At 35.5% G+C, this 72,089-nt stretch overlaps 2 protein-coding genes and 4 pseudogenes across 3 annotated transcripts; 5 read left to right on the top strand and 1 right to left on the bottom strand.

Annotated features, from left to right (window-relative positions):
- Positions 1–32,827: 32,827 nt before the first annotated feature.
- Positions 32,828–36,502, top strand: LOC146926981 (putative disease resistance protein RGA1). The gene is made up of 3 exons (XM_085700414.1): positions 32,828–36,048; positions 36,130–36,211; positions 36,314–36,502. Exon 1 carries the CDS (start codon positions 32,952–32,954, stop codon positions 36,045–36,047), a length of 3,096 nt encoding a protein of 1,031 aa, XP_085556540.1. The 5' UTR covers positions 32,828–32,951; the 3' UTR covers position 36,048; positions 36,130–36,211; positions 36,314–36,502.
- A 2,928-nt stretch (positions 36,503–39,430) lies between these two features.
- Positions 39,431–42,995, top strand: LOC146926980 (putative disease resistance protein RGA1; annotated as a pseudogene). The gene is made up of 2 exons (XR_015005563.1): positions 39,431–42,596; positions 42,752–42,995. The product of XR_015005563.1 is annotated as a putative disease resistance protein RGA1 (transcript).
- Positions 42,996–47,586: 4,591 nt separating this feature from the next.
- On the bottom strand, positions 47,587–49,275 carry LOC146926979 (uncharacterized; annotated as a pseudogene).
- A 1,804-nt stretch (positions 49,276–51,079) lies between these two features.
- LOC146926978 (tobamovirus multiplication protein 2A-like) lies at positions 51,080–52,929 on the top strand. Its single transcript, XM_085708115.1, has 5 exons — positions 51,080–51,222; positions 51,597–51,696; positions 51,903–51,983; positions 52,247–52,345; positions 52,473–52,929. The coding sequence occupies exons 1-5, from the start codon at positions 51,080–51,082 to the stop codon at positions 52,851–52,853; spliced, it is 804 nt and encodes a 267-aa protein (XP_085564241.1). The 3' UTR covers positions 52,854–52,929.
- A 1,569-nt stretch (positions 52,930–54,498) lies between these two features.
- Positions 54,499–55,719, top strand: LOC146926977 (protein FAR1-RELATED SEQUENCE 5-like; annotated as a pseudogene).
- A 6,318-nt stretch (positions 55,720–62,037) lies between these two features.
- On the top strand, positions 62,038–62,979 carry LOC146926976 (F-box/kelch-repeat protein At1g74510 pseudogene; annotated as a pseudogene).
- Positions 62,980–72,089: the final 9,110 nt, after the last annotated feature.

Here is a 72,089-nt window from a genome sequence, read left to right as displayed (position 1 = left end):
GGGCTTATTCTCTTTCCGAATCTTGACAGCTTCGTGGACATGAATGCTATTATGATCTTCCACTCCAAGAATCCGGTTCCTACTTTGCTAGCTGACACATACCATGCTATTCATGATCGTTCCGGCAAGGGTCGTGGTTACATTCTTTGTTGTGTGCCTCTCCTCTATAGGTGGTTTATTTCGCACCTTCCGCAGTCTTTCCACGACAATCCGAGGAATTGGTCTATTTCACAGAGGATTATGGCTCTCACTCCTAATGAAGTGGTTTGGCTCACTCCCGCTTCTAGGGTTAAGGAAATTATCTTTGGTGGTGGTAAGTTTCTTAATGTACCTCTTCTTGGTACCCGAGGTGGAATCAACTATAACCCGGAACTTGCTTTGCGACAATTTGGTTTTCCGATGAAAAATAAGCCCATCAATCTTGCTACAGCTCCTTACTTCTTTCACTACTCCAGTGCTCCCACGGGAATTAAAGAGGATTTCATGCAAGCTTGGACTAAGCTTCGGAAGAAAGAGGTAAAGCATATGGGTGTAAGGTCCGGTATTGCTCATGAGGCCTATACACAGTGGGTGATAAACCAAGCTGAGGAGATTGGTATGCCTTACCCCTCTATGAGATATGTGTCTGCATCTGTTCCTACCATGCCTTTGCCTCTACTCCCACCTACCCAGGAGATGTATCAGGAGCATCTAGCTATGGAGAGTCGGGAGAAACATCAGTGGAGGTCTAGATACTATGAGGCTGAGAACTTGATCATGACTTTGGATGGAAAGGATGAGCAGAAGACTCATGAGGTCTTGACACTGAAGAAAGAGTTAGCTAAGGCTAAGAGAGAGATTGAGGAGAAAGATAGGCTGCTTATGAGGGACTCCAAGAGGGCTAGGAGTGCCCGTGACTTCTACGCACGATACTGCGACTATGAGTCCGACTCTGAGGACGACGCTTCCACTTCCTATGCTTGAGGATTTCCATTTCCTGTTGTTATTTCCATTTGTTTATGTTGAAATTGTCTTGTAAAACTATATGTTGGTTGTTTGTTTCCCATTTATGTTAATTGTTGTTTAGTAATGTTTACGAGTTTATAATTTGTCTAAAACCCTTCGATAACACAAAAAGAGTCGTTTTGCATATGCATTTACACATTTCATGCATCATATGCATCCATTGGTCACAAAAAAACTTCCCTCGTGCTCATCGCCTCCTGGTTTTGTCCGCCGCAGTCTGAAAAGTGGCTCGTGTTCGCAAAGTCTACCAACCAGACAGAATTCATCAAACAAGATTTCACAAGAGAAGAATGATGGCTAACTTTGAAGAGGAAAATGCTCAGCTCCGTGCCGAATTGGCTGCTATGAAAGAAGATTTGGCCAAGGCACATGACGCTATGTCTGCTATGATGGCTGCACAGGAACAACCAGCCACTTCTGTTCCGGTTACTGCTGAGGTGATTCCCTCTATCCCACTGTCTACTGTGGCTACTGATGCTCGTTTTGTTATGCCCAACAGCCGTCCTTATGGACTCCCACCCTTCTATTCTCCTAATACTGCTGCTGGTGTCTCTGGTTTTGCTGGTCAAGGACAGATTCCGGTGTCTACTGCTATGCCTCAGGTGACTACTGTTGTTACCGACCCTATTGTCCACACCGTGCAACAGGTGATTGATGTTGATACTCCGCGTGGACAAGATCCCGCAATGGAATCTATGAAAAGACAGTTGAGGGAGTTGGCTGGAGAACTCCGTGAGGTCAAGGCTAGCCGAGGAAACAATGGTGCTCCTGCTAAAGCTCGTGATCTGTGCTTGGTATCCCGGTTTGAGGTTCCCAAGAAATTCAAAGAGCCAGAATTCGACAAATACAATGGGACTTCTTGCCCACACAACCATGTCATCTGGTATGTCCGAAAGATGGCTAATTACGCAGATAATGATGCACTGATGATCCATTGCTTCCAGAGTAGCTTGACAGATGATGCAGCAGATTGGTACACTAGTTTGAGCAAAGATAACATCCATACTTTTGAGGAACTCGCTGCTGCTTTTGAAGGCCAATATGAGTTCAATACCCGTCTGAGGCCAAATAGGGACTCTCTTAAAGCCCTATCTCAGAAATCAGATGAAACCTTCCGTGAATATGCTCAAAGGTGGAGAGGGGCAGCTGCCCGTGTTTCTCCTCGACTTGATGAGGAAGAGTTAACACAGACATTCCTGAAGACTCTGAAGAAGGAATATAAGGAGAGAATGATAGTCTCTGCTCCTAACAACTTCTCTGATATGGTTACAATGGGAACCCGTCTAGAAGAGGCTGTCCGAGATGGTATTATTGTCCTTGAGAAGGGTGAATCTTCAAACAGTGCACCAAAGAAGTACGGTAACAGACATCACAAGAGGAAAGAATCTGACGTAGGGATGGTGTCTGGTAACCCGTCTGCAGCAGCCATGCAACTACCTTTGCCCTATCAATACATGCAATACTCTCAACATCCTTTCTTCCCACCATTCTACCAACAATATCCTCTGCCACCGGGTCAACCACCAATGCCCGTCAATGCTATCCCTCAGCAAACACAACAACAGCCTCCTGCTCAACAGCAACGGCAGCAACAACAGGGTCCCCGACCCAAACCTTCTTTTCCAACAATACCAATGCGGTATGGTGAGCTGCTCCCAACTCTATTGGCTAAGGGACACTGTGTCACTAGACCAGGCAAGCCTCCGCCTAATCCATTGCCTCCCAGGTTCCGACAGGACCTAACATGTGAATTCCATCAGGGGGCTCAAGGCCATGATGTTGAAGGTTGTTTTGCTCTGAAATATATTGTGAAAGATCTGATAGAAAAAGGACGGTTGACTTTTGAGAATAGCGTTCCTCACGTCCTTGACAACCCGCTTCCAAACCATGCTGCTGTCAATATGATTGAGGCCTTTGAAAGGGTTCCCGTTCCTCAAGAGGATCCCATGTTGGATGTCCGCAATGTCGTTACTCCCTTGGTGCCATTACATGTCAAGCTTTGCCAGGCTTCTCTGTTCAAACATGATCATGATTCTTGTTCAGAATGTCTGCAGAATCCTATGGGCTGTTGTGTTGTGCAAAATGATATCCAGAGCCTGATGGATGACAAGTACTTGATTGCCAGTGACGTATGTGTGATTGTGCCAGTGTTCCATGACTCTCCTGTTGAAAGTGTATCTCAGGTAAAGAATGTTGAGCCTTTGGTAATCAGGCTACCTGGTCCGGTATCTTATACCTCTACCAAAGCAATTCCCTACAAATACAATGCAACCATGATTGAGAATGGAGTTGAAGTACCTCTGGTATCCCCAGTTGCAGTTGACAATGTTGCCGGTGAAATCACAACTCTGAGAAGCGGAAAGGTCCGTCCACCCTTGTTTCAAAAGAAGGTAGTTACACCCATTGCCACGGTAACTCCACCAGTTGTTCCTCCTGTTGACAAGAACACCGGTCCAGCAGGCCAATCTATTGAAGAGTCCAATCTGGACGAAATTCTGAGGCTTATCAAGAAAAGTGACTACAAGATCGTTGACCAGTTGCTACAAACTCCTTCAAAGATATCCATCCTGTCTCTGCTCATGAGCTCAGAGGCTCATAGGAAAGTGTTAATGAAGATACTCGAGCAAGCTTATGTTGACCACGAGGTCTCTGTGGATCAGTTTAATGGGATAGTGAGTAATATTACTGCCTGCAACAACTTGGGGTTCGGTGACGATGAGCTCCCCGAAGCAGGGAAACGCCACAACTTGGCTCTACATATCTCAGTACATTGTGGATCTGACCTGATATCCAACGTATTGGTAGACACAGGATCATCTCTGAATGTAATGCCCGAGTCCACGCTAAGACAATTGAGCCATCATGGAATTTCCCTGAGGGGTAGCAGCTATCTGGTTAAAGCTTTTGATGGATCCCGCAAGGATGTTCTCGGGGAAGTGGACCTGCCAATTACCGTTGGTCCCGAGACATTTCAAATAACTTTCCAAGTCATGGATATCAATGCCTCTTACAGCTGTCTCCCCGGAAGACCGTGGATCCACGACGCTGGAGCGGTAACTTCCACTTTGCATCAGAAGCTCAAGTTCATGAGGAATGGTAAGATTGTCACTGTGCATGGTGAGGAAGCATATCTAGTTAGCCAGGTATCATCGTTCTCTTGTGTTGAAGCAGGGTCCGCTGAAGGGACGTCGTTTCAAGGATTGACTGTTGAGGGTGCAGAGCCCCGGAGGGCTGGTGCTAACATGGCTTCACTAAAGGACGCCCAGAAGGCTGTTCAAGCAGGGCAAGCTGCTGGCTGGGGCAAGGTAATTCAGATTCTGGAAAACAAGCGTAAAGAAGGCCTTGGATTCTCCCCGACATCTGCTGTTTCAAAGGGAACTTTCTACAGTGCTGGGTTCATCAATGCTATTACTGAAGATGCTGCTGAAGGTGGTTACGTGCCTGCATTTGTTATACCAGGAGGCACTGTGAGAAATTGGGAAGCCATTGATGTTCCTTTAGTCATGCATGCTTCCATGTAATGTGTTTTGTTGCTCATGTTTCTTGTTTTCAAAATAACAATCCTTTCGCTCTGCCCAAGGCGAAAGTGATATCTTTGTAAGGGCGTGTTTGTTTCGGCATTGCCGTTAATCAATAAAAAGTTGTCGTTTTTCTCACGACTCTTTGTTTTTTACTTTTTAGTGCCTTTTTCTTGGAAATAATGGTAATGCCAGAAAAAACCAAAACATCTGTATTTTCTTATTAATTTCAAAAATCTGCATGAAATTTTTTTTCTAAAATCATCCCAATCATATTATGCAGATTGAACCATAATAAACCCGTTGAACACAGTGACCCTATGGTTCCTCCAAATTTTGAATTCCCTGTATATGAAGCTGAAGATGAGGATGATGATGAAGAGATACCGTATGAGATCACTCGACTGCTTGAGCAGGAAAGAAGAGCTATTCAGCCTCATCAGGAAGAGATTGAACTCGTCAACCTGGGTACTGAAGAGAACAAGCGAGAGATCAAGATTGGTGCTGCACTTGAGCCAGAGGTGAAAAAGAAAATCATTCAGCTTCTCCATGATTATCCAGATGTCTTTGCATGGTCCTATGAAGATATGCCGGGTCTAGATCCCAAGATTGTGGAACATCGGATACCGACAAGACCTGAATGTCCTCCTGTCAAACAGAAATTGAGAAGGTCTCGTCCAGACATGGCTCTTAAGATCAAGGCTGAAGTACAAAAGCAAATTGATGCGGGTTTCCTCATGACAGCTGAATACCCTGAGTGGATTGCCAATATCGTACCAGTACCAAAGAAAGATGGGAAAGTTCGAATGTGTGTTGATTACAGAGATCTGAATAAAGCCAGTCCAAAAGATAACTTCCCATTGCCTCATATAGATGTGCTTGTTGACAGTACCGCTCAATCCAAAGTATTCTCCTTCATGGATGGTTTCTCTGGCTATAACCAGATACGAATGTCACCTGAAGATAGAGAAAAGACGTCCTTCATCACTCCATGGGGAACATTCTGCTATAAGGTGATGCCGTTCGGCTTGATAAATGCTGGTGCTACCTATCAAAGGGGTATGACCACTCTGTTTCATGATATGATTCACAAAGAAATTGAAGTATATGTTGATGATATGATTGTGAAGTCAAGTGATGAAGAGCAGCATGTTGTGTATTTGAAAAAGATGTTTGAAAGACTGAGAAAGTACAAGCTGCGGTTGAATCCTAACAAGTGCACATTCGGTGTACGATCCGGAAAGTTGCTAGGCTTCATTGTCAGCCAGAGAGGCATTGAAGTTGATCCTGACAAAGTCCGAGCCATCAGAGAGATGCCAGCTCCTCAAACTGAAAAGCAAGTCAGAGGTTTCCTCGGACGTTTGAATTACATTTCAAGATTCATATCCCACATGACTACTACCTGTGGACCAATTTTCAAATTGCTCAGAAAGAATCAGCCTGTTGTATGGAATGATGAATGTCAGGAAGCTTTTGATAGCATTAAAGAATACCTGTTGGAACCACCTATCCTTGTCCCACCAGTGGAAGGAAGGCCTTTGATTATGTATCTGTCAGTGTTAGATGATTCAGAGGGCTGTGTTCTCGGTCAACAAGATGAGACTGGTAAGAAAGAGCATGCTATCTACTATCTGAGCAAGAAGTTCACCGACTGCGAGACTCGGTATACGATGCTTGAAAAGACTTGTTGTGCTTTAGCCTGGGCTGCCAAACGCCTGCGTCATTATATGGTGAATCATACAACTTGGTTGATATCCCGAATGGATCCAATCAAGTACATCTTTGAAAAGCCTGCTGTTACTGGAAAGATCGCACGTTGGCAAATGTTGTTGTCTGAATATGATATCGTATACAAAGCTCAGAAAGCAATCAAAGGAAGTGTCCTTGCTGAGCATCTGGCTTGCCAACCTCTTGATGATTACCAGCCAATTAAGTTTGATTTCCCTGATGAAGAGATTATGTATCTGAAAGCAAAAGACTGTGAAGAGCCACTGATCAATGAAGGGCCGGATCCCAACAGCAAATGGGGATTGGTGTTTGATGGTGCTGTTAATGCTTACGGTAAAGGAATTGGAGCCATCATCGTGACTCCGCAGGGGCACCACATTCCTTTCACTGCTCGAATAACTTTTGAATGCACGAACAATATAGCTGAATATGAAGCATGCATCTTGGGCATTGAAGAAGCCCTTGACCTGAGAATCAAACACCTTGACATCTATGGAGATTCTGCACTTGTTATTAATCAGATAAAGGGTGAATGAGAGACTCATCATGAGAAGCTGATCCCTTACCGTGACTATGCAAGACGTCTGTTGACATACTTTACAAAGGTTGAGCTGCACCACATCCCTCGGGATGAAAACCAGATGGCTGACGCTCTTGCTACTCTGTCTTCCATGTTTCGGGTGAACCATTGGAATGATGTGCCTGTAATCAAAGTGCAGCGTCTTGATAGACCCGCTCATGTGTTTACTATTGAAAATATGCCAGATCAAGCTGATAGAGATGTGAATGATAAAAAGCCTTGGTATTACAACATCAAACAATTCTTGCAGAATCGTGAATATCCACCTGGTGCTTCTAATAGGGATAAAAAGACTTTGAGACGATGGGCTAGCAAATTCCTTCTGGACGGAGAAATCCTATACAAGAGGAACTATGACCTGGTCTTGTTGAGATGTGTTGATAAACAAGAAGCTGAGAAGTTGATGCATGATGTACATGATGGTACTTTTGGGACCCATGCTTCGGGCCACACTATGTCAAGGAAACTGTTAAGAGCCGGCTATTACTGGATAACTATGGAGCGTGACTGCCACAAACATGCCAAGAGATGCCACAAATGCCAAATCTATGCTGACAAGATTCATGTGCCTCCACACGCTCTCAATGTTATATCTTCCCCATGGCCTTTCTCTATGTGGGGCATTGACATGATCGGAAGAATTGAACCGAAGGCTTCCAATGGACATCGTTTCATTCTAGTGGCAATTGACTACTTCACCAAGTGGGTTGAGGCTGCTTCCTATGCAAATGTGACCAAACAAGTGGTTGTCAAGTTTATCAAGAATAACATCATCTGTCGATATGGTGTTCCCAACAAAATCATCACTGACAATGGTTCCAATCTGAACAATAGCATGATGCAAGCTTTATGTGAAGAATTCAAAATTGAACATCACAATTCTTCTCCTTATAGACCTCAGATGAATGGTGCAGTTGAGGCCGCTAACAAGAACATCAAGAAAATTGTTCAGAAGATGGTCACTACTTACAAAGACTGGCATGAGATGCTACCTTTTGCCTTGCATGGTTACCGCACTACGGTGCGCAGTTCAACCGGGGCAACTCCTTTCTCTTTGGTGTATGGTATGGAAGCAGTTCTCCCTCTGGAAGTGGAGATTCCATCTCTTCGAGTGATTATGGAAGCAAAATTAACTGAGGCTGAATGGTGTCAAAGTCGGTACGATCAATTGAATCTAATCGAAGAGAAACGTATGGATGCTATGGCTCATGGACAGTTGTATCAAGTACGAATGAAGAATGCTTTTGACAAGAAAGTCCGACCTCGAGAATTCAAGGAAGGCGAACTTGTATTGAAAAGAAGGATAAGTCAGCAACCCGACCCAAGGGGCAAGTGGACACCTAACTATGAAGGCCCTTATGTTGTCAAGAAGGCTTTCTCTGGTGGTGCTTTGATTCTTACACACATGGATGGTGTTGAACTCCCAAATCCTGTTAATGCCGATATAGTCAAGAAATACTTTGTCTAGAAAGAAAAGAACAGCGTGGTAGGTCGAAAACCCGAAAGGGCGGCCTAGGCAAAAATGCGCTTCCCGGTGGATCGAAAACCCGAAAGGGCGATCCAGGCAAAAGTTAGGGACAAAAAAAATGAATATGAAAAAGCTCGCTGAGATTGTACGCAACTCAGGCAAGAATGAGCGCCTCGATGAGCCGAAAACCCGAAAGGGCGGTTCATGCAAAAATGAGGTTGACAATAAAAGACAAGTAACTATATCTGGCAAATCACCATCACCCCTTGGGGCATCTGCAACTGTCAATGATCATCTTCATCAGAGGCTTCTATACTTGTGAATTCAAAATTTCTATGAAATGTAGCGGTCATCGTGTTCAATGTATCACCAACCAATAAAATTACCATTTTCCAAGCTTTGTAAATCCGTGAAGTCATGCCTTTGGCTGACCCTCACTCTTCTACATCAATTCGAGCCTTTCTATTGTTTGAAACTCTATTTTTCTTTCTACTTTCAATGCTATATACAAAATATTTTCTTTCTATTTGATAATGTTAATGTCTGAAACAAACATCTGTGAAAATTGAAAAATCCTTTTTCTGTCTATTTTAAAAGCAAGCCTGAGCAACAGGGTACATTTCAATGAAACATGCATGAATAAATGCCTATCAATGTCTATTTCAATACATGTTACAAGCAGGTTACTCCCCAGGATGATCTGTGATCAATGGCAAGAATGAAAAACAGAATGAAGTGAAAAAATGAAAAAAATACAAATAAAAAGCTCGCTAAGTTGAAAACCCGAAAGGGCGACTTAGGCAAAAATGAGCACCCCGCTGATTGACAACCTATGAAGGCAATTCAGGCAAAAATGGGGCAATGAAAAGAATATTTATTCCCCGGTGAATCAAAAACCCGAAAGGGTGGTTCAGGCAAAAATGGGGTTTGAAAATGAAAAATGAAAGAATGAAATATTGAAAAGCATTGACCACAGATGCGAACATCCAATGTTTACCCAGCACTGACATGCCTAGCAACGGCGACCTGTATCCAAGAACCTTCCAAGGGTCCTCCTTTACAAGTTTCATTGCCCTCAGCCATGGTATTGATACGTCTCTCAACGACGGTCTCTCCAAAGAGGTTTTCCCCTGTGAATATGTTGCAGCACGAGCCACTACGTGCCCAATCTTCCAATGTCTTGTCTGCCTTTGTGAAATTTCTCTGCCAAATTGCCAACCAATCATGCATTTCAAGCATTCATACATTCATAATCATGCATTTTATGTGCCCATACATCCAACAATCTTGCTATACCATGCATACATGTTGCATATCCAACTCTCAACTGTCAAATCCAATCCAAGTTTCGACTGTCAAAGTCAAAGTCAATTCCAATTTCAATTCCAACTGTCAAATCCAATTCAATGTCAAACTGTCAAATTCGAAGCAATTTCCAATTTCAATGTCAAACTGTCAAATTCGAAGCAATTTCCAATCTCAATTTCAACTTCAACTGTCAAATTCGAAGCAATCTCATTCCCAATTCCAATGTCAAATTCCAATTTCAATTCCAATTTCAATGACAATTTCCAATGTCAAACTCCAATGTCAATGTCAAATTCCAATTTCAATCCAATCTCAATGTCAATGTCAAATGTCAATGTCAAATGTCAATGTCAAATGTCAATATCCAATGCCTATGTCAACTTCCAATGTCAATTTTCAATTCAAATCAATGTCAATGTCAATTTCAATATCCAATGCCAATGTCAACTTCCAATGTCAATTTCAACTTTCAATTCAATTCAAATCAATGTCAATTTACTCTCAAATTTACTCTTGGGCCAACAAAAATGGTCATGTCTATTTTCAAATCAAGTCAATGACAATTTACCCTCAATTGGTATCTTGTTAAAACAGACTTTCAATTTGTATCTCATCACTGGTCAAGTGCCAGGTTCGATCCCAAAAAGAACCACTTGTACCTGCTTATATACCTATACCTCCGGACAAACGGCAAGTTCGATCTAAAAGAACAGTTTGTACCCAGCTTATGCTTTGTTACCGGTCAAACGGCAAGTTCGATTTGAAGAACAGTTTGTATCCAGCTCATGCTCTGTTATCAGTCAGACGGCAAGTTCAATCTGAAGAACAGTTTGTACCCAGCTTATGCTTTGTTATCGGTCAAACGACAAGTTCGTTCTAAGAGAACAGTCTGCACTTTCCCACATGATGTGGTGATAATCCAACAAGCAAGTTCGATCCAAAGAAACAGCTTGTATCAACCCTCTTGTCTATGTCTCCAGCCAAACAGCCAGTTCAATCCAAAAGAACAGTTTGTGTCTGCCTATCTGTTTGTGTCTTCAACCAAGTGTCAAGTTCGATCCAAAGAACAGCTCGTACCTGCCCTTATGTCTATGTCTTCCGGTCAAGTGCCAAGTTCAATCCCAAGAACAGCTTGCACCTATCTCTTGTTTTGTATTCCTTGGTCAAGTAGCTAGTTCGACCCAAAGAACAACTTGTACCCTTTTTCCTACCCCCTGGTTTGTCTACCTTATCAATGTCTACCGGAGTCCCCAGTGACATGATAGTTTCCATAGACTCCAGTTGTTTGTCTTGCATTCATAATCAAATATTGCATAGCATTCATAATTTTGAAAGTCTGAAAGCGTATTTTTACGTCCAAAAACAGTGCAAATGTTAATATTTAAGTATCTTCGTCCCGTCAACTCTAAGACTTCGTCTCTTGACTCTCCGGACAAAGAAACTTAAATAGGGGCAGCTGTTATACCCTAATTTTGGACCTAAAAATACTAGTCAATTTTTCTTTTCTTGCATTATAAGTCATTTGAACTGTCTCTGATCAATTGCATCCTTCTCTGCATTTTATTTCAATGTTGTCTGCAAAACTCACATGTAAGGGCATTTTAGTCATTTCCTATGTCAAAGTTTCTTTCAATCTTTTAAAAATTTGTTTGAGTCCTCTCAAGTAGTTTGAATAAGTCCCTGTTTCATTCTATGTCAAAATCCATTTCCAAAATTTGCATGAGAAGTCATTTTTATGCCAGTTTTGCCCCTAGGGGCATTTTAGTCATTTCAAGTGTCAAAGCTCTGTTCAAATCTTAAAAATGGTCTCTGAGTCTTCCAAGTTGGTTTAGATAAAATTTTATTTCAATTCCCTGTTAAAAATCCATTTAAAATTTCATCTGAGTCATTTTTAGTCATTTTTAGCCCTAGGGGCATTTTGGTCATTTCACGCGAAATTTCGGCAGAGAGAGGTTACTTTAAAGTACCTCATTTAGGCCATTGGTTCGTTTTAGTCCGCTTTGTCAATTTTAATTGTTTCACTTTACGTTATTTTCAATTACCAATTTTAATTCAATTTTATTTTAATTTTAGTCCTAAATTTCTAATATTTGCATTATAGTCCATTTTTTGTCCAAGTTATCAGGTCTGTACATGTGTCAGTTTCTTATTGGTCCATTTGTCCAGGAGTTTGTTACAAGGTCCAGCGCCACGTGGCAGTATTCTATTGGTCCAGAAGCTACACTTGGCAGCCTATAAAAGGCTCCAATCATTGCAGTGCCATTCAGATGCTAACAACTCAGCAAAAAAATCAGAAACAGAATCTGCATTCTCTCTCCACCACCAACGCAGATCAAACGCAAAAAACTCAGAAAACTTCAAGAACAAGGTTGAAGATTCATCTTCAACCTTCAAACCCTAACCGCTCCAACACATCAAATTGCATCAAACCAACGCCAATTCATCATCAAATTGTCACATTCACATCATAAACAAATACATTCAGTCACGGAAATTGCAATAAAGTCTGCGAAAATCCTCAGATTCAATCGAATCTTCATCATCGGATTGTAGCTTTCTGCAATTCCAGCACAGGATCCCTGTACGATCACAGAAAGAGAATGCAGAGAGGAGAAGAAGAGGTGTCGAAGGAAAATTAATCAGAGAATACGAAGAAGAAGAAGTTCGAGCACAACAAGAAGCAGATTCAACAAGACCGAGTCAGTTATACCACAAACTGCTCCAAGATCGAAGCATCAACACAGGTAACCTACTTCTCTCTCTTTGTTTTCATTCTCTCTTTCAAAACTTCCGAGAATAAATCCATAGATCTAGGGTTATACATAAGGTTTCTGGAGAAATCGTTTACGGAATAGGAACGAGAAGAAGATTTCGAGCCTCCTGATGTAAAAAGATTTTGAAAAACATGTTGTTGAAGTTCCGACGCGGTGGTTCCGTCACCGGTAGCCGTAACCGTCGTCGGAAACTTCAACTGTCCGCCGGAATCTTCATCATGTTCATATAATTCCAGAAAACTGATGTGCAGAGTGTCTAGAGAGAGAAGGAGAGGGAATTCGGTTTAGAGAGAGAAAGGGGAGAGAAGAATGAGGATTTGTGAAGAGTTTTGGCTTATATACCATGTCTTTGATCCTACGCGCGCGCGTGCGCCGCACCTCTGTGTTCCCCCACTCTCAAAGCCGTTGATCTTGCTGCGTGATCTTGTGAACGACCTAGATCTGTGCCGAGTTAAGCCTTTCATGCGCTGTGTGGCTATTCACCGTTGGATCTAGGGTTTACTAGATCTGCATCAATCCAATGGCCCCTGAGGCATCTGGATGATCCAGATCCAGTATTAGTGTTGGGCCTGGGCCTATTGTTGCTGATGATTTCGTTTTCTTTCTTTTTTTTTGTGGCTATTTTTACACTGTGTTTTGCTTTTTACACCACTGCCTTGCCTAAAATCTCTTTAAAAAATCCTAAATAAGTTTCCACAAATTTTTGATGGCTTTCTTGATGCTTTCTAACCTTGTTGCATAATAAAAACCTGATAAAAAATATGTGTAGGTTTTTTTTTTCATTCTTGATTAAAACTAGCAATTTTCTTGTAATTTTTAGCTTAAAAAACCTTTAAAAAATTCCAAAAAATTCATGTAGACTTCTTGATATTTTTGTAGCATTTTGTGATAATTTCCACATGATAAAATTGGTTAAAAAATAAGGTGTTAATTTTCTTGCTATTGTTGTCATATTTTGTGCTAAAAATAAGTGGAACTTTGTTTGATTTCAACCCAAATCGCTTGAATGAATTTTGGTGACCTATACCATTTGATCCCACAGAAGTTTAGCTACTGTTTGTGCTTAATTTTGTTGCATAATTGTGAATTTTGGTAGGTTACTTAGCTTACAAGTCATTAAGTAGTTAAATAATGTAAATATGCTCCAAATTTGTTTTAAAATGTCAAGTAAATCATGTAGCCTTAATTCCCATTCCAAACTTGTTTCTAAACCTTTTAAAATGTAATTGGAATGTGAGAGTTATAGGTCACTTGGTTCTTGCATTTTATGAACAAATTTTAGCTATATTTGCACTCTTTTGCCTTTGTTTTCTATCCTTTATGTCCTAGTGTTTCTCTTGCTTCATTTCCTTTGATATTGCTCTATGCTACTAACCTTTCCATTTCATGTGTCATATTCATCATAAGCATTCCCACTTCATCCTCTTCTTCATCTAATTTCTTGCATTTGAGGTTTCAATTTCATGCCAAGTTTAAAATGTAAATACTTAAAGGTTTTGTAATATTTTACCTTCATGCAATCTTAATTTCTTGGCAAAGAGGCCATAGAATGTATCTAGGGTATGATGTAAAGGACAATGGACTCTAATGATGTACACCGACACAAGCACCGACACACGCACACACATCACTATATAGCTAGAATATGCATGTTTAGATGTATGTTTAGGATTGTATGTTTAGATGAATGCCTAGGACTTCTACTTAGAAAAAACCAATTTTCCAAACAAATGTGAACAACTTCACTCAAAGCTTTTCCAAATAAACCTTGGGATCCAACATCCCATTGTATTTTCTTTTCCATTTTCTTAATCAAATTTCAATGAACTCTAATCCTACTTTGACCATATTTTGCAATTCACTAATTCAACCTCACTATTTTCCAATCTCATGCCCTTGAGGCCTCTTTCTATTCTCCAAAATTTCATTTTTCAAACTTAAAATCAACCAACAAAAACAAAAGCATTTTTTGAGAGAGAACTACGGTGGATTTGATCCCTTAAACGGGTACGTAGGCAAGGAACAAAATTCCTTCAATTCAAATAAAATAAAAATTCAAACACATTCTTCTTCCTCCAATTCTTCATTTAGTAACTTTTAGGTGTAAATAACATTTTCAAATAGCATTTAAAAAGAAAGCGCGCGCGTAGAAATTAAAGACGGTTCCTATAGGTTACTATAGTCGTTATGGGTGCCTAACACCTTCCCGTAGCGAAAACAACTCCCGGACCTCGATTCTCAAGGGTTTTGCTTACTTTTTCCCTTCCCAAGAAAAAATAAGATATCACCGGTTTAAAAGGTTCAAACGTAATCAATGTTTGACACCCGAAAACCAAGATAAAACATCATCTTCCATCCTTTTGCCAAGATTGTATTTGTAGTGTTGTAGAAGTGACTCAAAATTGGAGTTTGGAGTGCAAAATCATGTTTGCTGGAAGACCCAAAATCGGCGCCCGATTTCTGGAGTTCGGGGCCCAATTTTGGCTGCCTTTGGGAGGCTTCTTGTTCTGGAAAAATCGGCGCCCGATTTTGCGTAACAGTTTTTTTTCAGAAACATATTTTTGGGCTAGATTTGTTACAATTTTATGGGAGTTACTTTTACTATAAATATAGACATTGTATCAGTGTAAACCTGGAGATAGAGGCGGCTGAAACAAGGGTTTAGAAAGGCAACAACAAAACTAGGGTTTGTGTAGAGTTTGTCTCTTTGGAACAAACACTAGGGTTTGAGGGTTGATTCACCTTGGGAAACACTATTAGGATTGAAACTTTGGGTAGAATTAGGTGTAACACCCCGTTTTCCCAACATAAAAATTTCATTTAAAATCAGAGTATTTAATTCATAACGGAATGTCACACACTACTTTAACATCTCAAAACAGATAATAATAATTATCCTTCAAATTCAACATCATGAAAAATCTTAAACTGTTGCAGCGGAAAATAGTTCAACATTTAAAAGTCTTGGCACGCAGGCCTTATTGAAAATCTCATAAATTAGTTCATAAAAGAGACACGTAAGGAATAGAAGTAAAAGCAAGCCCCCATCCCGTTACGTATCAGAGCACCTAGACACCAACTGAGAGTCCACTCAAGAACGCCTCTAATCTTTATTACCTGCACATTACCCACGGTCGAGGCAACATATACGCAGAAGGGGTGAGATTTCATAATCAATACATTAAGCATATAATCCAATAAAATGCATTTAACAACAACTTGACAACACAACTCATCTTAGACCATGCAACTCTATCAACTCAACAACAACTTGACAACTTAAACATCATGAAACTTCTTGATATGCAAATGCATGTGGTACCAATCAACAACAAAATGAGCATAATAGGCTCTTCAACGTGTGAGCACAAAGGCTGCCGGGCCTAAAGCCCCCAACTTTAATGAGCACAAAGGCTGCCGGGCCTAAAGCCCCCAACTTTAATGAGTATGCAATGAACATCAACTTCCAACAACTTAGACAACAACATAAACAACTCATACGACTCATAATCATGGACAACTTCTTAAACTCTTGCAACATAGACCGACTCATGCAATTTCAAGACTTTAAAGGTCAGCAGCAATGAACAGCAACAAATTTACAACATATAACAGTGTTGGAATATCTCAACATCATTTAAGGAATGGATTACATCAACATAAATATCATGAAACATCATAACATTATTCATGCAACATTACTAATCATTTCAGTCATATAAACAGACTTCTGTAACATCTGGAAACATCCTAAACCTTCCTCATTCTTACTTCTAAGGTCAGCTCAAGACTATACGTGCGAAAGGATCGCATCGGGACAATTTTGGGCAACTGACAGCCTAACTCGCAGTGGCGAGTGATTCTACTCGCAGTGGCGAGCTCAAAGGTTTGGCTCGCAGTTGCGAGCGATGTTACTCGCAGTTGCGAGTGTCTCGGGGTAGCTCGCAGTTGCGAGTGTTCTTGCTCGCAGGTGCGAGCGATGAATGTCAGTACGGCCAGAAACCTAAAAATTCCAACTTTTCACTTAATCTCCTAATTCTAACCTCAATTCAACATCTAATTATCATCTTATGGTATATCTAAGTTCTGTACACTAATTTAGCATCAACCTAACATCTTTTCATGATTCAATCACCAAATTCGGTCTTAAACCTAATTCCCAATTCTCACCAAAACTTAATCTAATCATGCTAGATTCATCCTATAGAATCATACTCTTAATAATATTGAAAATTAGTCTCACCCTTACCTGGTAATAGCAGAAATCGATAGCCTCCTTTTGTTCTTCTCTCTTTCTGACTTTTCTCCCTTTTTCTCCAAAAACGTACGTATTCTGTTTTCTAACTTTTGTTGTCTATTTATCTCTCCTAATTACTCTTCTCACTACTAATTGCTCATCTCACAACACAGCCCAATTTTTAATATTTTATTTTATTTCTCATATCTTATTTTATTTAATAATAAAATAAGTCACACCAACATAACAACTTCACAACATCAATATACTTCACGTCATTCTAGAAAATCACATAATTTATCTATAAATCATGAAAACTATTTAAATTCTTAAATCAGATAAATATATATATATATATATATAATTAAATATATAAATCCTCATTAAATTAAGTAAATAATTAAGACGGGCGTTACATTAGGCGGGAGACTTATTCTTGTAACCCATTGATATCTCTTTTGTAACGTTACTCATCATATAGTGAAACGGAGGGCTGCTCTCTCCCCAGACTAGGTCAATTTGGACCGAACTGGGTCAACAAATTCTTTTGTGTCCTCTCTTCTTTTCTCCTGCTGTTTTCTACTTTTGTCTGTGTTTATAACTGTTACTCACTTGTATTGGTTGCTTGATTATCACTTGCTCCACACATCAAGTTTGTTATTGGTGTGTTTTCTCATCGAATTCACAACATGTAGCATTACTATTAATCATGACACTGATGATAAACTCATTTGGAGTGGTTCACCTAATGGTATATACTCGGCTAGGCATGGGTATAGGTGGTTGGATAGGGATCCAACTCAACATTTGGCAACCACTGGTTGGAGTTGGATTTGACGTTTATCAATTTCAGAAAATTTGAGGCATTTTTGCTGGTTGGTGATGCATGATAGTCTTCCTACTAATGCATTCATAAATTTACGCCATCTTACCACTAATACCTCATGTCATAGATGTGATGCTGCTATTAAGAATGATATGCATACTCTTCGTGATTACCCAAGCGCAATTGCAAAATGGAGGTACTTTCATCATACTTATCCTAGCGGTTTTTACATGCAAAATTGTCAAATTTGGTTTAAATACCATGCTACTAGTGTGGCACTCTTTTCATTGTAACATGCTTTGAAATTTGGCAAAATAGAAACGAAGATATATTTCAAAATTTGAAGAAAAATAATTGGGCATCAGTTAACACATTACTCCTTTATCATTATTCCATGGTCCATGCGCTCGGTCCCACTAACAAGCATCATGTTACTCGTCAAGTTCGATGGAATCCCCCTCCTGAAGGGTATATTAGAGTAAATGTGGACGAATCTTCTTTTGATAATCCTGCCTTTTGAGAAACAATATAGTGTTGGAACAAAATGTGTTTAACAATGAACCTTAAAGAGTTTTGATGATAACAAGGTATTAAAAATTGTAAATTGGACTAGCTAATATTTGTTCAAGTGTACAGGACCACAGTTAAAAAGTTACATCATTAATTGGTTCTGAATGAGCAAATAAAGAGCAAAAGAAAATGAAGCTTAGACGCTTCTGAAGGCAATACGCTCCTGAAGACGGAAAGCGCTCCTGAATTCAAGCTGCTTCTGAAGAGAGTAAAGCGCTCCTGAAGAAATGGTGCTCCTGAAGATTACTGCTTCTGAAGACAAGAGGTCCATAAGCCACATCATCAGAAGCTGAGTTATCAGAAGATGCGTTATCAGAAGCTGCCTCATCAGAAGTCATTTCACCAGAAGCTGAAGATCAACTGGATTTGCAAAAGATTCAAGGATTGAAGAATCATCACTGCAAAAGCTGTCTATTGGATTAAAAAACACAACAAAAGATTAGTGGAATCTTGCAACGGTCATTTCAAAGGTGTTTGAAGGCACATGCTTGCAATTTTGGACGAAAGCGTTGACATTGTACTTTGTACGAACTGTACAACCACCTTCTCCACTACTCTGTTTTGTGTCTACGCTACAAGACAAGAAAACAGCTCCAGAATACGGCTTCGCCTGCATAGATGTTCCTTTGGATAAGGAATGGATTTCAAATTGGTTCTTCATAGGACAACAACCAAATCAGGCAAAAGATTATTGGTGAAAGATCAAGCTTCAACAACGACTCTTTGATGTGCTGGCAATTTCACAACGTCTCTTTCACACCTCTATATAAAGGAGTGAAGACTTAGAGAATTGGCAATGCAAGAACGTTAATGCTAGAACGCTGAACGAAAGACTCACAACATTTTTACAAGTGCCAAACCTCTGCTGAAATTGTTCTGCATTCACTTAGAATTTCTGTGTCTCAAAGTCATATCTTAGAAATTCTTAAGTCATTGAGTCTGTATCTGATTTGTACTGTGAGCACCTCTGATTGTATATCAAGTGTTCAACCTTAAACAATTTTCTGTGTAATTTTGTTTAGTTGGAAGTCTCTTGCAGTTGTGCTTGAGCAAAGGAAGTCTCTTGCTTGTGTGCTTGAGCAAAGGAAGTCTCTTGCTTGTCTGCTTGAGCAATTGTAATCAGATATTACTCTTAGTGAAATCTCCTTGGAAGTGCAAGGGGGACTGGACTACTTCTGGATTGTGGAAGGAACCAGTATAATTGCTTTGTGTCGTTCTTCTTCTCTTTCTCTCTATTTTATTCTGCTGCATTTAGATTCTGATTACCACTTCAGAAGCTGTCTCACTTAGCTTCTGATCAAGTGTGTTCAGTTTTAGGAGAATTGAAGAATTTTTTTCAAAACACAATTCAACCCCCTTCTTGTGTTTTTCTCACCTTCAATTGGTATCAGAGCCTGGTTTGTTGTGTATCACTTAACCGTGTAACAGTCAAAGATCTGAGAAAAACATGTCTGGTCCTATTCCAACTCCTACTCCTGATGGAACTAGCTATAATAATGTCTCACATGATTATAGTGATAGTAAGAGATCCAGCGTTGGAAAAGTTCCAAAGTTCAATGGAGATGCTGAAGAATTTTCTTGGTGGAAAACCAACTTCTATAGTTATATCATTAGCCTAGATGAAGAACTATGGGATATTCTAGAAGATGGTGTTGGTGACCTTGTCCTTGATGAAGAAGGAGCTGCTGTGGATAGAAAGAAACATACTCCAGAACTGAAGAAACTCTACAAGAAGCATCATATTATTAGAGGAGCCCTTGTCACTGCCATACCCAGAGCAGAGTACATGAAGATGAGTGACAAATCCACTGCTAAAGCTATGTTTGCTTCTCTCTGTTCAAACTACGAAGGCAGCAAGAAGGTCAAAGAAGCTAAAGCTCTCATGCTTGTACATCAGTACGAGTTATTCAAGATGAAGGATGATGAAACTATTGAGGAGATATACTCAAGGTTTCAAACCTTAGTCTTTGGGCTACAAATTCTAAAGAAGAGCTATGTTGCTTCTGACCATGTGAGCAAGATACTCAGAAGCTTGCCTGCAAGATGGAGACCAAAGGTGACTGTCATTGAAGAAGCTAAAGATTTAAACACTTTAAGTGTCGAAGATCTTGGTAGTTCTCTCAAAGTTCATGAGTTAAGTCTTAATGAACATGAGTCTACTAAGAAGAGTAAATCAATAACTCTTCCATCCAAAGGCAAGTCATCAAAAGCTCTCAAAGTGGTTGAATCAGAAGAGGAAGAACAATCAAGTTCAGATTCTGAACCAGATGCTGCTGAAATGGCCATGCTCTCAAACATACTTCAATATCTGGCCAAGAAGAACATAAAGTTTCTAACCAAGAGGAGAAACTCCAGAAGCTCAAGGAAAGAAGATCAGAAGGGATGCTTCAACTGTAAGAATCCTGGACATTTTATTGCTAAATGCCCTGATCTTCAAAAAGAAAAGACAAAGGACAAGTCAAAGAGGTCTACTTTCAAACCAAGCAAATTCAAGAAGCAGATCAAGCAGAGTTTAATGGCAACCTGGGATGATTTGGGAAGTGAATCTGGGTCTGATAAAGAGGAAGCTGATGAAGATGCAAAGATAGCTGTTGGGTTGGTAGCAACAGCAACTTCAGAAGCTGGATCAGATTCAGACTCAGAAGATGAAAACGAGGTATATTCCAAAATTCCCAGAAATGAACTTGTTGAGTCACTTAAAGAACTTCTTACACATTTTGAAGTAAGAACCAATGAGTTGAAGGATTTAAAAGAAAAATATGTTGAGTTAATGAAACAACAAATATAAACTCTATTGGATCTGAAAGCTTCTGAAGAAGGACTTAGGGGCTTTGACTTCATTTGTAAAACATACGAAGACAAGCTCAGGTTCTTATGTCAGAAGCTACAAGAAAAGTGTAATGAGAAACCTTTAAGCAACCATGAAATTGCTCTTGAAGATTTTATCATATCTGGCATTGACAGAAGCAGAGTGGCTTTTATGATTTATAGCATTTACAGAAACAATGGCAAAGGGATTGGTTTTTCAGGAGGGAAACCAAATGAAATCAGTCTAAAAGCATGTTGTGAATGCATCAAGGAAGGTCTGAAAACAGTTTTTGTACCTGAAGGTGCTGAGTTGGAAGTTGTTGTTCAATCAGAACCTGAAGCTTCTAGTTCTAAGGCTAAGATTACTTCAAAGCCAAAGAACTCTAAGCCAAAGGCAATGATCAAATCTGATTCCAAGACTTCAAAGATCAGGATCCTGAAAAGATCAGAACCTGTACCTCAGAGTCTGGTGAAACCAAAATCAGAGGTTCTGAAGTCTAAGTTTCAGAAGAAGACAGTTACTGCTTCTGAAGTACCAAAACCAAAGGTAATGGTTAATCAGAAGCAACCCAACTCACAGCACAAGGTACAAGGAATGAAGAGTAAAGCCTTAAGTACTAACCTTTCAGGACCCATAGGACAATGGGTACCTAAATTTGAAAATGTCAATGATGCAGGTATGTTTAAGAGCAGCACCAATGCAAAGATCATGGTACCTAGACAGCGATTGCTCAAGACACATGACAGGAGAGAAGTCCAGTTTCCTCAGCTTAACAATGAAAGAAGGAGGAAGTGTGAAATTTGGAGGCAACCAATCTGGCAAGATCATAGGTACATGAACTATTGGTAATTCCTCTACCTCAATTAATAATGTATGGTTGGTAGATGGTCTTGAACATAACCTTTTGAGCATTAGTCAATTTTGTGATAATGGTTATGATGTGCTTTTTGAGAAAACCAACTGTACAGTAATCAACAAGGAAGACAAATTCATTGTGTTCAAGGGAAAGAGAGTTGATAATGTCTATAAAATCAATTTTTCTGAACTGGCTGATCAGAAGGTGATTTGCCTTCTATCAGTGAATGATAAGAAATGGATGTGGCACAGAAGGTTGGGACATGCTAACTGGAGGTTAATCTCTAAGCTTAGTAAGTTACAACTTGTCAAAGGGCTACCAGACATTGACTATCATTCAGATGCACTCTGTGGTGCATGTCAGAGAGGGAAAATTGTGAAATCTTCTTTTAAAACCAAAGACATTGTTTCAACCTCAAGACCCTTAGAACTACTCCATATTGATTTATTTGGACCAGTGAGTACTGCATCCTTATATGGAAATAAATATGGATTAGTCATTGTTGATGATTACAGCAGATGGACTTGGGTGAAATTCCTGAAAAGTAAAGATAATGCATATGATGTATTCAGTAACTTCTGCACACAAATTCAAACTGAAAAAGAGTCAAAGATTTTGAAAATCAGAAGTGATCATGGTGGAGAATTTGAAAATGAGCCATTTGAAGCTTTTTGTGAAAAACATGGAATCATCCATGAATTCTCTTCTCCTAGAACTCCACAACAAAATGGGGTTGTAGAGAGAAAAAATAGAACTTTACAAGAAATGGCCAGAACCATGATCCATGAAAACAATTTGGCTAAACATTTTTGGGCAGAAGCAGTGAATACAGCATGTTATGTTCAAAATAGGATCTATATTAGACCTATTTTGGAGAAAATAACATATGAACTCTTTAAAGGAAGAAAACCCAATATCTCCTACTTTCATCAATTTGGATGTACATGTTACATTCTAAATAACAAGCTCTACCTAAAGAAATTTGATGCCAAGGCCCAAAGAGGAATCTTCTTAGGTTACTCTGAAAGGTCAAAGGCATACATAGTGTATAATTCAGAGACACTCTGTGTTGAAGAATCTATGCACGTTAAATTTGATGACAAAGAGCTTGAAGATAAAACTTCAAAGCAAGGTGAAAGTGTTGCAGAGATACAGGTTCCTGAAGCTACTCCAGAACCTGATCAGATAGCTGAATCTGAAGAAAGTCCAGAAGCTGAACCCACATCAGAAGCGCAAGATGAAACTGCTTCTGATGAAGCACAAGATGGCTCACATCAAGAAGATCCTCCCAGAAACACTTTCAAGCACGAGTCTTCACATCCTGAGGAGCTAATCATTGGAAACAAAGATAGTCCAAGAAGAACAAGATCATACTTCAGACAAGAAGAGTCAATGATTGGACTGATCTCAATGATTGAACCTACAACAGTTGATGAAGCACTTTCAGATGATGGATGGATCTTAGCTATGCAAGAAGAGTTGAATCAATTTCAAAGAAATGATGTGTGGGATCTGGTACCCAAACCTCAGCACAAGAACATTATTGGAACAAAATGGGTATTCAGAAACAAGCTGAATGAGCAAGGAGAAGTAACAAGAAACAAAGCCAGACTTGTTGCACAAGGGTATAGTCAACAAGAAGACATTGATTACACTGAAACATTTGCTCCAGTTGCAAGATTGGAAGCAATCAGGTTACTTCTTTCCAATGCAGTTAATCATGGCATAATATTATATCAAATGGATGTCAAGAGTGCATTTCTTAATGGAGTCATAGAAGAAGAAGTGTATGTCAAGCAACCTCCTGGATTTGAGGATATTAAATATCCTGACCATGTTTTTAAACTGAAGAAATCACTATATGGCTTGAAACAAGCTCCCAGAGCTTGGTATGATAGACTAAGTAATTTCTTAATCAAAAATGATTTTAAAAGAGGACAGGTTGATACAACACTCTTCAGAAGTACCTTTGGGAAAGATATTCTTGTTGTGCAAATATATGTTGATGATATAATATTTGGTTCTACTAATGCATCTCTTTGCAAAGAATTTTCTAAGTTAATGCAGGATGAATTTGAAATGAGCATAATGGGAGAGCTAAAGTTCTTCCTGGGCATTCAAATTAATCAATGCAAAGATGGAGTCTATGTTCATCAATCAAAGTATACAAAGGAGCTTCTGAAGAAGTTCAAGCTTGAAGATTGTAAAGTGATGAACACTCCAATGCATCCTACGTGCACCTTAAGCAAAGAAGATGAAGGAGCTAAAGTTGATCAGAAGCTGTTTATTGAGGTTCTGAGGAAAACTCACTGCATCTAGGCCAGATATTTTATTCAGTGTATGCTTGTGTGCAAGATTCCAATCAGATCCTAGAGAATCTCATATGACTGCTGTCAAGAGAATCTTCAGGTATTTGAAAGGAACAACTAATCTTGGACTCCTTTATAGGAAATCCTTAGATTATAAGCTAATTGGATTCTGTGATGCTGATTATGCTGGTGTTAGGATTGAAAGAAAGTCAACCAGTGGCAATTGTCAATTTCTGGGTGATAATCTTATATCCTGGGCTAGCAAAAGACAAACAACTATTGCTATGTCTACAGCAGAAGCAGAATACATTTCAGCTGCAAGTTGTTGTACACAACTACTTTGGATGAAACATCAGTTGGAAGACTATCAGATAACTGCTAACAGTATTCCCATTTATTGTGATAATACTGCTGCTATTTGTTTGTCTAAAAATCCAATTTTGCATTCAAGAGCTAAGCATATTGAAATCAAACACCATTTTATCAGAGACTATGTTCAAAAAGGAATTTTAGATATACAATTCATTGATACTGAGAATCAATGGGCTGATATATTTACTAAGCCTTTAACTGTTGAAAGGTTTGATTTTATAAAGAAAAATCTGAACATGCACTTTGTGTCTGATTAAATGATTGCTTGCTCCTGAATAGGATTTTAGGTTCTGAAGTTAGTTCAGAAGCAGTAGTCCATCAGAAGCTCTTTATTGAGGTTCTGAGGAAAACTCGCTTCTGATGATGTCGTCAGCATCTGAAGTCCAGAAGCTGGATTTTACGCTTCTGAATAGTAGAGTTAGTGGAAACGTTGGGAGTTACTTTTTGTGGTAACTTCTGGCCCACTAACTTGGTAGTTACTCTGAGAACTTCTGACGTGGCCTGTATGTATTGGTGTATAACTAAAAAGGGCAATGATGATTTAATAGCTTTGAAAGTACTTTTCACGCGCCCCCAATTTTGTCATTAATGTTATGTTTGTTTGTCTCTTTTGAATTGCAATCGTTTTTACGTTTAACACTTTGTCAATTCACACACTACTCACTCACAACAAACACATTTGCTCTCAAACCTCTTGCGAAGTAAGCGCAAAAACCCTAGAACCCTAAATCTTCTTCAAATCTTCATCAAATGTCATCATCAAGCTCGCAACAGGAAGTTTCAGAATCTTCTGCATGAATGATCCCTGAATATGACTACAGAGGAAGAAGCATGAAATTGGAAGAATGGGATTTACAGGTTCAGATAGAAAATCCAGTGGATTTTGAATCACTAGCGTTTCATAAGTGTTGGATCAGAAGCTACTATGAAGAGAAAGGACTGCTTAAATACTTCAAGATGTTGAATGGACCAACATATGAAGCTTTGGTTAGGCACTTCTGGGTAAGAGCGAAAGTTTATGACAAAAAGGCATCTCTAGCCGAAGAGAGTCAGATGGTTTTGATGTATCCAGAACTAGAGGGGAAGACAAGAGAAGAAATGGGACTTGAGCCATTTATTGAAGATGAAATCAGGTCAAGCATCTGTGGCATTCCAGTGAGAATTACACAATGGCAGATAGAAGCTGTTCTTAAAGTTGAAGCTTCTGGATATTACTCTGGAATTGATCTTTCAAGTGCTGCTGAAGAACGCATTTGGAAAGAAAGAGCTAATTTGGTTATATACAATTCCAAGAAGGAAAGGAAATATGCTGAATTGGGCATGGTAACTAAGATGCTTCTGAAGATTCAGAATGAAAACTTACTACCATGTGGTGGATGTGAAAAACCCAATTTGGCACAAAAAGTCTTTCTTCAGCACTTCATCAAGAAGGAAAAGGTGAACGTGCCAAAATACATGTTCAAGTACTTGACAGAGTGTCTGAAACAGAGTCAACTGCTGGGTAAACCCTGGGTTCCTTATGGACGGCTCTTATCAGAGATATTCTATCAAGGAGGTGTCTTCGACAGTCTAAGCAGGGCTTAAGCCTACACTGATAAGATGATTGACGCTAAGACTGGGAAGTTCATCAATGCTCATACACTCCTAAATATGAAGCTAATCAGTGAGGTCACCAAACTTCAAACTGATTTGAGTGAATCCCATGTCAGGTCTGATCTTATGAGGGATTTTCCACCTATCTGTCAGAAGGATCCTCTTGATGTGCAGATGTTCTACATCAAGGAGCACTTTGAGGCAACCAACGAAAGAATCAGATTGGAAGATGTACCAGAGGAAATGTATGGTGGTGCTCTGCCACGAGCCAGAGGCAAAAAGTCAAAAAGGAAGATGACTGCAGAACAATACCTAGAGGTTGAAAAATCTGCGAAGAAGGCTAAAGTCACTTCTGATAAGCTTAACATTGGTGGTTCTGGAATGCCATCAATTGAAAAAGCTATTGAAGGCTTGGACTCAAGTTTGATGCTGGATATTGGTACTGCTCTTGATCAACCTGCAATACCAAAGAAGAAAAGGAAGCAAGCAGTAAGGAGGACCAAGGATTTTCCTCTTATTACCAAGAAGGCTGAAGCTGCTACTAATGTGTCAGAAGCTATTGGAAAAGCTATGGAGATTGCTTCTGAACTTCAAGAGAGGGTAATGACAGAAGCATCATAACTTCTTAAAATTCCTGGCACTGCTGAAGATGATCAAATGAAGTCAGCTGATTGTTCAGAACCTTCTACAACAGGTAATATCTTCACACACTCAGAACCAGTAGTACATGAGATATCCAGTGACTCTCATTCACCCTCTTCAAAATCCTCATCATCATCTTCTGATTCTGATGATGATAAACCCATAAGTCTTCTGTTTCGTAAGCCAGTAAAAAGCCATTCAACATCAACCAAGACCAACAAAAAGCCATCTCTGTCAAGCACTTATAAGCCAGTTGGTCATATAATCAATCAGAAGATAGAAGAAATGGCTGAGCAGAGAGACAGAGTCATTGATACTATCCTCCGCCATCACCCTCAACCTCTTAACATTCAACCCCTCAACATGATTGTACCAGAAAATGTTGAGTCTACCTCAGAGAAAGCCTCTGAAATGACTCCAGAAGCAGCTGCTTCTGATAAAGTTGTTTCAGAAGACCCCCCACAACAACAACCAGAACCAGAAAAAGCCTTTTCACCCCCTCAAACAGAACCTACAACTTCATCACCCCCAACTGATCCTGAACCATCTGTTCCTGAACAAGGCACTCCTCAAAAGACCGTTCCTGAACATATTGTTCCTGAACAACCAGTTACTAAACCCATTCCTGAACCTGCATCTGAAACTGCTGCTCCTGAACACATTGTTCCTGAGCCAACCCCTGCTTCCATAACTCCTTCACCAGTACAAGCCATCAAGATCACCCACCATACTGGTGTATGTGATATGGACACAGACTCTGAGGATGATCAAGATGACCATGCCTCTGATATGGTAGTTGACCCCACTCCTGACCAACCATCAACTAGCCAATCCTTAACTACAAATGACCAATCATCATCAAACCTACCCATTGTACACTTAGCCCCTCCAAAACCCTCTAAACAACCTTCACCTCCCACCATTTTCCTGGATTCTCAAGTGCTACAAGATGTGTGGGAAGATATTGCTTCTGAAGTTCTCAGATTGATAGCAGGAAGAAATGACTTGGGTCATCAAGTTAACTATCAGAAGCAGTGGAGAAGGATCAAAGAAAGGGTCATCAACCTGATTTCAGCACTGCATGATTCCTGCATTGAGGCTCAAGAGCAAGCCAAGCAGAAGCTGGAAGATTGGTTGAATGGAATGGAAGAGAATACTGGAGATGTAGAAATTCTTGGTACTTGGGTGAAGAATCCACTCAGTATCAGAGGCAGAGAACCTGGTGAATTCCTGCCTAAGGATTTGCATCAGATTATCCCTTCTGAGATCCTAGCGAAGAATGATGCACCTAACCTGGCTCTAGCTTAGGAGAACAAGGTGCTCAAAGAAGAAAATGAAAGACTTGAAACAGAGCTACTAGAGCAGAAGCTGAAGATATCAAAATTGGAAGCTGATATGCAAGAAGCCAAGATCAGAGAAGACAACTACAAAAAAGAGATGGACAAGAAGTATGATGATGTTCAAGAGCTTCTGAAGAAGATTTTAGAGAAATAAGCGAAACCCATAGTTGCACACTTTTAGCTTATTTTTGTCTCTTTAGGCTTTTAATATTCTATGATCATCTCTGCTTCTGATTCAGTTCTTTTCGCTTCTGATATTATATGCTTCTGAATTCAGTTCTTTTAATATCATTAACTGTTTATATCATGTGTGTTGTTATTTGCTCTGATAATAATGCTTGCTATGCCCTGTTTATTTAATTTTTGAAGATGGTTAATATGCTTTAAAATAATTTGAATTATGCTCTGAACCTTTAATCTTACGTTTTTCTCATCTCTTCTTTTTGTTTATGTCTTTTTGCTAATGACAAAAGGGGGAGTATATGTGATAGTATTTAAAGGCTCTGAGCCCCATTAATAATATTTGAAAATTTTGAAAATTTCTATCCTTTTGTTTTACCTTAAAACGGTGTACCAAAAAGGGGGAGTATCAAATTTCAAATAAAATTAATTGAACCATTCTTCTTATCTATAAGTCAATTCTTTCAATTTTTTTAAGCTCTGATATTATTGTGCGAAAAATGAATTTAATTAACCTGGATAGAACTTAGGGGGAGCTTACAAACCTCACCTTAAAGACTATCAGACTCAGGGGGAGTTAGAGCTTACAAACCTCAGACTCTAAGCTTACAAACCTCAGAAACCCCAAAGTCAACTCGTTAATTAGATTAACAACAATTGACCAATTTTAAATACTATTGTTTGTCATCATCAAAAAGGGGGAGATTGTTGGAACAAAATGTGTTTAACAATGAACCTTAAAGAGTTTTGATGATAACAAGGTATTAAAAATTGTAAATTGGACTAGCTAATATTTGTTCAAGTGTACAGGACCACAGTTAAAAAGTTACATCATTAATTGGTTCTGAATGAGCAAATAAAGAGCAAAATAAAATGAAGCTTAGACGCTTCTGAAGGCAATACGCTCCTGAAGACGGAAAGCGCTCCTGAAGTCAAGCTGCTCCTGAAGAGAGTAAAGCGCTCCTGAAGAAATGGTGCTCCTGAAGATTACTGCTTCTGAAGACAAGAGGTCCAGAAGCCACATCATCAGAAGCTGAGTTATCATAAGATGCGTTATCAGAAGCTGCCTCATCAGAAGTCATTTCACCAGAAGCTGAAGATCAACTGGATTTGCAAAAGATTCAAGGATTGAAGAATCATCACTGCAAAAGCTGTCTATTGGATTCAAAAACACAACAAAAGATTAGTGGAATCTTGCAACGGTCATTTCAAAGGTGTTTGAAGGCATATGCTTGCAATTTTGGACGAAAGCGTTGACATTGTACTTTGTACGAACTGTACAACCACCTTCTCCACTACTCTGTTTTGTGTCTACGCTACAAGACAAGAAAACAGCTCCAGAATACGGCTTCGCTTGCATAGATGTTCCTTTGGATAAGGAATGGATTTCAAATTGGTTCTTTATAGGACAACAACCAAATCAGGGAAAAGATTATTGGTGAAAGATCAAGCATCAACAACGACTCTTTGATGTGCTGGCATTTTCACAACGTCTCTTTCACACCTCTATATAGAGGAGTGAAGGCTTAGAGAATTGGCAATGCAAGAACGTCAATGCTAGAACGCTGAACGAAAGACTCACAACATTTTTACAAGTTTCAAACCTCTGCTGAAATTGTTTTGCATTCACTTAGAATTTCTGTGTCTCAAAGTCATATCTTAGAAATTCTTAAGTCATTGAGTCTGTATCTGATTTGTACTGTGAGCACCTCTGATTGTATATCAAGTGTTCAACCTTAAACAATTTTCTGTGTAATTTTGTTTAGTTGGAAGTCTCTTGCAGTTGTGCTTGAGCAAAGGAAGTCTCTTGCTTGTGTGCTTGAGCAAAGGAAGTCTCTTGCTTGTGTGCTTGAGCAATTGTAATCAGATATTACTCTTAGTGAAATCTCCTTGGAAGTGCAAGGGGGACTGGACTACTTCCGGATTGTGGAAGGAACCAGTATAATTGCTTTGTGTCGTTCTTCTCTCTCTCTCTCTCTCTCTCTCTCTGTTTTATTCCGCTGCATTTAGATTCTGATTACCACTTCAGAAGCTGTCTCACTTAGCTTCTGATCAAGTGTGTTCAGTTTTAGGAGAATTGAAGAATTTTTTTCAAAACACAATTCAACCCTCCTTCTTGTGTTTTTCTCACCTTCATATAGGAATTTGGGTTCACGGTTTTTCTAGATCTTGAGTTATAGCTTCAAATTTATTGGCTGAATTTTCAGCTATTTGAAGAGGCCTTCGGTTGGCATGGGATCTTGGGTACCAATCTATCACCATGGAATCTGATTCCCAGTCAGCTTTGGATTTGATTGCTGATACTAAGGAGAATGATTTTCATCCTCATGAAAACTTACTTTCCCTTATTAGGAAGCTCTCTTCTCTCCCATGGATAGTCTCTTTTACTCACACCTTGAGAGAAGGCAACAAATGTGCTGATTGGTTGATTAAATTTGGTGTTATTAATGTCGATTCTTTGAAGTTGTGGATATCTCCTCCCCCTCAGCTAGAATTTATTCTGCTTACAGATACCTCTGGGTTGTTTAGGCAAAGGATTTCTTAGTTTTCTTTTCTTTTCCTTTATTTCCTTTTAATAAAATAATAGTGATCTCTCAACTTTGTTGTCATTTTCCTTTAAAAAAATTATGTTGTCATTTGATAAGTTCAACAATCTCGCCCAAAATTCATTACCAAATAGAGAAAAATATATGGATCATCAACCAACATGAGACCGAGAGAGTTAACAACATTATTCTCCCCAAGAAAAGAACTAAGGTTTGATTTGTGGAATCATCCATCTAGGAGGTAGCCAACTCTGGTAAAAAAATCATGTTTCATTGTCGACTTGAGGATAGTCTCAAAGCAGGACAAAACGACTTAAGTTGTGGGGATAGCTTGGGATACCTATCTGGGATCAAAGATCCTAATTATGTTATGTTAGAAAGAAAGACAAAAAAAATTTGATTCATTATCAGGATTTTGTTGTTGAAGATGAACGGGAACAACTAATAGAGTAAAGATTCTATAAGCATTGGACCAAATGATTACACCTTTCCTAAGCATTGTGATTCAGATCCTAAAGATCAAGAACATGAATATTGTCACTCATGAAACCTAATTTTCTATTTGTTCCCAAACCACGCTGCATAGATCTATTCCATTGAGCTTAGGAGTAGCCGTAAAAGAATAAAAATCTTCATTGGGATGAACAGAGAAAGTTGATTCATTATCAGGATTTTGTTGTTGAAGATGAACGGGAGTAGCTCGTGGAGGCTTAGTGATGAAGATTCAGAAAAAAATATTTGAATAATCTGGAAGTAAAAGTGAAGAATTCGAATTAATTCAAAACAAAGAAACAATGAAGATAAAGAAACGAACGAATTATCAATAATCAAAACTGAATTCGAACCAACAACGAGAAAAAGCAACGATGGAAACAAAATTTGAACCAACAATGAGAAAAATCAACAATTTGAAACTGAATTTGAACAAACGAGAAAAATCAACAAAAATACAGAGCAATTCGCAGAATATGAAGAAGAAACATGAAGACATTGTGTGAATCAAGCAACAGTTTGTGAATAAGTGATCGAAGAAATGCGATCAATGATGAATGCACAAGTGAAAATGGTTAAGTGATGTAAGAGAGTTTCTTTAGTATTTTTATTTTAGCATAATTTTAGTAATTTTCTGTTTTTGTGTTAGTTTGTTATTTCTGGCCCATTAGCGTTTTGTTATTTCCCTATTTAAGTTTAACAGTTGTAGCCTGAGAGCCATAGCTTTTTCATTAAATAATATTTAAGAATTTTCTCAATTTATGGTGGATTCCATAACCTAGTCGCTCGGATGTCGCTCGGAAACTTGTTTTCAACCGTGGGAGATCAACCAGATACGAGGGCAGATTTTGACGGTTTAGCTGCGACGATCAAAGCTCTGTCAGATCAGATGGTGGCTCATATGGTGGAGTTAACCACAACAACGGCGTTGACAACTAAGATTGACGACATCACCATCAATAGAAACAATCAAAACAGGAGATGTGGATAAATTAGGGTTCCACGTGGTGGAGTGTGATATAATTCTTACGCCGTTGCAAGAGGAGATTGACTGGGACTACCCAAGCGTTTCTGATGTCTGTGGAACCCTATTTTCACAAGTTTCTCAATTGCAAACTTGTTCTTTTCAATCTAGTTTAGCGCCAGCTAGCCTGAGGGAGAAGGTGATTAAATAGTTCGTGGTAAGAGGTTTGGAATGCTTGGTTGCTTGACATTGAATTGGAACGAAATTAAAATTATGGATATTTACCTTGCCTAGAGTGGATAGCATCAACCTTTTCTGAATCACTCAAAGACATAGATCTTGCTGAGTTACATAATCTTAAAAATTGTGTAGTAAAGAAGAAATTTCAAGGGGTTGTTGTGTAATCAGTTTAAGAGTCTTGAAAACTTAAGGATTTATGATTGTTATTTTCTAATTTCAATGGTTTAAAAAAAATGAACTGATTGCTAGGTCTCACATCTTTTGTTAGTTCACCTTTGTATTGAATTTGTGACTCATAGTATTATTTTTAATAGTATCTATCCATTATTGCTCCTTGAATCATTGCTATTGCTTTTGCTAGTGCTAGCTAGTGCGTTGTTTCTTTTGTCTATCAATTATTGCTCCTTTAATTATTGCTATCGTTATTATTTAACATAAATAAAATAAAAAATACACAAAGTATGATTGATTTCAAATATCACTTTTGTTTCAAAAAAAATCAGACGCTTTGTAAACTATCCCATATTTCTTTAACTCTTATAACGACACTCTCACAAATTGTACTGTGTGAATTCAAATTGTACTGAGAGAAAAATGGCTGAAGGACTTCTGTTTAACATGATTGAGAAGCTGATCGGGAAGCTGGGCTCTACGGTTGTTGAAGGCTGGAACATGAGAGATGATCTTCAAAAGCTGGTGGAGAATATGACTGAGATCAAGGCTGTGGTTTTGGATGCAGAGGAGCAGCAGGGCACCAACAACCATCAAGTTCAATTCTGGCTGGAAAAGCTCAAAGATGCTCTTGATGATGCCGATGACTTGCTCGATGACTTCAACACTGAAGACTTGAGGCGACAAGTGATGACCAGTAACAAGAAGGCTAAAAGGTTTCACATCTTCTTCTCATCGTCCAACCAGCTTCTCTTTTCTTACAAAATGGTTCAGAAAATTAAGGAACTTAGTAAGAGAATTAAGGACCTTAATGTTGGTCAGAGAAAATTTTATTTCACAAATCGCACTCTTGAGCAACGAGTTTTGAAAAAAAGAGAAACTCACTCTTTTATTCGCGAGGAAGAAGTTATTGGAAGAGATGAGGAGAAGAAAGAGTTGATAGAGTTGTTGTTTAACACCAGCATCAATGTGAAAGAGAATGTTTCAGTTATTTCTATAATTGGAATTGGAGGACTTGGAAAGACTGCGCTTGCTCAACTTGTATACGGTGACAGAGTAGTGCAACAACATTTTGAGTTGAAAAAATGGGTTTGTGTTTCTGATGATTTTGATGTAAAAGGTATTGCTTCAAAGATCATAGAATCAAAAACTAATGTGGAGATGGATAAAGTGCAATTGGAACTCCGTGAAAAAGTTGAAGGAAGAAGATATTTGCTTGTCTTGGATGACAATTGGAATGAGGATCGTGATCTTTGGCTTCAATTGATGACTTTGCTTAAAGGCGGAGCAAAAGGAAGTAAGATAATTATCACCACGAGAAGTGAGAAGGTTGCCAAGGCAAGTGGTACATCTTCTATCTTCAATTTAAAGGGTCTAGATGAAAAACAATCTTGGAGATTATTTAGTCAATTAGCTTTTGAAAATGACAGAGAACTAGAGAACGAGGAATTGGTGTCAATTGGCAAGGAAATTGTGAAAAAGTGTTCAGGGGTTCCTCTCGCCATCAGAAGCATTGGAAACTTAATGTATTCAATGCAGAAGGAGGATTGGTCAACATTTAAGAGCAAAGATCTTATGAAAATTGATGAACAAGGTGATAAGAAAAATTTTCAGCTTATCAAACTAAGTTATGATCATCTACCATTTCATTTGAAAAAGTGCTTTGCTTTTTGTTCATTGTTTCCAAAAGACTATTTCATTAGCAAAACAAGATTGATTCGGCTTTGGATTGCACAAGGGTTTGTTCAGTCATCAGATGAAAGTACAAGTTTAGAAGATATTGGTGATAAGTACTTCATGGATTTAGTTCATAAATTTTTGTTTCAAATGCATAATGGCAATGTATATTTCCAAATGCATTATGGCAGTGTACATTTCCAAATGCATTATGGCAGTGTATATTTCCAAATGCATGATATTGTGCATGATCTGGCAAGTTTTATTTCAAGAAATGATTATCTTTTAGTTAATAAAAAGGGGCAGCATATTGACAAACAACCTCGTCATCTCTCTTTTGGCTTTGACTTGGATTCTTCCTGCCAAGTTCCAACTTCTCTTCTCAATGCTTACAAATTAAGGACATTTCTATTACCATTAAAGTGGAGTAATCCAATGAATTATTATGATGGTGGTTCAATAGAATTGTCTGCTTGTAATTCAATCCTGTCAAGTTCTAGACGATTTCGTGTAATGGATCTTACCAAGACAAAGTCAAGGATGATACCATCTAGTATTGGAAAGATGAAACATCTAAGGTATCTTGACCTTTCTCGTTGTACAATGGTTGAGCAGCTCCCAAGGTCTATAACTGAATTAGTTAACCTGGAGACTCTTTTACTTAATCATTGTCATAACTTGAGAGAGTTGCCCAAGGATCTTTGGAAGTTGGTAAGTCTTAGACATCTTGAGTTGAATCATTGCTATGACTTAACTTCTATGCCACGTGGAATAGGAAAGATGACTAATCTTCAAACACTGACAAAATTTGTCTTAGATACGGCTTCTAAAGACAGTGCTAAAACTAGTGAGCTAGGAGGATTACATAATTTGAGGGGACAACTCGAGATAAATGGCTTGGAACATTTGAGACATTGTCCAACAGAAGCTAAGCATATGAATTTAATAGGGAAGTCACATCTTGATCGGTTATCATTAAAATGGAATGAACAGACTGTTGGTGATGGCAATGAGTTTGAAAAGGATGATATAATTCTACATGACATTCTGCACTCCAATATCAAGGCCTTAGATATAAGTGGATTTGGTGGTGTGACATTGTCTAGTTCGGCCAATTTATTTACAAATTTGGTTGAATTGCAATTATCCAAATGCACAAGATTGCAATATTTCAAACTCTCACTGTTGCATGTCACACACCTCCGCATGTCTCAGTTTCCTCGCCTAGAGTTCATAGTCAATGATAGCTCATCATCATTTTGTGTGTCACTCACAGATATAGAACTTATTCGGTTAACAAATCTTAAAGGATGGTGTAACTGTAGCGAAGAAGAAATCTCAAGGGGTTGTTGTCATCAGTTTGAGAGTCTTGAAAGGTTATGTATTGAAGTTTGTAGTAATCTAGTATCAATTCCACAACACAAACATGTCAGGAGAGTAACTCTTATGATGGTCACAGAGAAGATATTACAACAAGCAGTCAAACATTCCAAAGTAGAGTATCTTGGTATACATTCCATACTCAATTTGAAATCTCTCAGTGGAATCTTTCAACATCTAAGTGCACTGTCTGAATTGCATATCACCAATTGCGAGGAGTTTGATCCATGCAAGGATGAAGATGGTTGTTACAGCATGAAATGGAAAGAGCTAGCGAACCTCAAAGTGTTAAAGTTCTATGGAATCCCAAAAATGAAATATTTGCCTGATGGGCTTCAACACATCACCACTTTACAGACTCTAAGAATCACAAAATGTGAGAATCTTAGATCTATACCTGAATGGGTAAAATCACTGCAAGTATTTGACATCAAAGATTGCCTGAAGGTGGAAGATCAATAAGGTAAATAATATGTTTTGAAGTACTATCATATCAAGACTTGATTTTTAGCTTTTGACACTTGTTTTGTCATGTCTTTCTTAGGCTGTTGAGATGTCCTTTTAATCAAGAATGATAGAAGGATGATAACTACTCAAGTCAAAGCCCCTACACAAGCATAATAAGTGTAAGTTCTCTTAAATTTCTCCTATTTGTTTCATAATTATAAAGAATTTTATGTTGTTGTTTATCATCCATAATAATCTACTATGTTCTTTTTTGTTGGCAGATTGAAACTTATGCTGATTGCAAGTCTCATTTCAAGCGTGTTTCTCAGGAACCAGAAAGTGTCTTTACATTTTACTTTGCTTATAGTTTGTTAAAATAGTTTAGTATTTTTAAGATGATTATTTGTGATATTGTATTGTTCTGAAACTGCTTATAGTAAATGTAATAAAGTCTTCTTTCTTTTGTCCGACATTTACAATTATAAAACTTCTTTGTCCACAAGTTATAGCTCAACCGACAAATATGCTGAAATTGTAATTAGGGTTCAAACCCTAGACATCCACTTGTGTGTATGCGTTTCCAATGACTATTGTCATTTCGTTTATAAAAAAAGAAAGTTAATTTTATTTTTCCTTTCCAAAGGACTAAATTTAGTTCCAGAGTTTGTGTAAGAGACAAAAAAATGAGATGTCACGAACCAAACAATCAGACTCAAGTGGTTAATAATCTCCACCAAAGCATGAATTGTTTAGGAGAACCTGAGTTTTATTTTTGGATGAAATAATTTTTTGCCAGACTTTAGGTATATCATTCCTTCAATAATGCATTCCATTTGATTATATCAGTTCCCTTTATAATTCATTTTGGGTTTTTTGTTTCAGATATTTTTTTTTTCAAGTTTATTTAATTCTGTAAGTGGTGTAGAAGCAATACAGAAAATACTGAAAAAATCATGCAGACTAAGATCCCTTGCTAATGATTTGTCCTAACTTCTGTTTTTTCTTCCCTCCAATCACACCAACTTCTGTTTGATTCCCTGTTCACATTCGAGCCTCCATTCGTTTTGTTCTCATGTGACAAATTACTGTGGGCGATTATGCATGTTCCACACTTCTCTTGAACACATCGGTTCTTCATCGTGTCTAATCTCATCAACTGCCCCACAATCTCCAAACCAAATCCAATTCTGTAAGTATGGAAGTATTGGATGGCCTGAATTGATGAAATGCTTAGCAACTACTTGAATTGATAAGGTTCTGTTTGGTTTTTGATTTCAATTTTTGCTGTCACTCTTCTAATACCTAAACAAATGAATGACAGTTCCTTCCAGACATATGAAGGGCAGTTAAACCATTTCCATCAAAGTTGGGAAGTTGATCAAGTTTCTAAAACTCCTCAAATTTGGTTGGAACTTCCTGCAAGGCAGCCTCCATTAACCAGCTCTTTTTGCATAACTAAATCCTTCTACAATCATTTGTCCAAACTATCAACTTTCTCTCTCATTTGTGCAAATAATTTCTGATATTGTTGGAACCCTGCATCTTAACATTCATGTCTTTAATGTATCTCCAATCCTTCCATTTGAGTCCAACCTTGTCAAGTATGAGCAACTGGTGGTTCAAACAAAATTGTTGGACTCTAGAACTAAAAACATATTTTTCTTGATTTATTACTAATTGAATCTGTGTATTGGTCAGATTTTTATAACAAAACTAACAAAGAGGGTTTCCCCCTAACAAGGAGTCTTCTCCTTCCACTAAGTTGACGAAACCCAGATGATAAAGTGTACAGCTTATGCAGCAACTACTAGATCATCTCTTCATTGTCCTCGTGAGCTTAGCTCAGTTGGTTGGACAATGCATAAAAATATGCAAGGTCCGGGGTTCAATCCCCGGCCACTACCAAAAAAAAAAGATCATCTCTTCATTTTAGTTACCTATATTATAAACAATGAATATAAGAAAAAACTCTACAGAAGTAGTACTTTCAGTAAACCCCAGCACTCTATATTATAAAAAACAGAACTTGTATTTTCTTTTGAACTCTAAAAGGAAAAGAAGAACTCGGAAACCTGAAAACCTCAGTGCTTACATTTTTGTTGCTCTTGCAATGTGACTTCTATGTTGTGTTGCCCAAGGTACACACTCAGAACCTATCTCCATCTGGCTGTAATCAAAACAATGTAACAAAGCGATTAAGGGCTTATTGGATATATTTTTTTTCTTCTTAAACATAATTTTTCTTGATGTTTTGTATGATAAAAAACTAGTACTACTCACATCATATGCAACAAGGGATCTGCAGTCATTAGTGTTGTGAGCATTGTACTTGTCGAACCACACTCGCTGTCTTTGAGTGAAACTGCCGATCTGTCAAGCTTGATTGACCATGGATATTGGTAGTTCTGAGAAGCACCACCAACTTTGAAGATGACCTCTGCATTCTCACTGCCCTAGGAACATTTCTTCCCTTGACTGAAAATCTTCGCCGACACAGTTCCCACTCAAATGAATCTGGCCTTTGTTTTGGTGCACTTTGTGATCTAACTTTATCCCTTGATGATTCTGTATTAGCCATGTAACTTGGATACAAAGGGTAGTCATAGGACATTTGTTCTGCATAAGATGGCCTAGGGAAAGCAAAAGGGTGATTTGATTCATCTGTTTTTGATATAGCAGAATAGCATTGTGGAAAATCTATTTTTAGATTGTTCATAATATTGTCTATTTACACTTCTGCTTTTGCTTGTAGAGTTTCCTTTGTCCATTTCCTATATGCACAAAACCGCATTTCATTTCATGACTAGAACTACTTCATTTTGTTCCTCATTTGGATAGACTAAACAATTTTATAATGTAACATGTTTTACTTTTGATTTTACAAGAACTTCACACAAAAGAAGCAATTTTCTAGGCACTAATCAAGTTTTAAGAAGAATTTTTTATTTTTTATTGAAGAAGCTAAATTAGCTCATCCAAATTGGCAACGAGGAGAATTGAATCTGAGACTTTGAGGAGGAGCACACTCCAAGGTCCGAAGCCAATACCACTAGACCTTCGCTTAGAAAAGTTCAAGATGGTCTGCATAAATAATCATGTACATTAGTATCCATGCTTTGGTATGATACTAATAGCGGCTTGCAAGGAAACCTTATCCAATGTATTTATTTTTTTCTTTTGAAAGGAGAAGACACCCTTAAAAAAAATGTTCTGATTGCTAAGCATTATTTGAAAAGTCAAATCCTTTGTTAGTGCATGGTCGTTGTGAATTTGTGACCCACAATATGTTATCCAGTTTAAGAATACGTATGGTTCTCATTAAAAAAAAAATTGCCAAAATAATTATTCTGGTTTGATGACATCTTTATAAACTAAATCATATATCTTATAAGGACACTATCCCCTCTAAATACTTGTACCGTGTAAATTCAGTCCCTCATACCCTTATCCACTTGTGAGAAAAATGGCTGAAGGTCTTTTGTTCAACATGATTGAGAAGCTGATCGGGAAGCTGGGCTCCACGGTTGTTGAAGGCTGGAACATGAGAGAAGATCTTGACAAGCTGGTGGATAATATGTCTGAGATCAAGGCTGTGGTTCTGGATGCAGAGGAGCAGCACGGAACCAACAACCATCAAGTTCAACTATGGCTGGAAAAGCTCAAAGATGCTCTTGATGATGCCGATGACTTGCTCGATGACTTTAACACCGAAGACTTGAGGCGACAGGTGATGACCAATCAAAAGTTGACTAAAAAGGTTCGCATCTTCTTCTCATCATCCAACCAGCTTCTCTTTTCTTACAAAATGGTTCAGAAAATTAGGGAACTTAGTAAGAGAATTGAGGCCCTTAATGTTGATAAAAGAATTTTTAATTTTACAAATCACACTCCTGAGCACCGAGTTTTGAAACGAAGAGAAACTCACTCCTTTATTCGTGCGGAAGAAGTTATTGGAAGAGATGAGGAGAAGAATAAGTTGATAAAGTTGTTGTTTAACACTGGCAACAATGTGAAAGAGAATGTTTCAGTTATTTCTATAATTGGAATTGGTGGACTTGGAAAGACCGCGCTTGCTCAACTTGTATACGGTGACAAAGAAGTGCAACAACATTTTGAGTTGAAAAAATGGATATGTGTTTCTGATGATTTTGATGTAAAAGTTATTGTTGCAAAGATCATAGAATCTCAAACTAATGTTGAGATAGATAAAATGCTATCGGAACTCCGTGAAAATGTTGAAGGTAGAAGATATTTGCTTGTGTTGGATGACAATTGGAATGAGGATCGTGATCTTTGGCTTCAATTGATGACATTGCTGAAAGACGGAGCAAAAGGAAGTAAAATAATTATCACCGCAAGAAGTGAGAAGGTTGCCAAGGCAAGTGGTACATCTTCTATCTTCAATTTAAAGGGTCTCGATGAAAAACAATCTTGGAGATTATTTAGTCAATTAGCTTTTGAGAATGACAGAGAACAGGAGAATGAGGAATTGGTGTCAATTGGCAAGGAAATTGCGAAAAAATGTTCAGGGATTCCTCTCGCCATTAGAAGCATTGGAAGCTTAATGTATTCCATGAAGAAGGAGGATTGGTCAACATTCAAGAACAAAGATCTTATGAAAATTGATGAACAAGGAGATAATAAAAATTTTCAGCTTATCAAACTAAGTTATGATCATCTACCACTTCATTTGAAAAAGTGCTTTGCTTTTTGTTCATTGTTTCCAAAAGACTATTTAATTAAGAAAACAATAGTGATTCGACTTTGGATTGCACAAGGGTTTGTTCAGTCATCAGATGAAAGTACAAGTTTAGAAGATATTGGTGATAAGTACTTCATGGATTTAGTTCATAAATCTTTCTTTCAAAATATCAGCCAAAATCAATTTCTCTCTGTTGATAGTGTACATTTCCAAATGCATGATATTGCGCATGATCTGGCAAGTGTTATTTCAAGAAATGACTATCTTTTAGTTAATGAAAAGGGGCAGCATATTGACAAACAAACCCGTCATGTCTCTTTTGGCTTTAAATTGGAAACTTCCTGTCAAGTTCCAACTTCTCTTCTCAATGCTTACAAATTAAGGACATTTCTATTACCACAACATTGGGATTTAGTACCTGATTATGATGGCGGTTCAATGGAATTTTCTGCTTGTAATTCCATTCTGTCAAGTTCTAGGCGATTTCGTGTGATGGATCTTACCAAGACACAGTCAACGAAGATTCCATCTAGTATTGGAAGGATGAAACATCTAAGGTATCTTGACCTTTCTCATTGTTATAAGGTTAAAGAGCTCCCAAGGTCTATAACTGAATTATTTAACTTGGAGACTCTTTTACTCAATTGTTGTTATGGCTTGAGAAAGTTGCCCAAAGATCTTTGGAAGTTGGTAAGTCTTCGACATCTTGAGTTGGATCATTGTATTAACTTAACTTCTATGCCGCATGGGATAGAAAAGATGACTAATCTTCAAACATTGACACACTTTGTGTTAGATACAACTTCTAAGGATAGTGCTAAAACTAGTGAACTAGGAGGATTACATAACTTGAGAGGACGACTGGTGATAAATGGCTTGGAGCATTTGCGGCATTGTCCAACAGAAGGCAAGAGTATGAATTTAATAGGGAAGTCACATCTTCGTCAATTGACATTGAATTGGTATGTACACACTTTTGGTGATGCCAGTGAGTTGGAAAAAGATGATATAATTCTACATGACATGGATTTGGTGGTGTGACATTGTCTAATTCGGCAAATTTATTAGCAAATTTGGTTGAATTGAACTTATCCAATTGCAGAAGATTGCAATATTTCAAACTCTCACTGTTGCATGTCAAACGCCTTTACATGTCTGATTTGCCTTGCCTAGAGTACATAGTCAATGATAACAATAGTGATAACTCATCATCATCTTGTGCGTCACTTACACATATATTTTTTTCTGGGTTAACTAATCTTAAAGGATGGTGTAACTGTAGCGAAGAAGAAATCTCAAGGGGTTGTTGTCATCAGTTCGAGAGTCTTGAAATCTTATCGATTGTTAACTGTTATAATCTAGTTTCAATTCCAAAACACACATATATCAGGAAAGTAATGCTTGAAAATGTCACATAGAAGATATTACAGCAAGCAGTCAATCATTCCAAAGTAGAGTATCTTGAGATAGGTTTCATACTCAATTTTAAATCTCTCTGTGGAGTCTTTCAACATCTAAGTACACTGTCTGAATTGTGTATCGAAAATTGCGATGAGTTTGATCCATGCAACGATGAAGATGGTTGTTACAGCATGAAATGGAAAGAACTAGCGAACCTCAAAGTGTTAGAGTTCTATGGAATCCCCAAAATGAAATATTTGCCTGAAGGGCTTCAAGACATTAGCACTCTGCAGACTCTAAGAATCATAGGCTGTGTCAATCTTACATATATACCTGAATGGGCAACATCACTGCAAGTATTAGATATCAAACATTGCCCGAATGTGACGTCTCGGCATGTAGGGGTGGAAGATCAATAGGGTCTCGGTTGTGGACAAAGTTAGCCTTGGTCGTCAACTAAGGTAAGGTTGAAACTATCCATTTCTATTAATCTAAATTAATGACGTTTACCTTCTTAAATAATTTTAAAATGTTATCTTCAATCTGAATTAATAGGTTTATATTTGATGGCTATTTCATTCCTATTCTTAATTATATGTTATTTTTTTGCCATAAGAGGAGTAATATTGGAAGCTTGCTGCAGAAGGAATGGAAAGACAACATGTATCATCAGCAATTGGTGTGACCAAATAGTATTGTTTGCATTGTCCACTGCAGAGTTACTCTTTTAGAAGGTGATAATGTTGATAAATAGTTACACTGAAAACATTTTTAAATTTTTATTGTATATCTTGTATTAATTCACTGTTTTGAGGTATGCTTTTAATTTTGTAACCATTTTGTAGACATTTCTTTAGAAATTTTAGTGGTAACCAATTTTTGGAGTATGCATGCTAATGCTAAAGGTGTGGTTAGTGATAAAAGCACACAAATGGATACAATGGTTAGAGAGACTACAACTAACACTTTACATGGACCAACAATTATCAGCTACGTACATAGCTATTGTGTTTTCTTGCTACTATATGTGTGTTTATTTTTCTAGATCTTGGTCTAGGCGGGTTGAAACTTGAAACGTGAAGTTACAAGACTTTGTGTGTGTTGTTAGTGCAATTCACTTTTACACTTTCACACACTTGATTCACTTCATTGTTTGTTATCAAGAAAGAAGAATAACATAAAAGAGAAAAAAAATATTGAGAGAGAGAGAGAGAGAGAGAGAGAGAGAGAGAGAGAGATGAAAGTGTATATTATATATTATGGAGTATTCAATTATCACCTAGTTCTGATTTCACATTCACATTAGTTATTTATACATCACATAATAGAGTTATTTTGCTCAACAATCAAAACTAACTAACCAACCGTCAACTCCATCCGTTTTAAAATGAGTGTCGTTGAAGGGTACATCTAATGGGTTAAATATATTTTTGTTCCATATAAATATGTTAACTTTTCGTCTTAGTCCCTCTAAAATTTTCCTTCAACTTTCAATCCCTATTTTTAATCCCTATTTTTATGTCAACTTTTGTATTTTTTTAATAAAATTGCGCAAAAATGTGTACAATATTGTAAAAATCTCTCCAAAAAAGAATTAGAATTTTTTAAGAAAACATAAATTAAATATGAATTTTTTACCACCAAAAATATAAAAATTCATATCAAAGAGTTTAGTGAAATCAATACCTTCCTTATCCATCCGGCTGAAGTTTCAAAATCCGACAAAAGGCTCTATTTGTTTGGCTACTCTCTAAGTGGACGAGTAAAGGATTGACTCAACTCACTTTCAAGTGGCTCCATCGCTACTTAGGACCAATGGAAGATAGCCTTTAGATGAAAATTTAGGAATACCAATTCTTTAATGTTTTAATTACCTCTGAGAGAGACCCCACTCTAACAACCTTAAGTAGGCATACAGTTCTTGTAGGATTGACGACCCTAGACCCGTAGAGCGCATATTACCTTATTGTGATCAACAGATGCAACTTGACAGTTGGAGTACGTAACAATATCACGAACGCATCACTTAAATAGAATCATTATCTCATAACTGATAATTAATTGTCTTTGATCCAACAAGGAAGTAGAGGGGATTCGAAGAATCCTAATCACCTCTAAGTTCTGCAATCAAAAACATTTAGTTTTCTGCAATCAAACTCAACTACTTTGCGCAATCAAATCAAACCTGCAAACTTCTCTCAATTTACTCGCTTTTATTTAATTTATTTGTTTTTTTATTTTCTGTTTTAGTAAGTTTAACTAGTTGTCTAATTGAAACCACAATCCATATATAAACGATATTATTTAGTACTTTATTACTTAAAAACAGTTTAATGCACTTATCAAATTTGGTCATCACGTACATAACCATGAATAATGATACCTTATTTAGGAAAGATAACTAGGTTCCTTGTGTAGGTAATCATGCCAATTATGTGCAACACCATATTTATCCTCATTTGAATTTTCATGTTAGTCATTACTCTCAACAAGGTACTTGGAACTGGTTTATTCTAAAGAATCTTCTTCCTAATGGTATTTGTGATAGGATTGCTAGAATTTGAAACTGTCCACTCCTAAGTTTGCTGATTTCCCTTTGATGGAATCTATCCTCTGGCGGTTCCTTCACTTTGAAGTTTGAAGTCAGCTTATACTTTCTTGCATCAAAAGAATTTGGTTGTTTTCAATTCTAATCTTTTGTTTATCAAGGTATGTGTTACACGCCTCATACAATGGCCCAATTCAGCAGTTCCATTAACCCGTCACACCGTCCAACCGGTCTCTGACCGACTCCCACAATCTACGAGCTTGTTTATAAGTGTCGCATTACTGCCACGCTTAGGTACGATCACATTTTACACACTTTTTCACATTTCTCCTCATTCTCAATCACATACTAACTTGAACGTCTGAGCAGTTACCTGTTTAACAAATTTCTTCCCCACTATCATCAACATGAGCGTCGAGATTGCGTCATCCTAATTCTATTCCCAGACAGATTAGTATGGAATTGGACTAGCCCAGCAAGGGTTAAATGTTTCCTTCGAAAGAATACTCATGGCACATTGATCACTGACGAACAAAGGCGCAAGGGTGTGACTAGTGATAATATTTTCCCAATGTGTAATGGTACCTATGAAACTATCATGCACGCATTACGTGATTGTGAAGTTGTTAATGAAGTGTAGTTGTTCTTCATCATTTGTGAAATGACAGAAACACGCTTGTTTTTTCAAGGATATCTAATATTGAGCACAATATTACATATCAAATCACAAAGTAAAGTCCAAAGACTAACTCGTCAAATTAGACAAAACCATGTAGAAAACAAATTAACCTCTCTCATTAGTTTATAAAGTTTTTTTTATAGATAAATGGAATGACAATAAACATTTGAAAACACAAACAAATGAAGGATCTTGGATTCAAATCTAGATCACGACATCCAACCTATCAATTTTAGAATTTGTCAGTTGATTTATGATTTGTTGAAGAGTATATTAATTTTATGTACCCTGAATAAATATGATTTATCTTTAAACTAAAATATCTAAATGAGTGTGCATTGGATGTCAATAATATTAAACATTAATAATGTCTTTTTGAGAGGAAATATTAATAATGATATTAATTGTTACTTAAATGGTATATATTTTGTGAAGATTTTTTTTTAATGAACTATTTTGCAAAGAAAGATTAAATAAATAGTTAATAATATATAAATTAAAAATAATAAGTTTATTTTTTGAAGGCTAAAAAAAATAATAATTTTTTTGTGGTGTCCGGGGTTCAAACCCCAGACCTTGCATATATTATGCACTGATCTTACCAACGAGCTAAGCCACGGGACAAAAAAAATAAAAAATAATAATAAGTTATGGTATAAGCAAATCTGTTTTCGCATATATAAGCAAATACAAGCAATAACTGGTGTAACTCAACTATTTAACAAATTTTGTATATCTTTCAAAACAACAAATTTTTGTATATGTAAGAGGAAAACATTTAATAGAATTTGTCTCTATAAACATTCTACAATATTAACAATCTAATTATTTTTTATATAATTATCGCAATGTTACGTCGCATGGGTCTTTTACTAGTTTGTGATATATAAGAGGCGAAGAGTAAATATAATACTAGTATTACGCCACACTAACGAAAAGATAGGCACCCACGTGTCCGTTTTTCTGCTCTTTTTATTGTGTTAATGTGTGTAGATTATCAACGATATTTTATAGAAATTTGTGTGTAAATTACAAATGATATTTTATATAATTTTTTTTATATATGTTAAAATTATAAATATAGATATTTGTAACTTTCAAACTCAACAAATCATGTTTATGTTTTTCAATGAGAACAATAATATAACAAATATAATAAAATTCTAATTTTTTTTTAAATAACACCAACAATATAACATTATTATAGGAAACTTGGATTAAAGATATAATTGGAATAACAAAAAAATCAGCTCAAAATCCCCCCAAAATCCCTTATTCTCATTATATATCTATACTATATATAAAGAAAATAGCATATTTCAGCTCTTTTGGGTTTACTTTTTCTCTTTCCAAAATTACCCTCAACTTTCAATACATATAGCACTTATAACAAATAGATAAGAGTAAATTTAAATATTAAAATAAAAGTGTAACAAACACGGTATGAGTATATAGATATCCAGTTTTTTTCCTTTATCATTTAAAAAGTGTAACAAACTAGAAGAGTATATCTATACTTACTTTTTCATTATCTCAATTATATCGTTGAACAATTTTTCCTATAATAATGATTATTGTTGGTGTCATTAAAAAATTACGAATTTAGATTATTTATTTGTTATATTGTTGGTGTCATTGAAATAGATAATCATAGTTAGTTTAGTTTGTTATAACTTGAAAGCAATAAACATTTATATCTTTAGTTTTAATCAAAATCAAAATTTAATAAAATACACCGTTCATAATTTTCAAACGTTATATCAATAAAAAGAGCGTAAAGACGGGCACTCACCAATAATATATAAAGAAAATAATCTCTTCTGGCTCTTTTGTGCTGGCTTTTTTCTCTTTCCAAAATTACCCTTAATTAACTTTCAATATTTTTTTTTAAGCAAAAAGTACTGGTGCAGATGGAGAACCAACTGCAACACCCTAAAAATATATAGATAAAAAGAAACAACAACAAAAGGAGAAGGGAGACATAAACCAAAACCTTCTCAAACAAGAAAAAGCAAAACAAAAAACAAAGCAAAAGAAAGAAATAAAAAGAAACAGAAAACAAGAGATAACAAGGAAAGAAACGAAACCCACGGATAGAACTCAAATCAATTCGGAGGTCTGCCCTTAAAACGAGTGTTATGAACCTGAAAACCTTTCTGCACACTCTTTTTCTTAGACTTAGAAACCTCAATAAAAGGATCTTCCCTAGTAGTAGAACGATTCTTCAAGTAGTTGATAGCTCTCTTTCTTCCTTATCTGTATAAACCCAAGGCTCACTATCACAAGCATTATTGTCTTTCAAATACGGCCGCAAAATCTCCAAGTCATGAGCGATGTTAGGATTTAAAACATCCTTAGAAATCATGACATTGGAAGAACTCAAATCATACCAAGGCTGAGGATCTTGATTATAATCTAAGTCCGTCACAGCATCACTCCATAGACCAACGATGCTCATATCCGAAAGTTTGTTGCTTTGTTGGTCTTCACTTTGTTTTTCAGTCATCACTTCCACATGTGATGATTGAACTTGAGCTGCCCCAATGGTAGAATATAGTTCTTCCTCAAGGTTTATAACCTCCCTCTCCAACAGATTTGTTGTTACTTCCTTGGATCTCATTAAGTCAAGAATAATAGGATCTTCATCCGCCACAGTTTTACTACAGCCTTGCACTGGAACATACCTTTTAAGGACATTCTTAACAGAATTATCTTTAATTGTCACCTCTTCACGAGCAATTTTGTTGGCATGATCTTTTTTACAATGATCCGATGAATGACCAGTTGAATTACAAGTGAAACAAAAGTATGGAGGATGTTCATACTCAATCTCAATGTCAAAAGCAAAATTATCTCTTTCAACACACAAAGTATATCAGGAATAAATCCAGCAAAATTGATATCTACTAGAACACGAGCATAATGACCAAATGAGTTGTTTCTAGTATTCTCATCAATTACTATAGGGGTACCAATAGCCCCAACAATCTCAAAAAGGATTATATCCTGCCATTATTCCAGAGGAAGATAATGAAAACGAACTCATACCTGACTATGAGTTTGAGTCTGATTATAGGCATTAAAATCTGGAGATGATCGTGATAAATGTAACAATCTTGGCTTCAAGTTCCAAGCACCATTCAACCAGACACTTCTAAGATCATCAGCAGAGGAGAATCGAAATTCAAAAAAACTCCTACCCAAAGGAATCATCTTCCATCGATCAATAGGTTTCCACAATTGTAAGAGTTTAGCGTGTAAGTCTTTAGAGGACAAAGGCTTGTCCCCTTTAAACCACAATAATCTACCATGGAGGTAATTGTTGCAATTAGCCAGACGAGATTGATAAAGATCCTCCGAAATTTTGATTGAAAGGGTATTACCTTTCAAACAAGGCTTGGGGAGTTCGGACAAAGGGACGTCTACTTTGTTGAGAAGGGCATGTGCAAAACTACGGGTTGAGACAGGCTGCGGAGTAGGCTTCGACGTATGTGAGACCAAGCAAGGTCAAGGACATACAAATTGTGCCGCGATAGCAGACATGACCAGACCTTCGAAACCTACAAAGCTGAAAAGAACAGTCTGCAAACAACAGAGAACAAATTGCAACCCAACAATATCAGATCAACACCCAATATAAATTCAAAAACAACAGCAACCTGGACCAACAGTTGAACAAGCAACGGAACAAAATCACGCCCAAATTCGTAGCAATCAGTCACACCCAAAATCAAAAGCGTGAACCCATAAACAAATCAAACGAAGAACACGAAGTAAAGAGCTAAATTGTGTCTCGAAGAAAAGGGACACACCCAGGAAACGAATCCGGAGAGGAGGTGACAAGATAGACCACCGTGTGAGTCGCCGACCTTCAAACCCTTGTTGGGTACTGTTCATCGGAGTCGCTCACCATGGGTTTCTTTTTTCTTCAAACTTTTAATACAAATAACACATATAACAAACAGATAAGAGTAAATTTAAATATTAATATAAAAATGTAACAAACATGATACGAGTATATATATTTCCAGATTTTTTTCCATTATCCTTTCAAAAAGTGTAACAAACTAGATAAGTATATTTATAATTACTTTTTCATTATCTCAATTATACCTTTAAACATCATTTTATACAATAATGATTGTTGTTGTTGTCATTAAAAAAAAATAAGAATTTAGATTATATTTTTTTATTATAGTGTTGGTGTCATTGAAATAGATAATCATGATTAGTTTGATTTTTTATATAATTTGAAAGCAAAAAACATTTATATTTTGACTTTTAATCAAAATGAAAATTTCATAAAAAAACATCATTCATAATTTTCAAGCATTAGCGCAATAAAAAAGCAGAAAGACAGACATGTAAGTGCCCGTCTTTTCTCTAGTAGTATATAGTATAGATTTCTTTTGTGAAAAAAATATATATATCATTTCACTTTTCTGTGAAAAAAAAAATTGTCACATCCCTTAAAAAAATCATGTCACATAATTCAAATTCTAAGTGCATAATTCAATCAAATATGATATAATATATTTGAGAAAAATTTATTTTTTAAAGATGAAAAAGGTTTTTTTTAAAAGTTAGGAGCCTAATTATTTAAAAAGAGAAAATATAGATAAAAGGAAAAAAGATGGAGCCAGCATATTTAGACATTTTTGTAATTTATTTTATATTTATAAAGAAAGAGAAGCTTCTACATTATTCAAATTTCAAATAAAAATCATTTCAATTCATTGATTACGATTTGATTAGCATATATAAAGAAAATTTTATAAGAAAATTCGAATGATAGAAAATTTTCTAAATTCATAAATTAAACTTTAACTTTTTTTTTTTTTATCTTATACTATATTTTTTTGATCTTATACTATATTAATGATTTGTGATTCAAATGGAAATACGTGTGCTGCTTAATTTTAATAATAATATCTTACTTCTATATTCTATTCAACCTTTTAAATTGAACTAGCAACAAACCCGTGCTAAGCACGAGTTTATGCTTTGCACGGGCTGGGGATCGAAACAGGTTTTGCATCAAAGGCGTATTTGTGATGTTATATATATTGAAAAATAAGAAAAAAAATTAATGATAAAGGTGACGTTAATGATAAAAATATTGAAATAGTTGATATTAAATATTATAAAATGGTAGACTAAAAATATGTCAAATCATAAAAAATAGTAAAGATCTCACGAATAATAAAATGATGTTAATGAGTCCCGTGTTTTTTATATATCATTTACAAATATTTTTATTTTTATATACATTTTTTTTAGGAGTTTTGTATGCATTTATAAATAATAAATATGTATCACATTCATGATTTTTAAATTAAATTATAATCACTCTTATTCTGCATCCCATTTGCCTAAAAAATAAATCATATTCTTATCCTTACATTAAATATTATTACAAAATAAAATCATTACATTAAAAATGAGATAAAATAAAATAATAAATATAGATTTTTTTACAAATAAATATAGATATTTAATTAATTATTTCAAAATATATATATATATATATATATATATATATAATAGTATATATTTTTCCTATCATTATAAACTTTCCTTTTTAAATTGATTATTAACTATGTGCTGTAAAACGTGTAAACCAGAGTTCATCTTGACACTTAACCATGTATATAAATAGAGTCTTGTGATATATAATTTTAATATACACTTTCTCTCTACTTGTAGCCAAATCAAAAATGGCCAAGAGACCATTTTTTGAGTTCATTTTGCAGGTGATCAATTTAGTCTTCCTTGTGTGGGGTTTAGGTACCTTAGGCTATGGATTAGCTTGCTTCTTCAAGTGGAGACAAACCCTTCCAAATGGAACTCATCGCTTGTTGCTTGCTCAACAATCTCAGGAAACACTTCCTAAGGCTTTGTATGTTCCCTTACCTTATACTAATATTTTTTGAAGAAACTTTATAATATATGTTTCCTTCAAAAATAATGAAGTTGTTTTTGAATGAGATTATATTAATTTGATTCACCTTATGCTATGTTTTTGAAGAATTATATTTTGATTATTTGAATCAAAGTTTAGATAAAGATGAAAAGAAAAATAACTATATGATGAATAAGATTTCAATATATGTGAGAAAAATTAATTTAAAATTAAGCAGATTCATCACATCAAACCTGATCAGTTTTCGAAAAAAAAATACACATATACTTGTGTTCTTATACTTCTTTTTCACTGTTTGACAAATTTTGCAGTTTTATTTACGCTATGATTGGAATTGGTGCAATCCTTTTGATTGTCTCTTGTTTGGGCTATGTTGGAACAGCAATAAGGAGCACATGTTGTTTGTTTACTGTATCCTAAAGTATATATGAAGTCATTGAAGTGAATAATTGATAACCTATCATATGAATAATTGATAACCACTATTGAATTATAGGTGAAAAAAGTTGTTAAAAGTAATTATTTTAAAAATTATTGTTTTTGTAGTTTACTTTTAAAATATTTTACCCAAATTTATTTTTCACCTTTGTTCATTTTCCTTAATTAAGATATTTCAGTATTGTGTGTTCTTGGTACCACTTATCATAGTTGAGTTGGGAATTGCTCTTATAATATTCTTTGATCACAGCTGGAAAAAGGTGAGAACACTTTCATTTCTCTTATAACCATTCATAGTGATCTAGTAATTTTGTCACTTAAATTGTTTTAGAATTTTCAATTTTACAAATCACATTAGGAAAAAAAAAAAAAAGAATTTACTAAATTTCAAATCAAATTCTTTGATCCCTATATGTAATTTATAGACTAAATTGTTCATTTACTCTTAATTCTCTATTATCATGGTTTAAATTAATTTGCAAAATAATTATTAATTTTCTATAACATTGCAAAATATTCATAGGTTATACCAAACGATATAGATGAAGACATCATCTATAATTTTTTCAATGACCATTGGAAAATCATCAGATGGATAGCTCTTGGGGAATTTATATTACAGGTAACATGAGATACACAATCTATTGAATAGAGAAAACAAACATATACAAATTTTGGTACATTTCTTTATATTGAAATCTCAAATCATTCAAATTTTTCTTGATTATTTTGCTTGTTTTCATTCTCAGATTATTGCTTTGATTCTGGCGATATATTTGCGATCTGTGTTTAGTTGCGCATGCTATGACAGTGATGATGAGCGTGTACAGAATTTCCTGCGTTCTAGAAAACAAAATTACAATAGGCTGGTCGCGCCACCACACACTGCCACTCTATCAAGGAGTTCCACTCGTGTCGGTGTTCGTGCCAATGCTAGAGATTCAACACAGCCTGCTAGCCCGTCAAATACCGCTGTCAATGTCAATGCTAGAGATGCAACAATGCCCGCTAGCTCGTCAAATTCCGATGTCAATGTCAATGCTAGAGATGCAACAAAGGCCGCTAGCTCGTCAAATACCGCTGCCAATGTCAATGTTAAAGATGCAACAAACTCTACCAATAATGTATAATTTGATGTAGAATCATTATATTTACATGGTTTTGCTTCGAAACTAAGTTTGATATAATATTGGTATAATTTTTTAAACAAACACATTATTATTTATCAATTACATTCAGATAGAGGTTTGGATATAAAATTATTTTACTTGACAAAAATTCAACACCAATGTGAAACTATATTATGACGTTAATGAAACATTAATGTGTGTGAACAATGTAAAACTATATTAGATCTTCCTCTTGTTGATGATGACTTAAACCAAAACAATATTACGTTAATGAAAATTTAATGTGTGTGAAGAATGTGTGAATAAATGAAGCAATATATAGAAGATGGAAAATATAGTAGAGATTATGAAGATTCACATATATTAATTAATGATTAACACCGGTTCATTCAATTTGAACTAATCTTGTCTTTACAACTTGTGAATTTTTTTTTCTCTCAAAAAGAAAAAAAAAAAACTTGTGAATTTTTTTTACTAGGGCTTGAAATTCGTCATCTGATCTGCGCTCTTACAACTATGTGATATATATCTCCACACTTTCTAAAGTTCTATCACTTTTTTGAAACATGTAAAAAATTTAGACCCTAAGGGTGTGTTTGGGAAGAGGGTTTAGGAGGGGAAGGGAGGGGAGGGCTCACTTTTATTTTTTAAATTACGAACAATGTAAAATGTCTTTTTAAGATAAATTAAGTGTTTTTGAAGTATTATATGATCATTTATCATGTTGTTAATTCAATTTTTTAAAAATCATTTTATAATGTCTTTAAATTAAAAAAGAAATGTAAGCCCTCCCCTCCATTCCCCTCCTAAACCCTCTTCCCAAACACACCCTAAATGACCAAATGACTCATTAAATTGAGTTCATGCGTAATTAGATCCAACATGTAACTCTCAATATATACATCCATCACTTTAATAAACTGAAAAATTAGTTCAATAATTCTCAAACAAAGATACGGAAATAAAAATAATAAAAAAGGGAAAGACAAATTAATAAATTTTAGAATGTGAACTTGTAAACTAAGAAATTTTGTCAAAACTTTGCTTTATGACAAAAGGAAAGAAAAATTATTCATTGAATTACTTTTTCTTAATACCAACAGTTTCCTCTTCAGCTGAAACTGATTTGGTACATATTTGTACAATATAATTTCCAATAGCATCTGAATTTGTCGACATTAAAGAGAGCAAAATGCAGAGAAAAAGATGAAGCAATGTTATAAAATAAATGGTCGGCTGGCATTCTTGCATATAAGGTTTTAAATACCACCCTGTCAATAGCATTCAATGTGTGTGTATAATTTATATTTAACAAAAAAATAAAACTATTTTGAAAGAAAAAAAAAACCATGTTTAACAAAATTCTTCATATGAATATGTGTGTGTGTGTCTTTAATATAAACATTAGTTAATCTTGTCATCAACAGATTGATGTGGCCCTAAAACATTATCATGGAAAGATATACTTTTTTTTTTGTCAAGTAGCCTAATTGTTAAAAAAATCACCCTTAAGGTGCATAAATGGGGATTCGGGGTTCACCCTTAAGGTGCATAGAGGTTTGGACATAAAATTATTTTACTTCTTTTTTTTAATAGCTTGACTTATGTTGTTGTTCTTGTTGTTCCTTGGATAGTTTAATCAAACATGGCATCTACAAATGTTGATTGGAAGCCAGAGCTCGGAATGGGATTTGATATTATGGAAGAGGCTAAACAATTTTGGCTTGTTTATGGTTTACGTGTGGGCTTCAGAGTTAGAGTACGTTTTACAAACAAGAAGAAAGACGGTAGTGTAACGTCATGTAGGTTGGTTTGTTGTAAGAAATGGCTAAAGAATAAAGGGAACAAAAATACATATGAAGGAAAATATGAGAGAGCCGATACTAGAACAAATTGCCTTGCAAGAATTACACTTTCACGTTGTAAGAACGAAAAGTTGGTCATCCATGAGTTTGTAGATGAAGATAACCATGAACTACAAAATCCAGAGACAACACACATGCTCGATCACATAGAAAGATAACTGAAGTACAAGCATATGAGATTGATATGGCCAATGACTCTGGATTAAGATAGAAGTTCACATTTCAACTTATGACCACACATGCAGGGCATAAAGCTAATGTAGGATTTACAGAGAAGGATGTAAGAAACTACATCACTACAAAAAGACAAAGAAGTATGGCGTATGGTGAGATTGGATGTCTTTCACAATATTTTCAACGACAATTGTTGGAGAATCCATCTTTCTCTCATGCATATCATATGGATGCAGAAGAACAAATTACAAACGTGTTTTTGTCTGATGCACGTATGATTTTGTATTACGGGTATTTTGGTGATGTTGTTTCATTAGATACCACATATTGTACCAACCATGCCAATAAACCACTTGCTTTTTTCTTTCTTTCTGGTTTTAACCATTGTAGAGGTTCAATCATTTTTGGTGCAGCACTAATGTATGATGAGACAGTGCGTCATTTAAATGGTTGTTTGATACATTTTTACAAGCACACAACAACAAAAAACCAAAGACGATCTTCAATGACCAAGATCAAGCAATGGCAAGTGCACTTGCAAAAGTGATGCCTGAAACTCACCATGGTTTATGCACATGGCACTTGTTACAAAATGGAGTCAAACATCTAGGGAATTTGATGAAGGGAGGAACTTTTCTGTTTATATACAAAAATGCATGTATGATATTGACAATGGATCAGATTTTGAGAAACTTTGGTTTGATTTGATCAACGAATATAATATTCGTGATAAACCTTGGATCAAGTCAACTTATGCCATTAGAAAAATGGGTTGCGTGTTATATGAAGGAAGTGTTAACACTTGGCATGCGAAGTACACAACTTAGTTCTAATGCTCACTTCAAGTCTTGTATGAAACCAAATGTGGATATCCTACAATTCTTCAATCATTTCGAAAGAGTTGTTGATGAGAAGAGAGCAAAATATTTGAGTTGTGTGTATGAATCCTCACATAAGCTTTTAAGGTTGTAATATGTAATTCAATCCTTGTCCAGTTACGGCTTTGAATCAGGTAAGAAATGACTCTTTAATATTTAATTCGGAAGTGTTTGGGAATATACAAAAGAGGAAGATTATTCTTGAGAAAAGAATTAAAGGAATTCAATTATCTATTGAGATGGTTGATTCTGCCAGATTAGTGTACCTTGAGCAGGAACTTCAACAAGAATATGATATAGTACTTTTCCAAGAGGAACTCCATTGGTATAAACAATCTAAGGAAAAATGGATCAGGTGTGAGGATTAAAATACCAAATATTTTTACGCTCAGACGGTTATTTGAAGAAAACGTAATAGAATCCATGTGATTCACCTTCCTAACGACATATGGTGTACGGATGATGATTTCCTGAAAGATGAGGCGTAGAGATATTTCAAGCAATCATTTTGTAGCTCTTCACAACAGACAAGTAATGTTCCACCTAGTGATGGATTGCATGTTCCCAAACTTTCTAAGGAAGCTACTAATATTTTGACTCAAGTGGTAGCCAAAGAAGAGGTAACTAAGGCACTCAATCAGATGCATGTGTTTAAGTCCCTGGGACCAGATGTATTTCAATGTATCTGCTTCAAACAATATTGGCATATTGTGGGGGGAGATGTGACTACTCTTGTGACTCAATCATTTGCTACAGGTACTTTTGATTCAGTTATTGCAGAAACTCTAATAGCTCGTATCCCTAAAGTTGACTGTCTACAAAGCTTTAAGGAGTTTCGACCAATAATTTTATGCAATACCATATACAAACTTATCACGAAAGTGTTGGTGAAAAGATTGAGGCTTTTTCGAGACCAAATAGTTGGATCGTATCAGAGTAGTTTTCTCCCTTGTATGGGTACAATGGATAATGCTATTATTTTGCAAGAAGTTATTCATTTGATGCACACATCGAAGAAAACGAAGGGAGATGTGGTATATAACATTGATTTGGAGAAAGCTTATGGTCATGTGAGCAAGTCTTTCCTATGGAGCTGTCTCTAACACTTTGGTTTTCCATTTATTACTATTGATTTAGTTATGCATTGTGTGTCTGCTTTAAGCCTCTCACTCATTTGGAACGGCACAACGTTACCTGCTTTTACTCCTACTCGTGGATTGCATCAAGGGGGTCCTCTCTTCCCTTATCTTTTTGTGATATGTATGGAGTTTTTGTCCCATGATATTTTGAAGCCAGTGAAGTTGAATCATTAGAAGGCGGTGAGCATATCTCGCAATGGACCGACTTTATCCCACTTATTTTCTGTGGATGGATATTGTTTTGTTTACTAAGGCTACAAGATCTCAAGTTGTCATGGTGGAAGGGATTTTGACAAATTTTGAAAATATGTTAGGTTTGAAAGTTAATATCTCAAATTCCAGAGACTTTTTTTCCAACTACCACTATAAAAAGTATGATTGAATCGATGTTTGCGACAATTGGAATACGGCAAACCTCTTCACTGGAGAAGTATCTTGGATTCCCTATGGTTCATGGGTGGTTGACTAAGAGTGGCTATGAGTTTTTGATTGATAACATTCAAAGGAGATTAGCTTCCTAGAAGAACAAGCTCTTTAACAAGGCGGGTAGATTGGCCCTAGTACCGCTGGTGTTAACAAGGCGGGTAGATTGGTTACCTTATTCTGTTTATGAGCAAATAGATAAGTATCCACATAGTTTTTTTGTGGAATGGGAACAAGGACAAGGGTGTCCATCTGGTGGGATTGTATAAGATCCCTAGGCTGCGGAAAGTTGGTGGTTTGGGTATTCAAAGGGCTCATGAATCAAATACAACTATGCTGGGGAAACTGGTTTGGGACATTCTTTGTAATTCAGATAAGTTATGGGTATGTTTGCTTCGACACAAGTTTTTTAATGACAAGTTCTTTCTTGATATGGCCACAACCCTAGGTACCACTGTATGGAATTCTATTATGAAAGTAAAGGAAACACTTCGAATTGGGTTCGATAATAGACTGGAAGATGGGTCTTCTTCCTTTTGGTATGCACCATGGACCAAATTTAGGAAGTTGTGTGAGAAAGTTTTATATGTTGATACTCATCATGTCCACTTGATAATAGCTGATGTGGTTCAAGATGATGCTTGAGTGTTGGATCCTCTATACACCCAACGTCCTTCTCCTGTATCTGAGGCTATCTGTGGCACCCTGGTGTATTTGAATGATTGGATTATGGATGGCTTCACTTGGAAGGGTAATCTGGATGGTGTGTATTCAGTGAAAGTTGGGTATATTGGCTTCTGAAGTGGAATGTTCATGAGGATGAGATGGGATTGTGGAAGTGGATTTGGCCTTTAGCTGCTCCTGAAAAGATTAAGTTTCTATATTGGACCGTTTGCCATGATGTTGTTCCTACGATGTAGCTGCTGCATAACAGAGGTATACAAACCACTAACAACTGTCCAAGTTGCCTTAATAGTGGTGAGAGTATCATGTATTATTTTTGAGATTGTACGTTTGTTAAGAATCTATGGCTTGCTCTTGGATTCGACAATATTAACTTCTATTAGGAGCATTTTATGGTCACATGGCTCAGACAAGGCGTGTTTAGTGCAAATATTCATTTATTCTTTTATGCTCTTTGGTGGATTTGATGCGTACTAAACTCACTTTGTATGGAGAATGAGATAATTTCTATTTTTTCCTTGAAGGTAAAAATTTACAATTTGGCAGCCCTTCTCCGTTCTATTTTCTCCCTGGCTTTATCCACGAATATTGGAGGTCGTTATATGACTTGGCACCCAGATGAAAGTATGGTCGTTGTCTTGAATGTTAATGGCAGCAGTCTTGAAAATCGCGGAATATCTGGTTTTGGCTTTATGGGTTTGCTGGTAATGTTGGTATTTCCACCATCATACACGTCGAGTTGTTAGCTCTGTATCATGGCTTGAAAGTAGCTTGGGAAAGAGGATATACGGAGGTGATTTGATTCGACGTTGGTTGTTTTGTTAGTTTCAACCATGGTGAATCCTTGGCATCATTATGCGGCAATCATCAGTAATGTGCAGGATTTGTTGCAAAGGAGACGGAGCATTCATCTACAACATTTTGTAAGGGAGTCGAATTTGTCCGCGGATTTCATTTCTAAAGTAGGAGCTGCAAGTTCTAAGATTTGGCGTGAGTTTTTGTAGTCACCAGAGGGTTTACTTCCGCTCTTGCAAGCTGATGTCCGGCGAGAGATGTATCACATAGACTATTTTTTAACTGATTTTTGTTTTCTTTTCATTTTGTTAGTTCTTATCCCAAAAAAAAATACATTAATCCCAGTTTTGGTCGAATATTTTATATTTTTATTGCTATACGTTTTTTTTTTTTTGTTGAATGGATTGCCATTACTTGTATGGTCAAAATTTATATTAAAGTAGTCAAAGATTTTTGTTAAATTAAAATTAACTTATTATATTTAAATAATTTTTATAATATAAATATATTAATTATATAGTATAAAGAGGGAAAATGGAGTTACTCCACGAGTAACTATAAGTAAAATTACATTATATAATCACTCACTACTTTTTCTAAATAACCATATGGAGGAGTCAAGGATGATCATCTACAGTTAAAACTTTATAAATTAATAATGTCAGGACCGGAGAAATTTATTAATTTAGAGAGTTATTAATTTATCGATAAATTAATAATTATTAATTTAAAGAGTTTTTAAGTAATTATACTGTACATACCAAACAAAAAGGCAAATTAGTCTATGCCTCTTAGAATTACGTTGCAGCGAACCTTGAGACTCAACGTAAATTAGTAACTACTGTGTTCATATGCATTGGAAATCAATAATGACTTTTGAAGTGCAGTAAATTTAAACAAGAGGAACAAATGTGTTCAATGTATTCTTAGTATATTTTTTTTTCAGTTTCTATGAATTATTAATTTATGATTTTCTTGGGACCGAAAATTATAAAGGGATCTCCTGAAAAATTATTATCTTATTATTTTATCAAGTTTTTCAATTTTTTACATTGGCCCAAGTCGGGACCAGACAAATTTATTATTTTAGAGAGTTTATTAATTTACCGAGTATTAAATTAAAGAGTTTCTACAGTACTTAAGATGACCAAATCCTTTCACACTTAGACCAATTCATTTTTGAAGTAATAACTCTCTTTATAGTTTCTAGAATAACTTGATTTCTCATCACATAAAAAATATACTAAATTCTATAACATATTAATTACGTATTATCTTTTGAATTAATAAATACTCCCTCTGTTCTATTTTAATTGTCGATTTTCAGAAGAAGAAAAAAAATCATATTTGTTTGTCATTTTCAACATTCTATTAAACATTAACAAAATCTACCCATAGTCTACCCATAGAAAATTGTCGAATTAGTAAAAAAAAAACCATATTTGTTTGTCATTTTCACACAATACATGTAAATTTAAAGGTAAAATTAAATTTAATGGGATTTGAACAAAGTCTACCCATAGAAAACTTCAGTTTTAAAACTTCATAATTACTCTTATTTATATATAGTTGAAATTTAAAAAATAAAACACCGACATGGTGTTGAGAGTTGCTAAAAAAAAACATAGTTTCAAGAGAGTTGGTAAAATAGCACTTCCCAATGAGAAAAAAAATCATTTAATAGGTAGTCTATCTCATGTGAAAAAGTGGATGTTCCATTGTCATCACGAGGATTAGTCGCATAAAGGGATTTTACTGTTGGATACCTTAGACCATGTACTAGAGGTCAAAGATCCAAATTACGTTGGTTTAGGGAAAAAAGTAGAAAGCGAGAAAAAGACTAAAGTTTAAATAAAGTGAAACGAGATGATGTGGTGGAAAAGAAAGATAAAACAAAAAATAAAGTAAATTAAAAGATAAAAATTTCTATACAATGAACCAAGTTCACAATATTTTCAAGTAACGGACGTCAGTGGTTTGCACTATCTGGTTTTCGTACACTATAGGTGCATACATTTCTTTGAAATACAACTTAATATTATTTTTACTATAAATAAAGAATAATATTGACACACAAACAATTTGATCTCTCAAATATAAAATATTAACGAGAGAGTATATACACTCTGGAGAATAGAGAAGTTGTAGATAGAGAACTAACTTTCCAGTTCTTCCAAAGTCGTAAGTTTTTCTTCTTGCGCTCTCATTTAATTTTGATCTGATTTTTTTCAAGCAGGTTTTCTTTTTCCTACTTGGCAATCCTTTTGTTTCAATTTTTTAGTACTAATAATCTTGTAGCAATAGGGGAGTGAGATTCATGCAAATTCTACTTACAAGGGATCCTTTCTCAAAAGTTATTTTGTTGATGGAATTTTTTTTAAAGACTGAAGATGGAATGGTGTAGACTTTAAATTCGGATATGCTACATTTTAATTTATATTATAAGGTAACCTATGTGTATTTGACTTTGAAAATCATAAGTTATTAGGACATTAAATCTTTATTTTTTATCATCATTTTTTATAAGATGGTATCATAAACTGGATACTCACTTCCATGTTTGTGATCCTTGTGTCAAATATTTGTATCCATAAGCATCAATTTATGATTCAACATAAATTTCTGCTTCATTTGAATTAAAAACGGTTTATTGATGGAAATTGTTTAATATTTTTTGTTGATTGTACTTTACTATTTGACATTTTTATGCATGTTTACTCAGGTTTCTGTGTGGGCTTGTGTGTATTTAATACCAAATTCATATAAGTAAGAGAACCAGTTGGATTTTGAGGCTCATCGCTTGATGGATCTTCCAAGCAATAATCATCAACTAGATGTAGAAGAAAAGCAGGCCATGTCAAAAAAGTTAGACAAGCAAGTAGATGATCCCAAGGAAGAGGAAAAGTCGAACAATGAAGAAGAGGACAAGCAAAATAACGCCATTTTTCTTGTCCATTCCATAGACAACGTGAATGGAAAAAGGTATGTCATTATGGTTTCTGACTCAAATTTGCTCAGTGAGCATCTCGGTCGAGATATATCAATCCATTGTCTTCTTCGATTGTCAAGATCTGATTACGGTTCAATTGCTGCATTGAACAAGAGCTTTCGATCGCTAATTAGATCAGGAGAACTATATAAGTTAAGGAGAAAAGTGGGCATAGTAAAACATTAGGTGTACTTCTCTTGTGAAGCCCTTAAATGGGAGGCTTTTGATCCAAATCGTAATTGATGGATACATTTGCCTAGAATGACTTGTGATACATGTTTTATGTTGTCGGATAGGGAATCGTTGGCTGTTGGTACTGAGCTTCTAGTCTTTGGAAAAGAATTAATGGCTCCTATCATTCATAGGTATAGCCTTCTGACAAGTATGTGGTCAGTTGGAAAAATGATGAATACTCCGAGATGCTTGTTTGGTTCGGCTAGTCTTGGAGAAATTGCAATACTAGCTGGTGGTTGTGATCCATGTGGCAACATATTGAGCTCTGCTGAGCTTTATAACGCAGACACTGGAAAATGGGAGACCCTTCCAAACATGAATAAAGCAAGAAAAATGTGTTCAAGTGTATTTATGAATGGAAAATTTTATGTCCTTGGTGGGATAGCAGCTGACAAAAAAACACAGCTTACATGTGGTAAGGAGTTTGATATGAAGACAAAAAAATGGCGTGAAATACCCAACATGCTTCCAGTACGAACTGGAGTGTTTGAGACACCACCTTCTTTTGGGTCACCTCCCTTGATTGCAGTTGTAAAAAATGTATTGTATGTTGCATATTATGGACAACAAGAAGTAAAGAAGTATGATAAAGACAACAACTCTTGGGTCATCATTGGAAGCTTTCCTGAGCAAGCTACCTCGATGAATGGTTGGGGACTAGCATTTCGAGCATGTGGAAATAAACTACTATTTCTTGGAGGTCGCACGATGGAAATCAATGCTTGGATCCCAAATGAAGGAGAACCACAATGGAATCGGCTTGCAGGAAAGCAATCCGAGAGCTATGTGCGTAACTGCACTGTAATGGGGTGTTGAAGGAATTTTTTTTACTTGTTTAGATTATTTCATGTTTTCAATTTAGCTCAAAATATTGTTGTATAATTACTTTTGTTTTGTTGTTGTGGGTGTTGCTTTTATAATATTGGATTTCTATGATTTTTATTATATTATTGCTGTTGTTTTATATTTCCATTTTCTTACTGGTGTTAGTGAGAAAGTATTTAGCTAGTTATTATGTAGGGTTGTCAAAGGTTTTTATTTGCTGGAATGAGAGATATACATTAAAATGAGGGTTTTATATTTTGAAGACTAAAGCGAAAGTGTCACAAAAAGAAGGGTTTAAATTTTAACATTTTTTAATTTATAACCTATAACTCAAAATGCTTGATGAAGTTAATAAGGTCAATTTGACACTAATGAAAGCTTCTTGTGTTGGAAAGATTAAGTCATAATATGAAACTTATGAAATTTGATAATAAAATATGCAATAGGTTTTAGTCCTATATTTACATACTTAAATGTGCATAATTTCTTACAAGTAAAATTAACATGTGTAAGAAACAAGATACATTTTTTTTATAAAACTTCTTCATATTTCACAACACCTCGACCTTCTTATTAATAACGAAAGTTTTTCACTATGAACATCACTTGGATTATGCAAAAATTAATTAATGTACAGAGCACAAACAAGATAGGGTAATATTGCACAATAATTTTATTGAATTTATGTATTTATATTTTTACTAAGTTATGTATCTTTTTAGAGAGTAATATATGTTAGATTCTCCAATGGAAGAAAATATATGCAAAGATAACATCAGTCTAAATGAAACTTTACAAAAAAACCATAAAATGTTCAATAAATGATGACGTTTATTTAAAAATGCCATTTAAATTAGAAAGGAAGGTCTAGAATCAGAGTATGATGATAAAGATTTTGTTTCTTGATCAAAATGTTAAAACAAATACCTTATTATATTTAAAACTTTGTCAAACAGAGATCATGAACATGTGGAAGCCAAATTCACTAATAAACCAATACACAACCATCAATCTCAACCCGCCACAATAGAGTCCACATGCATGAAAACCTAAAGCACCAAAACTTTCAAAGACCTCCTATAATTAACACAACACTCTCTCTCTCTCTCTCTCTCTCTCTCTCTCTCACTCTCTCTCTCTCTCTCTCTCTCTCTCTCTCTCTCTCTCTATCTATCTATCTATCTCTATCTATCTATCTATCTATCTATCTATCTATATATATAAACTCATTTGCGGATTTTTACAAATATTAAAAATAATTGCTTTTTCTATCTAAAAAAAATTGATTTGGTAATTAATGAGTATATTTATGTATAATTATAACTAAATTTTAATTTGTGTATAAATATATTGGATATTAATTTTTCATAGTCAAATCCAAATTAGTTATAAATATATTTGCAAAAATGTATTAAATACGTATAGAAATTTTAAATAATACTTATATTTGTATAATTTTGTTTTTTTAAAATGTGCTTATATATAAAGATGGAAGAAGTATATGCATACAATATTTTTGTATGAAATTTTGATATTAGTATATCAACATGATTACTGTGTAGTTACCAAACTTTTCTATTTCATCACTACTTTCCTCCCAAAGTGAATCATTTTATAAGTTATTTGGTAGTGTAGTTTAAAAACTAACATAAAAATTGACGAAATAAACTTTCTAGATAAAGAGGGTAAAGCGGGGTAGAAGTTAGTGATTTATATAGGAGGTTGGCTTCATCCTAGTTTCTAAAACAAATTAAAAAGTAAAAAAGTATTTTCATACAAAAAACATGATGAGAAAGATGAATACTTAAAGGTAAATATCAATATAGTGCGATATAATTAAATCAATATATAATTTTGGAATTTATTTTAATGTATAGACATTAAACTCATTTGATAATATGGAAAAAATTAAACTATTATCTTATTGGATTATATGGATTTTTTTTAGCAAAAATCTTTTATTATCGTGTTCTTATTACTACTCATTCACTGTTGCAGGAGTGTGATCCTTCATATTTTGATATCTTAAAGAGGTGATGCTCATCAATGATATGGTGACATGGTGGTTTTTAGTGGTGAAACACATGAGTTAAAGTGATAAAGATATCATATATTCAACCACCCACACGTAGACAAGAAAATTGTGTATCAAACTTTCAGTTTGACGATTTGAGAGATGCATCAAAGTTGTTCTATGAAAGTTTTATAGATTGAATTGACAGTCCTTTATATATTATTTTGTGTCCTTTTATATATATGTTTTGGATTAATATAAAATATTAACTTGAAAATACTCAGCAATTAAATAGATCTTTTAAGAATATATATCATTAAATTATGAAGAAAAAAATATCTTTTAATTTTATGAACAACAATTTATATAATGATTATATTTTATATGCCATGTCATCTTAATCAGTGACATTGTGTTAGCCTGTAATTGCGACAGGCTCATTTAATATGGTCAATGTCTGTTTGACCTTTAACTTTGCAGGAATCAAAGAGCTTTCTCTTTTCAGTTAGAGGATTTCGACAAGACATCAAGCCTAGCGCGCATGGTCAGAGTTTCGACAAAGCAAGGCTGAAAGAACAATCGCGTCGAAGTCAAGCATTCAAGGCAGAAAAGCACGATTTCAAGCTTAAAGACGGTTTTCTTTAGTGGAAACATGGGGCAAGCAGTTGTCCAAGATGGGAGAAGTGCTGATCATGGGATTAGTGGTTCGCCAGTTAGGTTTTTAATATAAATAAGTGTTTCCAAGCCGGAAAATGGGTCGCAAATCATTTATAGAATTTACAACACTCAAACTACCGGCGTCTAGGGAAACGAGTTATACAGAATGTATGTAAACTGATTTGTAGACCACCTTTATTTTGATGCAATGCATTTTACCTTTCCTTTAAGTTTACGTGCTTAAAGCTTTTATCTTTTTTTCCTTTAATTTTTATATTGCTTTTGCTTTTGCTTGCAATCTCAAACCTGTCGAGAGACAGTGCCCTTTTTAATTCTACACCCATTATGCCCTCTGTAACGCCCTCCTTTTATTTATATATTTTTATTAAGTTAGAATCTATTTATGTGATTTATTTATATATATGAGGTGTTAGTATTTTATTATGTGGCATTATTCTATTATTTATTAGAATATGAGAATTATTAGTGTAAGTAGAATTGGAGGTTAGAATAGAAATAAGAATAAGTTATTGGGCCTAAATAGATTTAGGAAGAGTGGTTAGTATTATAAATAAGGAAGCTTAGGTTAGAAAGAGTTTTTACGTTAAACCGCTTTTTGGAGAAAGAGGAGAACTCAGAGAGAGAACCCTAGGAACGAAGAACGCTGCTTTTGATTTCAGAAAAAACAATCTAAGGTAAGGGTGGGACTATCTTTCACTAATATTAGGTCTGTGAATCATTAGATTGCATCTAACATGCTTTAGGATGAGTTTGTAAGGGGGTGTCTCTATTCACCATAAGGGTTGTGTACTCATGTGGGTAGTGAAGGGTTGTTAATTTTCATTGTTTTCTTATTCCTTTGATGAATCTATGATTAAATTCGTGTTCTTTTATGTTACGGTAATTATCTATTTGATTTTCGTTCTAAACTATGATGTTTTTATGTTAAATTCATGCTTGATATATTGTATTTTGGAATACGCAAGGAAAAGTGAGTTGACCTTTTCAGACTAGAATCAGTTTGTGCTCTCCTTGTTTTCTATTTCAACTAGAATCATCCGCGTTGTTTTGTTAAGGATCACCGAACACAATTTCTAGGTTAATTGTTTATAACTTTAACCCAGTTCTTTGTTCCTAGTATAATACGTATAGTTTAATTGATCGGTTTGTGCATTCCCTGTTAAGTAGCATCATATACAAATTGCTAGGTTAAATGTCAACAAGATACTTGTAAAGTTCATCATATTTGTACCTTTAACTAGGTGAATTGGCTAGCATTGAGATAGTAAGTTTCATAGTACCATAATGAGTATATTATATACATAGGTAAATAGAGCCAAGTCAGTTGTGTATCTTGAGAAATTAAATTGAAATGTGACCTGAACCACCACTTTAACTCCTTGCATCTATTGAATTCATAGAATGGACAATAGAAAGAAAAATAAATATATTGATGCTTCAAGGCAATTAGGCAAATTTAGTTAAGAGAGATTAAAAGGACCATGGCTAGGAACGAGAGATTTTAGTTAGGTACAGTAGCTAAATGAAATTTAGTGAGAGTTAGAATATAGTTATTAGTATAAGGATTGGAACTTAATTTAAATTATTAATAAGGTAATTTAAAGAAGGTATATGTCGTGTATAATGTTATGATAACTTGAATTGATGTGTCGTTTAACGATGTGTAATTGATGTGTTATTTGACAATGTGTAAATAATAAAATAATTGACCATGTGTTATATAAAGATGTGTTATTTGAAGATGTGCGATTTAAAGATGGGTTATATAAAGATGTGATATTGTTATTTATGCACTATATGTGTTAATTATGATGCTTATGTTGATGCGATGTTTAAGATGTTGTTGATTAACATTTGATGTTGTTGTACTATGATGCTGATATGAGATGAATTATTTATATGCTGCATATACTGCTGAGTCTTATTTAAGATGTAAGTGTCGGTCTAAGTCAAGAGTTGTAAAATATTCATGAAGTTTCTAAGACGCAAGATGTTGAGTCCATGCATACTCATTTATAGATGAGGGCTCATGCCCTGGAGCTTTTGTTCAACCACGACGATGAGGGCATATGCCCTAAGAGTATATTTATGCTCAACGACGATGAGGGCTTATGCCCTAAAATGGTACCACATGCATTTGCATTTCATGATGATTCAAGATGGTTTAAGACGTTAAGAGTTGCATAGTCGAGTTTAGATGCATTGTCAAGTCAAGTTGTTAAGTTGTGATGTTTTAACGAATTACTTTGTGATGTCTTTTAGTATGATGATATGTGACGATGATTGTGACTGCTATATGATGATATTTTGCTAAGATAAATGATGATGTTTATGTATTTAATTATAGTTGTTAAATTATAAGATGTTTATGTTGTTAAATGTAATTTATGATTTATGAGCTTAATATTATTGTTTGAGAAATCTCACTCCTTCTGCTTGAAAATGTTGCTCTTCGTATGGGTAACTTGCAGGTAATCAAGATTAGCTGCGGTCGTGGGTGACTATCTCTCATTGTGTCCTTAGGTGCTCTGATACGTAACGGGATGGGGATTTTGATACTATTTTCTGTTCCTTTACGTATTGCTTTTGAAGTTTAAGAATTATTATTGAACTAAGATTTATGAGACTTTTATGATGAGGCCTTTTTGCCAAAGGATGTTAAGATTTATGATTTAATTCCGCTGCAAAGTATTGAATAATTTGTTGAACGTTTTGAAGCATAAATATTCATTTATTCAGTTTATGATTTTTAAGAAATGTGACATTCCGTTTTGTGATGAAAAACTCTGATTTTAATTATGAAATTTTTACGTTGGGAAAACGGGATGTTACACCCTCTAAGCAACATGAGTGCATCTCGTGGCCCTTTTTTCAAACTCTTTTTGATAGAAAAACTTTTGCACAACGTGTCCTGAGATATCTAGTTCGGTCTCGCTTGTAATAATCAGAACTAGCCCCCGTTTGCCGAAAACACAGACAAACACATTGCAACATTTTCTACTCTAAAAGTAAAATACTTTTCAAAAATTAAATAGCACGATAATGTGAAAAACTGTAGCACTTTAAATGTTGTGGAACTTCGTGGCTAAAAGTCCAACTTCTTACCGCAACATTTCATACCTTTTTAGATGCACTTGAAAATTTAGGAACTAATATGTTTGAATTGAATATTTTATTTAGATTCCTATTTATATTCATATAAGACATGCTTATGAACACTTCAATCCAAACATGAGTTGTTTTTTCTAAACATGTACATGAGACAAAAGTTATGTGAAAATATCATTTGGAACATTCTATCGAAGCACTACTTTAGCTCTTAGTATGATATGCATGTTCAATTAGCAAAGACATAATTTTGTAGCAATGATTTAAACTATTTAATAAATTTAATCAACACTTCAGCCAAAATTTCATTAATAATTATGAATGTGTTAAATAAAGTATCTCAACAAACATTTCATAACGAAATAAGTGTTTGTTTGTTGCAATATTTACTTCAACAATTTATCATCCTTCAAGTGTGCAAATGGAATAATAAGGAAAAAAACAAACTCATTGTATTTCCAATCTATGTGGGCTAAACAAATTTCCACTATAAATGCTCATAAAAACTCAAATATTAGCATTTTGGGTATTATGTGTACATTGAAACTATTGCACTGTTAAACACATATTGTATTGGAACATGTGTCACAATTTTTTTTTGTGCAATTAAATTTAGTGACTTACTAAATATTGATTGTATTAAAGATATGTCTAGAACATATTTGATTAAATGATCACTTATCATTTTTTTAAGGAATAATCTCTCTTTGTCCAGATCTCTCTGAAGGCTATATCCTCGCGATTTTGTTTCGTGGTGTGACGTCAGCGGGTGATTTGGGTTGCTTGAAAAATCCATTAGGGCCTGTTTCAGTTAGAACCGCTGCCGTCTATGGTGGTGGTGGAGGTTTTGTTCACTGGGTACTCCTGTTTTTCGTTGCTCACACTGACTTAAAACGGTGGCAGTTTCGTTACTCCCTCCGTCGACATTGTTTTGCTTCTTAAGATATTGTCTTTTACAACATTTGGTTCTGTGCTGTTTGGTTTTTGAAAATCATTGTCGATGCCATCGTAGTGGTCTGTTCTAACACTTTTGGTGGTGGGTAAAAACCTGGATCATATTCGTTGTCGTGGGTGGTTTTGCAGTCGGTTGTGCATCAATGTGATATAAGTTTGTGTGGCTCGAAATAGCGGTTACACTTTCTGTATTCGTTTTTGCTTAATGAATTGTTGGGATACAAACAGTTTGGGACTCGAAAGAGTCGTTAACGCTTGCTTTTGATGGTGCAGGGTGTTGATGGTCCGTGATTTGTTCTGTCTTGACAATCGGTTAATTCGCCAACTTATGGACTCGGTTGGTCCTCACAAACATTGTTTGTTAGACTTGACTAGGGTCGAATCGAGTGTACTGTTATTATTGGTTGTATTTCACGTTCGGGTTCATTCACTTGGATGCACTGGGTCGGGTTTTATACCCCCCAGTTTTTGTGTATTTTTTTTTAATAATCTATATGAGCACTTGACAAATGTAGGATTATAGTGGGATATCAACTTCCTTGGGATGTCCTCTAATCCTTACATGTCATTTTGCTCTTGCCTTATAAAAAAAACATTTTTGATTAAATGAGTGAAGAAAATAGGCTTCTTAAAAAGATATTCCAATTGGTTGAGAATTGAGAATTAAAAAGGGAATTTATGAGAATAAATAATGGAATTAAAACAATTTATTCTTACATATAGAGAGGTAGAAGAGATAATACTAAAGGGTATTAAATGTTTATTGGAAAAAGACAATAAAATTAAAGAAAATTTATCGTGTATATGTTGTGATATGTATAAGTTGTATTGATAATACACATTTTCATTTAAGTTATTAAATGTTGATTGCATTGAAAAGTATTCCTACAACTCATAAGTTCTAAAATATTGTTATTTTTCATAGCACTTATCGACTTGTTTTGCAAGAAATCATTTATAAAACCCCCCAATTTGATACAAATATCATTTATATTAGTATAGTTTTCTAGACAGTTATTACGTCCCATTTCTATACACTTTTATAGGTATAAGATGATGATTGCACCAATGCGGAATAATTGAAGGAAAGCTCATGCGCCAATGTCTTTCCATAGCACTATAAAGTCGTTTGGAGACATCCGCAACTCCCTAAGCATGCATGGCGAAGTGAAAGAAAGCCTCAAAACAGAATTCTAGAAGATTGGAGATAAACTCGATTAGCTAAGGACAAGAGTTGTGTTTAGCGAGCAAAGACGGTTACCTCTTCATGAAGATTGTGCTTAGTAAGAAACATCGGTTGGAAAAATATTTGAAGAACTAGCTTTTGCCTCCCTTGAAGCAACCTCGATTCGCTAAGCATGACTTATTGTGCTTAGTGAACCTGCAACTTCATAAACATTATAAATAGAAATACAAGTCATTGTTAAACTCAATCAATTGTTAACCAAATATTGGATAGAGAGAGAATGAGGGCATAGAATGGATGAAGCCTCTGGAAGGCCAAGGAATCTTGGAACTCCAAGATTCAATAACTCTTTGATGTTGTTCATCTGACAAATGGGTAACTAAACACTCTCTTGTGTTAGGGATTGGATGCAAATAGCTAGAAATCTTTTTTTTTTTAGGAAGCTAGAAATCTATTTAATACTCTTAATATGACTGGTTGTATATGATTGATGTTCTCTATATATAATTTTAGTTTAAATTTTTTTTCTTAATGCTTTGCAGCCAATGTAGTGTGCCACAATTGATCTTTTGATATAGTTAGACCCTAGTAAGACTGGCCATCTAAGGGACATGGTTTATATTATGTATAGGTGCTATCGTCCGAGAGATTGTGGGTAAGTCTATGCCTGCATAGTTAATGAGATAATTTTACCAATTAAGTTATGCTTACGGAAACAAGATATACTTACAAATACTATATGACAATGAAAGATTTGATAAAAAGTTCGATAAATACATATCTACATGTGTTAGGCATATTTTAAACTTCTTATATATGCTATTTTATTATAATAGATAGTTTTTCGAATAAGAAACATTTTAATTGAAGATCGTGTCGAAGATACACGAATAAGTCACAATATTGTTTATACATGATACCAAGATAGAGTATTAATATGTGTTTCACTCATGCATGAAAATTAAATATGTAATTAAATGTGTTTATTAAAAAACCAATAAATATGATTTTAGATTGTCAAGAAAAACACTTGAAGAAAAGTTCTTTCCAACAATACAAATCTCAAATGAGTGAAAGATTTTATCTTTTTTCGAGATAGATAGATATAGATAGAGCATGAAGTTTGTCTCTTAATTATTTTTCTTGAAAATGATTGATTATATAAGAGAAAATGTGAGAGCTTTGATTGTAGAATATGTAGGATTAATTGTCTAAATGTCATTGTTATTATGTAAGTTAATTTAATTTTCTAGCATTTTTATGTTGGTGTTTAAGTTAGTATTACGTGAT

The sequence above is a fragment of the Medicago sativa genome, chromosome 4, assembly GCF_051527215.1.
Source record: "Medicago sativa cultivar Bolivia chromosome 4, Bolivia_mono, whole genome shotgun sequence".
Classification (NCBI taxonomy): domain Eukaryota; kingdom Viridiplantae; phylum Streptophyta; class Magnoliopsida; order Fabales; family Fabaceae; genus Medicago; species Medicago sativa.
Note: the sequence above shows the minus strand (reverse complement) of the source record. Positions and strands in the feature narration are given on the sequence as shown.

Excerpts from the sequence above, each read along its gene's own strand:
- LOC146926981 (XM_085700414.1), top strand. The coding sequence starts at position 32,952 with ATGGCTGAAGGACTTCTGTTTAACATGATTGAGAAGCTGATCGGGAAG.
- LOC146926978 (XM_085708115.1), top strand. The coding sequence starts at position 51,080 with ATGGCCAAGAGACCATTTTTTGAGTTCATTTTGCAGGTGATCAATTTA. Across the intron at positions 51,223-51,596 it reads AATGGAACTCATCGCTTGTT|TTTTATTTACGCTATGATTG; the intron begins GCTTGCTCAACA and ends CAAATTTTGCAG. Across the intron at positions 51,697-51,902 it reads GCACATGTTGTTTGTTTACT|TATTGTGTGTTCTTGGTACC; the intron begins GTATCCTAAAGT and ends AAGATATTTCAG.